This window comes from Anopheles cruzii, chromosome 2 (assembly GCF_943734635.1).
Source record: "Anopheles cruzii chromosome 2, idAnoCruzAS_RS32_06, whole genome shotgun sequence".
Taxonomy (NCBI): domain Eukaryota; kingdom Metazoa; phylum Arthropoda; class Insecta; order Diptera; family Culicidae; genus Anopheles; species Anopheles cruzii.
This window is the reverse complement of record NC_069144.1, coordinates 27,056,261-27,127,635: the sequence shown is the minus strand read 5'-3', so window position 1 is coordinate 27,127,635 and position 71,375 is coordinate 27,056,261. Positions and strand designations below refer to the sequence as shown.

General features: G+C 52.0%; 1 protein-coding gene across 1 annotated transcript; it reads left to right on the top strand.

Moving 5' to 3' along the window:
- Positions 1–14,547: 14,547 nt before the first annotated feature.
- LOC128268996 (nephrin-like) lies at positions 14,548–64,567 on the top strand. The gene is made up of 23 exons (XM_053006320.1): positions 14,548–14,596; positions 40,001–40,150; positions 40,296–40,475; positions 50,911–51,063; positions 54,568–54,741; positions 54,807–55,097; positions 55,179–55,346; positions 55,444–55,575; positions 56,389–56,525; positions 57,263–57,416; positions 57,507–57,809; positions 57,890–58,036; positions 58,136–58,270; positions 58,943–59,023; positions 59,099–59,299; positions 59,437–60,027; positions 60,140–60,334; positions 61,317–61,387; positions 61,595–61,709; positions 61,820–61,995; positions 62,080–62,761; positions 62,895–63,066; positions 63,168–64,567. Exons 1-21 carry the CDS (start codon positions 14,548–14,550, stop codon positions 62,644–62,646), a joined length of 4,170 nt encoding a protein of 1,389 aa, XP_052862280.1. The 3' UTR covers positions 62,647–62,761; positions 62,895–63,066; positions 63,168–64,567.
- Positions 64,568–71,375: the final 6,808 nt, after the last annotated feature.

The following is a 71,375-nucleotide window of genomic DNA, read 5'->3' as shown; positions in this document are numbered from 1 at the left end:
TCATTCACACATTCGCACAAACCATTTATTTTTAGAGGAATCAACTTCATCAGCGTAAGTAACATTCGAATGTGATTAAATAATAACATACTCTAAAACGGTCCTAGTCTATGATTTCAGTACGCTTTTTATTGCCTTCCGTAGATCCGAAAAACACTAAAAAGGACATCTTTGGATGGTGCGCTCCGTTTCAATCTTCCTTATCACCACCATCATTAGCGCCCAATGGGACGGAAGAACCACAAAGCGGTAACCAAATAAAAGAAAGACAGAATGAGAGCGAAAAAACGAACCGAACAATCGCATCTTTTTGCTGGCCGCGGAAAAACTGCGGCCAAATTTTCCCATCGTCATCCGGCCCGGCTACTATTGAGCGATTGTATTTGACAGATCATTTGCGCCGCAAACCGACATCGGCAAGGACATTTCGTTGGAGAATTCGTCCTTTCGCCGGGTCGCGTGCGGGCCGGGCCGGAAGATAAGACAGCATTTCTCGCGCGGTTGCCGGGAATGTCGTGCATGACGGTTGAGATTCTTTAATCTTTTCGACGCTTTCCGGCGTCGAATGGGTATGCTTCTCTTATGCTGCGCGGTTCGTTTTATTAATGTTTACCATGCGAATGGGAAGCAAATATTGAGCGACGGCAAATTGCTGGGCGGCGGCGACTGATCGATATCGTATAAGGTGACAACGCATTGTTGCTGGTCCGAGAAAAGTCCTGTAATGGACCGTTGGGTAGTAGTTTTATTGAATAAAGATGATTCCCATAAACATATTTCTAGATTTAATACTAAAACGGTTAAACGGAAAAGCAGAACCTAATGAACGTTTCCAACTTCGCCTTACGATCTTGTTTTATTATTGCCCAAACAACTTTGCTAGTTCCGGAAACTCATGGAATTGCAGAAAGGAAAATGGAAACTGGCCTTAACCAACGTAGCACTCGACCCGAGAGCATCGAATGGCTGCGTCCGTGAGCCGCGATAAAATGGAATAAACATAAAAGCGGTGAAGCGAAGTGTTAATGATGAACCAGGCAGCCGTGAGCCTGGTAGCCTGGTTGCGGCCACATCCTGGAGCTTCCGATGACGACGATGGCGGCGATGATGATGATGATGAACCATCCAATTGATGGAAATAGCGAGCAACAACACTGGGCTGGGGGTGTCGTCAAATGGCGCAGGCGGATGCCTCACGTCAGGCCGGGTCGCCGGGTCCTGCCGGAGTTCTTTTGGCTCGCCTGGCTCGGTGGTCGACGATAATGCGGGGCTGTGCTTCCGGAATGCTGCGAATCATTGCCCATATGTGACGGTCGGGGTTGGTTGGTCGTGGTTTTGTGTGTGTGTGTGTGTGGCTTGGGGGGCGTTTGAGCGAAACGACGTACTCGACCGCGCGCGCGGACCCAAAAGGGACCCCACTCCCACCTCTTTTCCACGTCAGTCGCCGTGACAGTTCGTGTCATCTTGGCCCGGGTGGCCCGGGACATGACTCTCATGATTCGATTGCCCGCCACCCGCGCACCATCCATTGTGTCCCGGTGTCTTCTTCCCGACCCAACCGGGAGCCGACGAGGCGACGGATGGCCAATGTCTGCGACTGGCAGCACCGGAGCGGCGCAATGGCGATGACTTTGATTTCTTATTCCCAACGTGTTCCCAACGTGGTGGCCTCCATCATAGAGGATCCTGCTTCGGTTGACTCCTGGTGACGCGCCCGTCGGGTGGTACACCCCGCCGGAAGAGCGCAGGTCTCGCTGCGCCATTTGATCTCCGATCGTGTGGCCCTTCGTTGGCCGGGCAATTGACCTGCTTCGCCCCGGTGGCCGTTTCATGTCGAAAAAGACATTCCACACTCGAGGCGCGCACCGTCAGGGCGTGTAGGGCGAATGTGCCGCCTGGCAAAGGGTAACTTCCGAGATAAAGACCATTCTCGCCACTAGCCACTGGTGCCGGTACGCCCGGGGGGTGTTCCGGGGTTCCGCAAAGGAAAAGTTAATGTCTGATAATGATGCGTCTATTTTGCCGTTCGATTAAACACAAACCATCGGTGGCAACGGGGGGTGGCTGAGAGGGCCTCACGGTAGGGCCACATCATCAATTTTGGATGGCCCGTCGGGTGACTCTTGAACTAGGCGGTGGAAGTCAAACGGGTTGCCGTGTGCATGTGCAACCCAAACGGACATCAGACCGGTTGGGAAACGCTGGGCACAAAGTTGAGGGCCATTTAAGCCTGTCCGACCGTATCTCCGTTGCTGTTGCGGTACACTTCAAGAGGTATTACGGTGCATAAGTAATGTTCTAAGTAGCATCTAGTTTGAAACTTGTGTGTAACGTGCTTTGAGTCATTATTTCATTTTCCTACTCTCATTTATTTAATTTTAATTTTTTTAAGCTGCTGAATTACTGAAAAACTGGAATTAAAGTTCAGGAATTAACACACAGCCAATTAACTTACTCTATCAAGAGTAATGGTTTCTTCATTCGTTCCAACAATAGATACTTAAATCTAAATCCTAAAGACTAACTCGCTCAAACAGTGATCTACGACTTTCAGAAAACGACATCATAAAGCCGAGTGAGGACGAAACAAAGATAAAGTTCTCACATAGACAAGGGTCCATGCTTTCCAACGATTTTGAAGTTGCAATGAAGAAAAAGTGCTTGTGACTTCTTTCTTCAAGGGAGCATAAGGAACAAGCATCGAGTCAAATAGTCATCCTGTCAAAGCTTCAGCGCTGCCAGGGATCGCTACTGGACTGGACAGAAACAACGAAGGACCTTAAAGTACATCCACTTCAGACGGGCTTCCAGCCGGGGTAATATTTAGCTCTTTTTAACACAGTTTTGTATATTTGATTTTGTATATTATATTTTGTAAGCTTGTTGAAGATATATTGTTTGTCTTTCTGCCCTCTATGGCTTTCAAATGCTTTATTTCAATAATGTATTTCTTATTTTTTGATAAAGTGTAAATTTAGTTTTATGGAATACATTTAAACTTATTGTTACGAATTAGGAGTCCATCGTCCGGTAGAAGACGGGATGAGTTTTACCGCCATTAGCCAGGGTTCGCGAGGGTTCTCGGTCGAAAGATGCTGAAGTCGACCGAGCAGCGACGGAGGTCCATTTTCGAAATCGTCTCGAAATGGTGCGTTTCGTGCCGTGATTACCTGCCGTGCTGGTCCGTGTGTTGTGGTGAAAGATTGAAATTACTTTTTCTCACATTCATCTCGCCACCTCCCCGGGGGGGAGAAGGCCCGCGCTGGTTCCGGTGGAACTCGTTTTCATGCTCGGTTTAGCTTTCGTAATAAGTTAACGTCAAGGAGGTCAAACGAAAAAAGCGAACAGACAGAACGACAGGAAACAAACCAACAGCTGAACAAAAATGCCAAATTACACGACACCCACGCCAGCCACGCTGTGGGGCACCGGGGTAGGTACTCCAAAGGTCCTGGCCACACATACACACACACACACATGTAGTGCCCATTTGTCACGGTTGTGCTGAGCTTAAGCGATCCGAATCCCCACATTCGAAAGCTTTCCATCTTGGGCTTGGGTTCCCGTCCCGAACGGACGGACGGGTGGTGTTAGATGTGGCTTGATGGGAGGGCGGGGGGAAGGTGGCGATAATACGGCACTCGGTTGACCAATCCGTGTCCGGACCGGAAGTACGCTCGGGCGTACACAATCGAAATGGCGTGGAAAATTGTTCTCATGATGACCATTAGGATCGATCATGCCGTAATAAATACACACTTTATTATGCTTTATGTTTGCTGGCAAACAAATTTATCGGTGTTAACATCGAATGCCCAGCCTACCTTCTGCCCAGTGTCGGCCCCGCTACGGAGCCCCGTCGAAAGGAAGCCGAAAGGTGTTTGTTTTACTTCTTTCGTCCGGCTCCTCGAGAAAATCAGCGTCGAGTGCTTTCAAGTGCTGCGGCTGCCCGAATCACGGCACATTCATGGGCATTACATGGAGCCATTCGGGCCTTCAACAGGCTGCATTGTGAGCCTGCAACTGCAACGGCACAGTAACTGCACGGCCTCCGTGTTTTTGCCCCTTTGACGGAACTGAACCCCCTTCGAGGGTTTTGATTTGACGCGCGCTGCACTTCACTGGTGTCGTTTACCAGGGTTGCTGTTTCCACACAGAAAAGGATCCGAGAGTGTCCGTTTCCGGTCCGTACGGGGGCCGCAAAGTGTGTGCTTTATGGTAGGCATTTTCCTTATTCCATTATTTAACGCCGACGGAGATCATTTCATTCTTCAGATGGATCAATATAGATCACTTTTGAGCCACCATAAATTGAGCGATTGAAATGCGAATTTTTCGTCTGAGGGCCACATTAAATAAGCCATCATAACCTGAGGAGATGTTCCGCGGCAAAACGGGATACGCATCCTTCGGTGTGCAGTACAGCTGGCAGCCGGCCGGCCGGCTGGCCGCACAGCCACCGACAATGCTCGATAAATAATGCAGTAATGGGTTTATTTATGCGTGCGATTGCTTAAATCTAGATTAACTGGGTATTAGATTTACCTCGGCCGCACGCACGACCGTCGGTCTAGGCGTGGTGATGGTCGGGCATTGATTAGGTTTAAGTTTGCGTGCGTGCTTGCGTGAATATCATCGCCGGCACCGCACCGGAAGGAACCACTCGACGAGCCAGCTCGCTGGCTGGCTGGCAAGCAATCCACTCGAGAGTTATTGCCGAACTCCACCGCCGTCGTGGCGGCACGTTCGGCGGTGACCGGCAGCTCTTTAGCTTATTATTTTATCGTCCTTGTGTTGGCGGCGTACTGGAGAAAGCGAGCCAGAGAGAGAGAGAGAGAGAGAGTACGCAAAGGAAACGGTTCCACCATAATGGACCTCGATGGGCAATTGCATCGTTGTGCGGGAAAGGGGAATATTATTACGATTCCCCGTGGTATGAATGGCATAAAACCGGCTCGGCATCATAGCCTCCCGCCCACTTCGTAAGTGGCCTGTGGAAAAATCCTGAAATTCTTACACTCAAGAGGCACTCGCGCGCGCCGCGCGCGCGAACCAACAACGGCTTTGATTGACTTCCGTTCCGGTATCGATTCCGCGGGTGATGAGTGTTGAATTGTATTCCCTCACTCTCGACACACACACCCACACAAAAAAGCTCCCTTTCTGGGGTCCTTTCGACGCCTTCGTCCGTTTTTTTCGCCCAAAAAACAGGAACCACGCTTTCCAGTGGCAATCGAAGCGTGTGCCTTTGTGCCGTTTTCGCTCTCGACAACAACTTCTCAGTGGCTCGGCACCTGGAAATTTATTAAAAAAGACCTGAAAGGACCGCCACCGCGCAAGTCCCGGGAGCCGCGCGAAAGTGGGTTTTAAGCTATCGCTCTACAGCTGCCCACAGAACACAGAGGGCAGCCCAAAATTGCAGCTCATGTCGCGCGCGCGTGAACCACAAACATCTGCTTTGATCGTCATCAGGCATCGCGGCGATTGTAGGGCGCGTCAAGTAAATGACTCGAGCCGGACAACACTGGGGGGGCTCAGGACGGGCTCCATTTGGGCGCACAGGGTGCAGTTGCGGTTTGCGGGCGATTATTAAAGCGTCCTCAGCCGCCGCAGCTTTAGCAACGGAGAGTGGCTCCCCGTTTCGGGGTTACCAGGCGATGCAACATCTGCTTAGGAAGGGTTTACGTTGTCTGCACCTTTCGAAAAGGATCTCCCCGAAGAAGACGGGTATAAACATGATTCACATTATGCAACATTTTTATTTCTCAATGCAAAGACTTGTTATGTTGGATCAACGTGTTTGATTCCGTTTTTTATGAAGCCGAATAAGGATGAAGAACAAGTGAGTGCCATTTAGACAGACACAAGTTAAATAACCTAATTCAACGAAACATTTTGTACTGTAAACGATTCTTAAAACATCATTTGAAAAAGCAGCTTTAAACATTATAGGTAAACAGTTTTAAGCACAAAATTGACGTGCTGCTGATTGCGAGCCAACAAGGTACCGATCGGAGTCGCAAAAAATCGTGATAAACACACCGGATGCCGGCATCGTTTGTCGAATGTTGATGTTTCGATGGCTCGTGCCGAACTTTACGATATCGCGCGGACCTCTTCGGGACGATGCAGCGCCCGACTGCAGTTTTGTGGTTTTGTGTTTGAGGGCACCTGCGCGCCCGACGAAAGGACGGCGACGAAAGTTGTTTTTAATTGCGAATCGTAAAACTTGTTCCCTTCGACCGTCACCTTGACGGTCCTGGGGCCGAGGCCACGTCAGCTGCCGCCGCGCGTCAAGCCCACCACCGACGACCTGCCGGCTTTCACCTGCCGCGTGTGTCGCGTGGTCGATCGATGCTTTCTTGCTGTTATTATGCTCTTATTCGGGGAGCTAAGACGGCACTAAGGCATGGCACGCGTTCCGGTGCTGCTGCCGGCACCTGCTTCGCGCGATGGCACGGTGACAAAACCCGCACACTGCAAGCAGCAGCAAGTTCCGCTTGGAAGTGGCCGATAAGCAAACGGATGGACGCGCAAAAAACGTGGACGGCGAATTCGGAAGGAAGGCTATTTGCGGGCCTCGCGGTTTGCCACTTTTCTGACAGCTGGAGCTCTTGGGGCCGGGGATGGTGATGACTTTCGGACAGGTTCGGACCCGTCCGGTCATCTGCCCGGCAAGCCGGTTGGCCGGAGGTTCCCACGGTTGCGAGATAAACACGGGGTTTGTCGCTGGCACCAATGCACCAATGTGCAACAAATGGGCACGGACACGGCCGTTTGCGGGTCGGCAATTTTGGGTGCAATTCATCAAATTTACATGAAGCCCAGCGGCCATCGGCAGCCGGCCGGCAAGCCGGTCGGTGGGGGAGCTACCGAGAAGGGGTTGCCGCCGCCGTCATCGTCGTCCGCGTCGACATCGTCTTCGTAATTATTGCTCGTTCCGGCCCCGGGTCCGGTGCTGTCTTGCGTGTGCTCCTTTTCGGGTTTTGGCCTGCACCCAAGCGCTTTGATGCGCTTTGATACGCAATGTAATTCTATCTTCTTGTTCGGACAAGCGGGACAAGTCTTCCCGTTTTGCGTGTCCCATCGCAGCAGAATTGATGGGAAAATGTCGAAGACAACCCGGTCTGGTCGACTGTCGTTTGAATCTGTTTTAATCGATAAGTGCGGTGTGCCAGTGGCACTGGTAACGTTATAATGATACAGAAGCATCAAGGATGCCCCTCTGGGAGACGGAGAAATAAATGAGATGATAAAAACGTACCATTACCGGGAGATTAAACAAGTTTTGTAATAACCAGCGAAACATCCGGCAGAGATTCGGGCTCGTAATAAATGGAAAATCATTTTTTAACGATGATATGATACTTTGATGAAAGAACGGTTTATGATTAATGTTGGTGACATCACTCTTATGGCCGTTTAATTTGTTCCTAACGGCATTTGTTCATGCACGAAAAGCTTCGGAATTAAAGTTGATTATGAACCATTCCTTTTGATTTACTGTTCAATAGCAAATGAATGCGATTACGTTTACAACCCTCATCTTAATTTCAATTAAGTAACTCGAAATTAAATAAAAATCCCTGTTCGGAACCGCCCCTCCAATAAATACACAATTTATGGTCAATTAACAGAACCTGAATTAATGTACGACACTCGCTCCACAATGAAATACGGCACCGGAAATGGTCACCCGACGTGTCCGTAAAAACGAAAAATTGAATTCTTAACGCCAGCCCAGTGACCGATCCCCGATCCTTTTTTTACGCACACTGCACACTTTCAATGTCAACCTGCAGGTTGTTCCGGATGAGAAGACCCGTGCGGAAGCAGTCTTCCTTTCCGGCGCGATGGCCAGCGTGTCTCTTGGCTTCTTTCGCATTAATTATGATTTCCCCCCCGTGTTTTCCGTGGCCGGTGGCTTCGACTGCTGCTTTTGATCTAATTTGGAACGTCTGCCCAAAAGAAAAGGGGTCCGAAGAAGTCGCTGCAGTCGCCTGTGACTGCGGGGTTCTGTTGGCCGTTGACCCACCACGTGGACGGAGGACCGGTTTCTAATTGCTACCGAAAGTAGAACCCGACCATAGCGTCGACTTCTATGCTGCGTGTTTATGCTGCACCGGTTCTCGCAAGAGTTTTTTTCATAATAATTGCGGGAGATGCACCACACTATGGGGAATTGGTATGAGACAGGTGGACATAACAGGTTGGGGAGAAAGTAATCCATTATTTTCTCGGATGATGGCTTTAACGATCGCTATCTCGTGAAGTATCGATCGTAAAGTTTCAATTTTAGGTTCGTTTTAAAGCTGATACTTTACATTTAAAAAGATGCTTTCACTGTTTATTGTTTGTTCCATTCGTTTGTGAGTTAAAGGGTGTTAACAGTAGAAGTCACCACCGAGAAAATTCGGTACAGGAAAACTGTAAAATTTCTTTACAAATGAAGAAAATTCAAACTACGCCGCTAACATTTTGCATGGAGTTTATGATGTCAATACTCTAACTCCAATACTGTGTGAATATGATCATGGTCTAAGCGTGGTGAAGCAGCTTAACCCGTAGTCAAACCAGGACTCATGGCCAGGAAGTTTCTACTGTGTTTATTGTGAGGAACCGTTTATTGTGAGTTGCCAACATAAGATGCCAACAGAAGAAGATTTGTGTTCCACCAGGACAACGAAATGTTACGCACGTCTTTAGTGACTCGCCAGAAAGTCCGGAAGCTTGGTTGGGAAATTTTAATGCACCAAGCGATTGACATCTTTTTCGCGCATTACAAGATTTCCTGAGTGATGAAAAACTGAGATCAAAAAGGATTGTGAAAAGGGATTGCTCGAGTTTTTCGCCAATAACGAGCATGCCTTCCACAAGAGAGGCTTTATGAAGGTATTTTTAAAGAAGCAACAAACCCAGAAAAACGTCGATGACTTTTTCCCAACTTTATGTTTACTTTTTAAGTTGGTTTATGACCACCTTTTTCCCACAGTGCACCGCGTGTTGCCGTGTTCATCCAACGCGCCGGCAGCACCAGCTGCGCGGCCCGTAACTGTTATACAGCGCAACTGTTATACAACGCAATGCTCGCATTGAGCGAGCGAGAGCGAGTTCGTACGCATCGTGTTTGGCTCTCTCTTTCTCTCTCGCTCTAGTGGTTTTTCGTATCGCTCTCTCTCCCTTTCGTTCTCCCTTTCTGTCGCTCGCCCGCTCTCTCGATTGAGATGTCCGACGATGCTGCCGCGCGAAGATGGTCTCGGTCCGGCTCGGTTCCCGATTGTGCGTCAGTCAGAAAATAGAAAATTTAACGGCCGGTCGCGGCGAAAAACGTGCGCTCCCAGAAACAACGCGCGAGACATTTTTCCATCACCCGTGTGCGTGTGTGTGTGTGCGAGCAACCGTGTGTGTAGTTGTGCACGCCGTGGTGTGTTGCAGGGTACGTGTGTCTGTCGAGGATCTCTTACCGATTAAATGCTCTGGTTGCGGAAGGATCTGGGCGCAAGTGACTCACTACCGACCAGCAGCCTACGCTCTTCATCTGGGGGCCGCCTCATCGTAAAGTGGGTACGTTGGATGCGAGCAAGCATTTTGAGGCCAGCCAACTGAAGACGAACCGTGGGCCATAAAACAAGTGAAACCCTGCGGGAGATCTGGAGCGCTTCCGAAAGTGTAATAAAAAAGAGGGTCTACGCGTGAAGTTGGGACCCTTTCACGGAGTGCGGCTCGTCCGCACCGCTTCGGGAGGGTCCGAACTTCCCGAATTTCGAAAGGGGACCGATTGGTGGTGGGACTTCAGCAGGTCAGGTGCGTGCGTGTGTGTGTGCAGGTGTGCTCGACGGAGTGTGACTCCGGGCCATCCGCGCCGGCTGGAAACGGTGCATGCCGTGGCAAGTGGAAAGAAACTGCGTGAACCGATGAAAGAAACCAAAAAGGAACCCCGTAAAGCCGTAATCCTTGAAGGACGAACACGCAGCGCTCGGCGTAGCAACGGAATGTCAATATCGGCCGCAGGAGGCCCAGTGGACGTGCTGAGAAGCTCCTTCGAGTCAATGTGTGTGCACGTTGGTCACGAGGACGAGTGGACGCGAGTGAAAACGCCCGGTCCTTCCTCCTGGGACGGAGTGGTTTGGTGGGGTGGCTGGGTGTTTTCGCAACCATTGGTGTTGGTGTTGGTGTGCTCGGCGATTCCCTCGGCGGCTCAGTGTCAAGTGGAAGGCGAAAATTTTCCACTCTCTCCGCTCGATTCCGCGTGCGTGTGTGTGATGAATTCTGTAATTAATCCAAGGCCTACACACTGGAAGCCCTTAATGCAGCATCCCTCGGGAGTAGAAGGCTGTGAGAAGTAACGGGAAAAACGCTCCCCAACGTACACCACGCACCCTGTGTGCGTCACTGCGTGTGTGTGTGTGTTTGTGTGCTGTGTGCGCACAGTGCGAGCAGAAAAATTCTTGCAGATAGGAAGTGTGTGCCAGCAGCATAGTTCCCCGGCAGCATCCTGCGTCGGTTTTCCCGAGTGTGCTCGCCGTCCGCTTCGGCTTTTCCGCGAGCGAGCGAGAGAGTGAGTGAGCGAGCGTCGTTCGTCGTGAGATGAAATCGCGCCCGTGTTCTCACCGGACGACGAGCTCGTACTCCGAGCGAGCGCCTGCTGCTGCTGCTGCTAGGATCGTGTGCGAGTGACCGTAAGGACGAAGAAGGTCAGGGTGTGACGTAGGTCCGGCCAGGTGGAGCGTGGCGGGGGGTGGTGTTAGAAGTCGTCCTCCCTGCCAGCAGCCAGCAGCCAGCAGCCAGCAGTTCTCGCCAGAGCCGTGGTCAGGATTTTTCCACACTCTCGAGCAGCGAAAGGATCCCCTTGCGTGTGTGTGCCATGAGATAATCGTCACCATCAAACACACACACACACACACGCAGACACACCGAAAGGATACTGGGGTGGGGAGGTCGCCTACTGGGGATGCGTAGTAACACCGGCACCTCAGAGCAGAAGTCACGGCGACTTGACAGCTGGCGGCATCCTTCGAGAGGGCAGGGATTTGGGATGATTTTTGGATACAGGTCCAGGCTCGTGACTCGCGTTTCCTCGTTCCGTCATGTTTTTGTTTCATTTTCCACCATTTTCCACCACGCAGCAGCAGCTTCGAGAGAACGCCAGGACGGGATTTGTTTTGCTTGAGGCAACGCGACTGCCAATCGGAGTGTGATAGCGCACGCACACTCCTTCAACTTCGCTCCGTGTGCTGAGTGTTAGTGTGTGTTAGTGTGCAGTGTTAGCAGAGGGAGCTGAAGCAATCGCAGGACGGGATATGCCTTGGCGGCCGATCACAGGAAGATCTGCTCCTGTTGGCGCCGGAAGTGTGGTTGCTTGCGGCCGCGTGTGCCGTGCCGCGGTTAACGTGTGAGACGACGTAATTTATGCCAAGGATGATGATGCCGGTGTCCTGCGGTCGGTGGCTTGCCAAGTGTCGTGCCTGCTGCTGATAGGCTAATCATCATTGTGTGTCGTGATTTTGTCGCGCAAAACTATTCTGTCGCGTGTGTGTGTGTGTGCGTGGTGCGTGTGTTCAGAGTGGCGTTCGTCGCGGGGTGAAAGTGTGTTTGTGCGCGACGAATAAGTAGTATTCGCAGTGACCCGCCGCCTCGGGTCTCATTTTACGTTACAGAGGATTTTTAGCCAACATTGCTGCTTCCGGTTGTAAACATCGAATTTTTAGATAGGTGAGTGTGACCCGTGAGGGAACGCTGGTGGAAGTGTGGCGAGTAATCGACCATCTTCCGACGACCAGCAGCACTTGAAGCGTAAATTGTTCCGCAAACATGATTACCACCCAATCACGGGGGTTCATCAATTTCTCGCGGTTCTTCGGCTCTTCGCCGAGCCATCTCCGCGCGTCAAGCCAGAACAGTGGAATGTTTATCATCTTCCGCTGGCGTCACTGGCACATTCCGAGTCGAGGTTTTCAACGGAAATGATTTATGATAAGAAATGATCACAATTTACACGTCCCGTGGTCTCGCTGTCCTTCCGAATAGGGGTCTGGTAGTCCGGAGAGCCAACAACACTCTGGCCAACAACTTTATCGCTCGGTGCTCTTCGGTCGGCTTTGAAGGTACGCTGAAGCATCGCTCCCCTCGTCGGTCGCCGGGGCGTTCCGGGGAAAAATTCGGTTGAAAGGAACCGCGCTGGAAAATTTTACTTTTCCTTTCCATTCCGGTCTCGGTGGCAACTGGCAACCAGACGCGCAACCGACGGATAATGGGAATAAATTTATCAAAAATAATTTCGGTAATTTTGTACGACGACTCTGTAACGCCACTCCATATCCGGAGTTTCTCTAGGGCACCGGTGGCGGGGCGGTCTGGGGTAGCAGTGGGCACCTGCCTGCGAGTGTCGAAAGTCTATAAAAGAATGCCTAACAAATTAGATGTAATTCTTATCAATCCGAAGCATCGCCTCTAAACATGTACCGAGCCCCCCGCCGGCACGGCCCGCTTTTATCGTCCCTTCGCATCCTGCAATCAACTGGCAGCTTGTTTATGATACCATCACCTCTCCGTCTCCGTCTCCCGCTTGCCTGAGTTTTGAAGGCTCTCGAGTTCTGCTTTGGGCCGCGTCTTCTACGGCGGGTGCTGCGGGTTTTCCTTCACCTAGCAGCAGGGGGCCCCGAATTGAACCATCAGGTCGAAAATCGAGTCGGGAACGGACGCCAGAACAGAACAGCCAGAAACCATGAATAATAAACCTGAAACGAAACGATATACACCCACAGCGAGAGACAGGATGGGGAATTATGACACGCGGCCTAGGCACACCGACCACCGACCGGCAGCAAATGGTATCCTTGGGCACGCACGCACGCCAAGGAGTCCCGTCCGTGCGCTCGCCGTCTGGCCGTGAAAGCGCCTGCCAGCGGGCCCCCCCGTCACACACTCTCGCCGAGGCCTAATTTTACGCTTGTCTATTATTTCCCGAACACACAGCGCATTGTGTCAGAGAAATGGCGCTGGGGGGGGTCCCGCCGCCCCGCAAGTTCCCCGCACGAAATCAGAACCGCGCGTGTGTGTGTGCTCCAAAAAGTTCCTCGCGTGACGTGACGGAAGTCCGGAGCACGGCAAATTATGTTGGCGTGTGCGTTTAAGTGAATTTGACAATGCGCTCCACGTGGTGCGCCTTCCGCAAGCGTATCGTTTGCGCTGCGGGTGGTGAACTTTACCCCCCCGGCAAGCTTTATTGTGGCCGGGGGGGGGTGACGCGAGAGAGTGACAGGAGCAGCTCACGCGATTGACGGCAGCGACGGGATATATCTTCATCGAACACCCGGGCAACGAACGCCGGGATCGGAACGGTAGCCTCGGTAAGCCGATTGAAGGAAGACAATCGAACGGGCGGACGTAAAGAATTGCTCCCGAGATCCAGTGTGTGTAATGTGGCGACCGACCGACCGAGCGGGCGGGTGGGCTCTCATTATCTGGCGATGTTTATGCAGCGACACGGTCCAGGATTATGCCTTGTTCGGCGTCCGGTGTGAAGGTTGGCCCCCGTCGTCGTCGTCGTCGTCGGATCTGGCCGACTTAATTGGGCACGGCCCGCAGTACGTTGTGTTACGCAATAATACATTCATCCGTTTTCCTGCAAGATGCTGCCGCTGATAGATGTCTTGAGTTGGCCGTCCGGCCCGTCCGCTGGGAAGAATGTTGTTGAACCACACGAGTGTCAGCCACACGGCCACATCATCTTCGATCCGGCTGCTGGTCAGCCGAGGATGTGTGCGAGGTCGTTTGTCCGGTCTCGTCCAGCTCGTCCAGCTCGTCCAGCCGGGCGCTAAATCACGATACTGATAAGGGTTGTTGGTGAATTAATTTTAATTATGTCTCCATCGCACTCGCCAGGCCAGCTCGCCGACCGCATCCCATCAATCCGGTTCGGTCCAAGAATAGAGATTAGCATTCCCGGGCTTCACTTCACGACCGGCGGCGGCCTGCGGCCGGTGTCGGTGTCAAGTGAAAGTGTGTACATGTGACCCACAACCGGTCCCGGTGGTTTGTCCACCGCCTAGTTTGGCCTAGTTTGCGTGAAGCGCCTTTCTGGGAGCCACCGTTCTTGGCACATTTCTTGTGTGATGGCTAAGCGGACCCCTGGGACCTGCCGGGGAAGTCCTTGGAAAGCCACCATTAGCATGAGATGGCGTATGACGGCATTCGCTTTCAAGCTTTATCAGCAGGTTGCCTGCCTGCCGACGTCTTGATCGTCATCATCATCCGCTTTTCTCGGTGTCCCGGTGGTTCTTTCGGCTGGCTGTCTCAGCTTTCAAAGGAATGCTTTGCAAGTCCTCAAGGGTCTCGGGCCTGAATGCATTTTCCGGACGACGGAACAGGATGAAGGATCAAACACCTTTTGGCTGAAGGTCTCCGTGGCCGGCTTCGTTTGTTATGCGAGGTGTACGGTACCTCTAGCGTCAAAATATGTTTTACAATATAGCAATCAGAAGTATCAGAAACCTGGTGTTACGGAACTAACAGTTCTCTTCTCTCTCTCGTTGCAGGAATACCAAAATGAATCTTCAAATGCAGCTCACCAGACTTCTAGCCATAGTGCTAACAGGTACGTCCCCCTCGGGGTTAAGAACTTCGGTTGATGGAAGGAAGTGTTTATTAGGTGTCCCGAGTCCTCGGAACTAATTCCTATGATTAAGATTGCTGGAACATTCATTTCTCTTAGTGTTCACTCGACACACTCCGAGAAGAGCACTGCAGTGCGCCATCGGACTCTTTGCTGAAAATGCCATCTAGCGACGGGATACAAAGTAAATTGAAAACTTTGCCACCTAACGCCACCTAGTAGCAGTGTTCCAACGGTGCTGCCGGATCCTTCCGGTACCTGGCTGGCTATGCTGGCCGCTGACGCACTAAGTACAGAGGCAATAACTCTTGATTAAAATCAAATAAAACTGTGTTATTAAATATCCGTTTTTCCATTCCGGACGACGGGCTCTCTGTGGGTCCGTGTCCTTTGATGTCCGAATGCCGGTGGTGCATAGATTTTCTGCCGCACACACTGGTGCACTTGTGCGAAGTGCAAGGACAAGGACCAAAGTGCCCGGACTGGTGAGGGCCATGGGTTGGGTTTTGCCGGCACCATTTACGACTCTTTCTTTCACTCTCTCTCTCTGGCATCTGGAAAGCGCTCGAAACGTTTTCGTTTGCTGCCCGCGCACACTGCCTGATGACTTTCTGCTCCGTGGCAGACACACTGGCACCAGAGGGCCCCCGGGTGACTGTTCGCAGTGTTCTAGTTTTCTCACGCCGAGGGCTCGAAACTGCTGAAACGGAGATTGCGGAAGAAAGAGTTTGCCCATCACCCGGCCGACGACGACGAGGACACCCAAACCCAGGGCGAAACATCACTGCAGTCTGCAGATAGTATCGTCGTCGTCGTCGTCGTTGGCGTCTGAATCTCGGTTCGAAATCTTTTATGCGACGACGAAGAAGTTGGTGGGCATAAGGTTCCGTACATCACGGCACACGACACACACAGACAGAGAGACAACCACAACCAAGAGGCCTCCCGTAGCTTGGATCGATGCTCGCGAACGCATGTGTTACCATAAGCCCTGACGGTCATATGACGCAGTCAGGCGCAGGCAAGGGAAGCGGAGCCAGCGAAGCGAAGGGCCAGAAGGACTTCTTGGGCGGCCGGTGTTTCAAGTGCACGGCGACATAAATTTCCATCTTGCTCTTGAATTCAATTTCGACTTTGTCTTTGGGTGCTGCTACGCCGGGCTTCCGGTTCGGGGGGTTCCGACGGCAGGACTCGCCGGAGCTGTGAAAGGAAGTACAAGACGAAACACTTTAAAAGGTACTTCAGCGCGTGGCATGTTTTGTGTTCGCAGGTGAGAGGATTTCGGAACGCAATTTATGCAGCCATTGGCAACAAATTGTTCAATATTGTGCGTAGCGTTGCGGCAGCACCGAAAGGACGGACGAAAGAGGACGCATTGGCATAATAAGCTTAAATTTAGCATCGCATATCATGCCGGCGTGGCTGCTGCCGTTTGTTGGGAAGAAGTTCATTTGGGCGCGCCCTTTTCCCGCCGGTCGGTGGTTGATTGGAAAATCGTGGAAATAAAATTATGCCGCCGCCGCCGTGGGCTGAGATTGATATTGGCATGTTTGCGTTCGGAATGTTTATTTTGTCCTGTCTCGCTTGCTCCAGGGCTCTTCCCTACCTACCGCTGTCTGCGGGATTTTTTTTTATTTTCTCTGTGCGTTGGTGCGGCCTGCAATGTATCGTCAAATAAATATGCTGAAAATGAGATCGTATCGGGCCCGTGAAACCCATCGACCGATAAATGGGGCCCCAGGATATATTGTCGAGTCGCGTTTCACTTTGTACGGCTAGGCACATTCCGCACTCGGCTCGGTTAAGCCGGGTCGGCATCAACACGCTCCCCAGCCAGAATGCCGATGGCGAAAGCGGAAGTGCTTCCCAAAAACCCAACAATTCTGTTGAATAATTCACACCCTACTCGGCGCATCCGTATTTCGCATCATCTTGACGGCCATTTTCTCCCGAACTCCCCCGAACAACAACCGTGTGCCATGTGACGCTGACAGCTGACAGCACAACGGCCATGGCGGCGTGCCCCCGCCACGCTATTTGGCCAGAATCGTCGTCGGCCGCTATCCTCCAGTGACCGTGATAATGATCTGAAATCTATTTTCTCGTTTCCCGGGCGATTCTGACGATGACCAGGGGTTGACTCCTTCCTTTTTTGGGGACCCTTGTGTTGAAGGTTTTTTCGAGACACCTCCGGCTTCGGGACGAGTTTAGGTTTTTAGTTTTGCGGGCCGACCTTGTACCATATGGGCTTTCGAGACCGGAACAATCGCCACTATTTGTGATTGCCTCTCTTCGTTAAGCTTCTGGCTGGATTTTTTGGTGTTCGGGGCATTTTCCAAGGCAAGCTCCAAATTAAAAGCTTTAGACCAAAACTGGACCACGCGGAGTTTCCGGGCGCAAATTGACGCTCGCCATTCGAATGCCATCAAATAACGATCATCGCGTGCGGCTCGATTCCGTCGCCATCTAATTTCCATAATCCATCGATGGCACGGAGCCGTCGCGTCCTCGTCAATCCCACGTCCCAGCTCAAGCCAGTCTCTTTTTAGGGAAGCGCGATTGCTTAAGGGTCCATCTGCTAAGGTTTGGGACCAGGTCCTCGGGCAAGTGGTAAGATAATTTGCCGAATGACCCGCAAGGCATCGCGGTCTCTGTGGTAGGCCCCACAGCAGTAGCAGCAGCAGCAGCACCACCACCACCACATATTTGCATACTGATGGTGATTTCAATTTGTCGTTCGTTAGCAGAAAACGAACCACCGAAAGCGCCGACTTGGCGACCACACGCCAGGGCCGCCGCCGGAAGCGTCCACCACCACCACAGTTCAGGCCTCTCAGCAGCAGGCCTGACCTTCTCGACTCGGCCCAACAAAAACCCGTGTCTCCATTTCACCGATTGACGTCGACAGGCGCCTAAAGCGTGGGCACTGCGAGAGTAGCGTTCTAATTGCCAATTGGTTTCGGGCGGGCCGTTCGGGCGAAAGAAAAACGGTTGGGCTGGGGATAATTTTCCGGAACTGCGGACTGCGAGGAGGACAAAAAGTGACCAGAAAAACGATTGCCAAAGGGAGAGACCCGAAGTCCCGCTCCCGCGGGTGCCGTGTGCCTGTCACAACGCGTCGCGTCGCGTGGATTTGATTCTCTGTGGGCCATGTTTTTCCCGCATTAGTGCCACAATTTTCACTCCGGAGCCATTCCGGAGCCGAGGGCAGTGTGGCGGGTGGATGGGTGACAATCGTGGCGGCGTGGCGCAGGATTCGTCCTCATCGCGGTCGCCGGCGTCGTCATCAAGCAACCATTGATTGACAGCCAGCAAATGAGCGAAGATTAATAGGTTTTGGGAACGGGGCGGCCACAGCCTGACTGGCCGAAGGATGCTGTCCAAACCAGAGACCGCGGGGTGTGTGTGTCAGTGAGTGCGGGAGCCAGCCGATGATGCGCCTGCGGACGACAGGCAACGACGGCAACGCGACGGGGACGTGACTCGGGGGAATTCGAAATGGAAGCTCACGGAAGGGCGCAAAACAAAAACTGCGTCCTTCGGCGTAAGGGATGGCGCAAAAAGGGATCTCCGAAACGCGGGCAGATCGTTGCCCGGAGATAGGACACAAGAAACACCGGCACTCCCTTTCTCTCTGTCTCTCGCTCTCTCTCTTTCACTCCTTCGTTGGTCGCCCTGTCGATAACGTGTCCTGGTGTGTCCCCTCCGGGCGATAAGAACCACTACGGCGGCGGCGACCCTTCGCCGTCAGTCGTCGGTCGTGGAAAAGTGCGTTGGACGGCGCTTTTCCGGATGTGGCAAAAACCCATACCCGACCGTCACAGCAACCGCAATGCGGTAAAATTTTACAATAATGTTTTGGAACGGAGCGGAGCGGCGGAGCCTGTCTGCGTGGCCTGGCGTCTGCCGTCTCGGTCCGCGGCTTATCCTTCATCGGAGACACATCGAAAATGCCTATCTGCCGCAGAGAGAGAGTGAGAGTGAGAGTGGGAAAGTGAGAGAGTGAGAGGGTCCTTTGGCGATGGCGAAACATGATGCGCCGCGCCGGGGTTGCTGGGGCTTTAAATGACTTTCCACGGGAGCGATCCGCGGGGTGCCAGAAACTGTGCGATTAACCGTTGATCACGTTGATGGCGCCCGCTTTTGAAGTATGAAGTTGGAATGCATCATTTTCCGTACTCGACGATAATTTATTGATATATTTTCGGTTGGTTTTGTCATGTTTTGCAGGGTCAGATGATAACTTACGATATAGAGATAGTATTAGTATTAACAAACATCATCCGAAATTCAGTCTAAAGTCTTTTTCTATGTAGCAATACATAGAAATAGTATATTCGCATATTTTAAAAGTAATAGTTAAAACATAAAATTGGTAACATTTCAGGCTGTTCAGATTGTTATAAGGACACCGAAAAGAACAGGCTCACAAGTTTTCGCACTGTTCTAGGATAACAGAAGAATTAATTAGGACCTGCTCGATGCTGTTTTAGAAGGCCTTTTCCTTATTCTAAATGAATATTAATAAACCACCAGCATCAGGTTTGGTTCAAAATTTGCTACGACATTTGACTTTTTATGAGGCGAACATTATCGCCGAATTCTTTCCGAAAAGTTGCTCGGAAAGGAGAACGGATTTTCCGGCAACTGGCTATGTCAGTTTCCATTTTGCCATTTTTGACTCCATGCAGAGTGCCTCGTCCCGTAGTCTCGGTCGAAAGATTAAGATGCAGATAGGATGCGGCAGACCGGCGGCAGGTTGCGCGTATCATTCAAACGCTTCCGTCGGCCAGGTTTCACCCAAAAAGTGACTTGTAACGTACCATATGTCGGGCACGGCGCATGCATGTAGCGGCTTATGCTGGGGGCTTGTTTTTGCCTGGTTGCCGGTTTTTGGGGCAAGTGTTTTTTGCGCACCGTGATAATATTTTGGTAGGCCCCCCAACCGAGAAGCCCTCGGCGCTGGCGGTCTTCAACACACACACACTCTGGGAGAGCTCATGTTGCGGTTGCCGAAGAGATGCAAATTAAAAATAATTTCAAAAGAGGAAGCCAGGGCAGCAAAAAAAAAACACGACACATGTTGGCCATACGCACACATGATGTCCCAAGAAGAAGCCGCCGTGGCGTAGCATTGGCCGGGAACAAGTGGTTGCACGTTGCCCAACAACGTTGCTCTCTCGCAGCATGGCGCGTCCACGGGGCAGCGGGTTGTGGTTGGACCAACAGCAGCGACAACAATTCTTTGCAGCCAAGTTTTGGGCCACCGCGCCGCAATGGCGAACGAAGGACGAAGAAGTTTTGCCCCCACGTCGCCGCTCGCTGTTGTTGTCCCGGGACGACGTCCGGGTCCGGGTTCGGGTTCAGGACTCGGCTTCCTGGCGGCGTCAGCCCCGGGCCACGGGAGCGCAACATACATTGTGAAGTAATTTGGCTAAAATTTGCGTTCCATTTGCATCTTCGAGGCGCCCCCCCAGGGACAGGGCTGCTTTTCGTATCGGGCCCTCCTTGCTCCGCTGATGCTGCGTGTGTGCTGTAGCATCGGAAAGATAGAAGTCTTTTGCCCTCTTTCTCTCTCTCGCGCTCTCAATAACTAGTCAGTGGAATCGCAAAAAGAAGGGCAATCCAAAGATGTGGCCGTTTTGTTTCCCAGAGCGGGCCGCCTCGGTGGTTCTCACACACCGCGCGCGCGAGCAGCCCCCTACAAGTGGCTGGCTGGCTGGATGGATAAATAAACACTCTGCGAAAGAAAACGCGTCCCGCGCACCCATTAACCTCGTACGTGGCCGAGGATTATAGCCCAGCTTGTGGCTTGTGACGCAAACAGATGGCGAACGGATCCGAAACGGGCGAAGAGCATAGATCTTCCCGAACGGCTGCAACAACAACAACAACGGCAACCTCAGGCCACTTCTCACGATAAACACGAGAAAAACACAACCGAAAAGGTGATGATACTATCAGCTTTCCAATTGGAATCAGTTTCCATCGAGGCTCTTCGCGGGCCAATATGGGCCGATGTGGGTTAACACAACCCTCTGCCAGCCAGCCATCCCCTTCGGATGATCTCTACCCCCCCCTGTGATCTACAATTATTAAGATTTATTTCTCATAAACAGCACCTTTCGGCCCACGAACGGGCCGCGGAGCCATTAGGGATGCGCGATATGTGGTGTGGCCCGTTTTCTGTTTGGAATGATAGTTTGTTCGGGGCGTTTCGGGGCCCCGAAAATGAGTGACGCTTCGCGTGGTTCGCTCGGCGGCAGCTATGCCAACTATCTGGTGGCGCAGGTCCTTTTTGGTCCTTGCCGCGGGCGCACCGAAGTGAAGGTTACATTCTGCGAATTCTGTCACGGATTTCTAGGGATTACTGTCGGCTCCCGGGTCGGCACTATTCCTGTCGCTGGAGCGTCCTGTCTAATGAATGTCATGTCGGCCCGTGAGCACCCTCCCAGGTCCCAGGAATGTCGACCCTGCACGTTGCCCTAGGCCCTAGACTGTGTGTGTGTGTGTATGGAGGCTAAATAGCAGGAATAACATCGAACATGCGTTGCGGTTGTCGATCGAATACTTTCCGTTGACGGGCGTCCTAGGATGATGTTCGCTTAAGAAAGTGTTCCGAAGTTCAAGTTCCTCCTTTTGTGAGGCGATTAACTTCGGGACGGAAAGTTTAAATGGGGCTTAGGGCATCCTTTATCCTTTGCTCTAAAGCGACAGAAACGATGATTGCATTACGGACCGGCGGTTCGATGGCTCGGTCGATAGGTGCTCCGATCAGCCTTGCCCTTTACTATCTCTACCGTTCGCCGGACCCGCTACTGTGCGACGCCTTTTTTATGGGTCCGGCACACAGCAGCCCAAAATTAATGGAAAGTAAAAATCTAAACTTTCTCCACTTTCCGCTTCAAAGGAGTGAAGTTAATTCCTGAGACTCCTGCAGTCGTGCCGAATGCGTCCTGCTCAAAGTCCCGGCCTGCAGACGACAGTTCGGAACGAGAAATAAAACCGGCCTTTCGGCCGGCTGTCTGTCGACAAACTTTTGCCATCAGTTGGGCGCCGCTGCGAAAGGGCCACCGAATGGGGCCCCCGGGCGGGCGGGACTTCGGGTTTTCCGGCAGCCAAGGCTCCAATTTACGACGGCCAATTTGTGCGCCTCCGATAGTGGCGTCCCAGGCCCAGGCCAAAATCTCTTCCCGACAGCGCAGCGCAGGACGGCAAAGTTGTTTTTATTTATTTTACATCCCTTCCGATGCATTAAACGCATCTTAAAAGCCGCCCGGGTGGCTTTGTGCGAAAATTCCACCGATTAGACACCGTTCCGATCTTCCGATTTCCCGCGATCGTTGGGGGAAAACATAGCCCCCGGCCCCGGCCCCGGCCCGGCCGCCTCGCCACCCCATCGGAGTGGTTTATGTGCTTTTCGCGAAAACTCGGCCCGTGCTCGGCCGCTTTTCCGGCAGGGTGGCCGTTTTGTTTGGGCGCGATAAACAATTAAAAACCCGCGGCCCGTGCCCCGTTCGGTGGGAAAAAGGCACCCGGGCCCGGGCCAAACTTTTCCAACGCCCCGCTCTCGGCCGGGGAAAGTTTTGTGTTTTGGATTCGAGTTTTGTTTGATTTGCGCGCGCCCGCCCGCCCGTGGAGTGGCCGTTTTATGACAGTTTCTCAACTTTACGGCTTCTCGGTCGCCGGCTTTTATTCGATTGCCGAGTCGAGCCGAGCCGGGGCCGAGTGTCTTTAAAGGCTGCGGAACAAAATGGGCCAAAAACAGGACGCTCCGTCAATTTAATGGCCACCCGGGCCTAATTCTTTGGCATTTGTTTTTATTGTTCCGTTCATTTTCGGAGTGTCTTCTTCGATGGGCGATGGCCGTGTGGGCGAGTATCCTTCTCCGCCGTAGCAGGCGTTCGATTAAGATAAATTAATTATGATAATGGTTCGGCTCGGTTCGGCCACTCGGTGCCTAATGGAGTGCGGCGGTCGAATACTGACCACCGCGCGTGTCTCGGTGCAGATAAAGAATTTTCCAAGAAACGGAACGAACTGATTGATACGATCTGGCGTTGCCGGCGAGGAACCGAAGGTCCCGAAAATTGAAGTCTACTAATTAGTTGTCGCCGGTAAACCACAGGACGCGCTCGTGATTCGAGCCCCGGCGCTGGCCGGCAAATTCGATTTGAAGTTTTCAAAGCGGAACGGTCAAATTCCACAATCAGAGGTGTAATCCTGTTAAACGGTACCGCGCCGTCTATCGAAACCGGAGTGCTAATATCGTTGATTTGACGATTCGTGTCTCGACAGTGTCTCCTCGAGTTTGGGCCAATCAATTTTATGCCTTGCCCTTTCGCAAGGAATTCAATTTCCCCGCCACTAGGGGAGGCCCTGGAGGAGATTGAGAACTTGGCTCGGGCGTGGGCTAATACACCGAAGGCCCAAATCAATCAATCACTAACATTGTCCTGCCGTGCCCGGTGGTGCGTGATTGGGATTTTCCACTCGGAAGGAAAAAAACCGAAACATGTTGCTGTGGCCTCACGCATGTGGTCCACGTTAGCTCGTGGCTCTCCTTTGGGAACGGGGTTCACTACGATGTTTCTTGTCAGGATGATTGGGTTGGCTCTAGGGACGGGACCAGAGACGGCATTCGTGGCCGAAACGACTGTCGAGAGGAACAGAGATTGGTTGCGAATAACGCGAACAACCTGTTCCGCGTCTTGTATAGGTGGCTGCGGCCTCTTTTGGGTCCGCTTTAAAAGCATATTTATAACTCAGCCAACTTCTCAGCCAATTTGTAATGCGCCAGTAACTTCATTGGAGCCCCGCGTATTTATTCTACGCCGCTGTGTTGCTGGCCAGCGGTAGCAACGGTTTAATTGTTTCGTTAAATAGAATTGCTCGGCGAACTTGAATCGGTCTTAATCTTGGGATTAAGTCGGCGAGAAAAATAGTTTTCCGCTCACCACGCTGGCCACCGTTGGGACCAGGAAATCCAATTAGAAGTTCTTCGTTCCTGGCAAAGAACGTTTGTGTGTAAAAATCCACAAGCAGCAGCTGTTACCCCAGCGCACCGTCGTGGCCGGGTGCAAAGTTAGTCCGGACACAAAAACCGGAAAAGGAACCCCGGACCCGGGTAGAATAGTACTCCCCCCACCATCCGCCTCGAGGGGGTCGGTTGGAAAGCCAATGTGGAACTTCCGGTGGTTGGGTTAAATTTGTCACCTGCTTAAACGAGTTTGTAATTCCCAACCCGGAGCACGGCGAACGAAGCACTGGCCGTGTCCAGCGCTCCGAAAAGTGTCACCCCCCCCCCGGCAGGCAGATGGGCAGATTTAGGGAAGATTTTGACGATTTTCTCACCGAAACATGATGGAGTACCACAGATTACCGCCAATCCGTGACAGCTGTCAGGGGGCGTCGGCGCAGTCGGCCCAGAAGAAGAAGGTTAAGTTCGCGGAAGACACCGACCGAAAATCGTCTGCTAATATTCTCACGAAGCTGTCAAAGCATCTCTGGCCCCCTTCCGGGCAAACTGTCAACCCTCGACTTCGTGCCGCGTCAAAGATTTCCGCTTCCGAGCTTTCGCTTTCCTGTGGTGTAATTTCTTGGCCCAGTGTTAGGCCCCGCTCTCAGAGTCTTATCGTGCTTTTCCGATCGAAAAGTCGGCAAAAGTGCCAACGGGGTGGAAAACAGAACGCCGGATGGGCTGCTGCCCCTTCGAACATCGACAGCTACCAGCGGGTGCCGACCGAGAAGGTGTTGTGTTAAAGTTTTGTTAACCATTCTGCAAGGAAAATCCGCACCGCCTTAAGCGGGTGGTATGTTTTGCTGTCTTCGCTCTTCCCAAATCAACCCGCGAGGGGGCGCCACAATCGAGCCCCAAAACGGGGCGACGACTTTAAATCCGCTGGGAACCGGCTCCGCCGATTAATGATGGGAAAAAAGTATAACAATTAGCCATAAATTAAATGAAGAAAAATTAAGTCGTTAACGAGACCACGGTGCTGACCGCTGACCGTTGTGCGCGGATGATGGGAGCTTTTCGGGGATCCGGGGCAGCTCACCTACCGGTCAGCCAGGTCCCGTCCTGTTGGTTTTCGGTTTTGGTCGCTGAAGTTTTACGGCGGCAGCGCGGGAAACTGCACCATCAACGAGTGGTCCTCCCCGTGAAGTGGATTGTTTTCTCGATTCCATCGTCGTCGGAGAGCCCACCGAAACCACCCCGACGAACGAGCAAGGGAAAGAAAATCCTGTAAACGGTTGTTACCGTTTGCACCGTCCCTCTCTCTCTCTCTTTGGTGGGACTATTGCTCGTTTTTGAAACGTTTGCTGAATGGGAAAAAACAGGGAAAAGCACCTTCAGCTGCAGTAAGACGTTTACTTCGGGCTGGGCGAGCGAAAGAATAAAATATAACAAAAATGTAACGCTGCAGAACCACTGAGCACAAAATGGCCGGCCGGCGAAGCATAACGCAGACGAAGCAACGCTCTACGATGTTGTCGTTCCACCCGTTCGACCAGAACTCGAGAGAATTCGCCTCGGCGAATAGTTCGCTCACAATGGTGGGAGTTTTCGCAACTTTTGTTCCGCCAATGTTGGTGGGGAATATGAAATGCAGATGATGCTTAGTTTTATGCGCCGCGTCCGCTTCCGGTGGTGTGTGCTCCTTGCCTGGTCGGGGGCCCATAAACGAATTCTCGCCCCCTCCGAAGGCGCACCCGGCGCCAGTGTAATCGGGATTTCATTACAAACCGGGGACGCCCACCATCGGCGGCGGCGGCGGCGGCGGCACAATGGTCAATTAGTTCACAATTAAAGTGCCATTTTTGTTCAAACTCTTATTCTTGAAGTAAACTTCCAAACTGTTTTGCAGTTATCGCAAAAGAGCGGCGTTTTATTAGGCGCGCGCGCGCCTGTGGAAGACGTGAAATCAACATATGCTCATTAGCAACGCCGGGCAACTTCCTTACGCCGGCGAAAGCCGTTCCGATCGCCGAGAAAATTCCGTCCTCCAGCATTCCACCCGCGGGTCCCGAAAATTGTGCGATAACTTTTGCGGAGCACCAGCTCTAAACCAACAGACAACCATACAGGCACACAATAGTCGTCCTGCGGGTACCTGAGGCCGGATATCCGGCACATACCGGCACCCGTGGCACGTCGTGTGTGTGTGTGTGTGTTTGGGGCACCGGGCACCACCTGACGCGGGTTAAAAGCAAAAGTTCATTAATTACGAAACATGTTCCGATTTGCGCGACCAACGACGTCGTCGTCCTCGTCGTCGGCGGCGGCGACGAGCACAGATTGGCCTTTAATTTACTTAAAAAGGCATTCTCCAGAAACTCGCATCGGAAAGTTCGGCTTCGAGTCGCCCGAGTCGCAAAGAACAGCGCCGTGACGTATGTGTATAGCTAATGAATCTTGCGCGAGGAAATGTGAACCGGGGCCCGTCGCTGTATCCTTACGAAAGTTTACCGCCAAACGAAAGTGGGCTGTTGGTGGTTGTGGAGCATTTCGGCAAGCTACGTCCGGCTTTTTGTGTGCGTGGAGGCCACATTTGAGTGGCGAAAAATGGCGAACCCTCGAAAAGCCTGGCAATTAATCAAAACACAGCGCGCTACATGAGCGCTCTGGTTTGGCAGGATAACATAAATATTTTCACTTTAACTTCTACTGGCCTACGGGGTCGACACACGACCAAGCACACGGTTCCACGGTGTGCTGATGGAGACGTTTTGCTTCGGGAAGCACTTCGGGAAGCGATTTAGAATTCGCCAGACAGAGGACAAATCGTGCAGCGTTCACCAGGTTGCACTTAGGAACGATTCCTTTAAAAGGTTAATTGGAGTCGTTTTGCAATGTTTTTTTTCGGCTTATTAGATATTAACGGCTCATTTGGCGAACCCCGCGTACAGATGGGTTGTTTAATTTGCCTAATCGTATCGATTTTCCCAATGTCGGCTAATTCATTAGGCCATTGTGACAATTTTCTATTTACCAAAGGCCACGGCCCCGTCCAAAAGTCGTTCACTTCACGAGCCCCCCATAAAGGAAACTCATTTCGGTGGTAAAGCCCTCCCGCAAGGAACAGTGGCCTTGTGATTGCGAGAGTGACAGCAAGGCGACGTTCGAAAGGACATTCGAGAAAGCACGCGAACAGCAGAAAGCCATCCACGGCGCAAGGCTTCGGGCAGGAGATGGTGTTTCGGTTTGGCCCTGGCTCTCTACGACGGTATGTCCGCGGGGCTACCGCGGAACCTTCCGGGGGTGAGGAGGCGTCTATCAAATGATGGAATCCCATCCAATCTGCGGTCCATCCCCATCCGCAGTCCAACGATCGACGGCTTCCGGTCCAGGTCCGTCGCCCGGTCCGAAATATCCGCGGTTATGGTGTCGTTTAATTTTGTTGAAATTATTTTACGGCCCAAGAACCGTCGAAGCTGTCACGGAGCGCAATTTTCCTCCTCTGCCCAGGATCCGGCGCGTTCGCTCTCTCTCTCTCTCTCTCTTTCTTTCGTCCTTCGGAGCGGATGCGGGGATTCCACAACAGGTCGGTCGGTGGAAGCAATAAGCGAAATAGGTTGGCCGGAGCGGTGGTGGCAGCAGTAGAAGGACATTAAATTAATGCTGTGGGAGTCTCCATTTTGTGTATTATTTTTAAATTTCATATTTATGAAAGTACACTTTTGATCTGATGAGAAGCTGGGCTCGGGCGAAGAAGTTCCGTTCCATTTCCGGCACACGGAAAGGCCGTTTTCGCTTTTTTCCTCCTTTGCGTGGCACATTTTGAGTGAACGGTAAAGTTTAATTAAAAAAAAAAGAAATGTCTCCTATCAACGTTCATTCCGAAAATTAGAATTAAGTACTGTGTCTCCTAAGTGCTGCACATATTAGCTATTCTTAGAAGCCATATTCTTTGTCTTGTGTTCGTTTCAATTCCGCATCTTCTTGATACATTTCATCTGTATAATTTGCATATTATTCACAAGCCCGTTTGAGAATATGAAGAACTTTTGAATATTTAAATCAAATGCGCAATAGCTAGCGAAATAGCAAGTTAATCATGTGAACATGAAGACCATATGTGTATGTTTTATTTTAGTACCCCTCTCTTAACATGTTGAATGTGTAACATAAAGTTCTAAAAGCAAAATTATGACTTTTTACAGTCATAGTTGTTTCTTATGTTTGAAGTTTGAAGCTTTTATTTTTTCGCATCTTGTCGTCTTTTATTTTCTTAGTAATTAATTGTCGATTGAGTCGAATACTCTAAATCTAAATTTCTTATGCTAAATTTTATCATACTTTTAAATCTCGTTCTCGCATAGACGCCTGAAATGAAAAGTCACCATACGTATACTCGTATATTGCATTGCACACTCAGCCGCACCCTGGGAGCTCGGTTTATTGTCATTCCAGTGCACACATCACTCCGGTTGACCACACCCCGTATGGGGCAGCCTGGCGCCGGATGCCTCAAACATCCCAAAGCCACCGGGAACGGAACGGATCGGTCAACCCGGGCCGGATCTAATTGAATTTAATTTTCCAACGGCACTGCTGCTGCCTCACACCGAATGCCTTTCGTTCGTGAATTTTCGCCGCTTTCTTTCGCGGCTTTCCACTCGGCTTTGTTGACCTTTTCGTTGCTGATGCTGACTGCGCCTTACCGATGCCGAGTGTCCTTTTTGTTCCTTTTTTTCGCATTTACTGTTTAGTTTGTCCAAGGAAGGGGCGTCCGGTTGGCTGTCCTTGGGGAAATTTGCTCAAATTGCTCCGTGGCGTGCTAAGTGTGTGCGGATATATTATATTGCCATAAGTCCACGCCGGTGTGTCGGATTCCCGGTTAGTTCGTCCACTTTTCGTACATTTTGTTTATTTTGATTTTCCCTTCCCTTCGGTTGGCTTCACTTTTAACAACGGCGACATAACTCAAACACTCCGACGTCCGGGACCGGGGGCCATTTATTTGATCGTGAAATGTTGTTGCTGGCATCCAGGAGCGCGGCCAGGCGCGCGGCCATCGGAAAGGTGAACCACGCGGGGTGGTAACAAATCGCCCCACTCGACTGCGTTGTTCGACGGGCGAGACATAGGCTCCACCCCGATCGGCGGTCGCGGTGTCCCAGGATAAGAGGGTTTTCGAACACCACACGATGCCCCCTGAACGGATGTTTTATGGGTGGCTCTCACGAACTGCTGAACCGACGCCACCACCAAGCGTTGGGGCGTTGTTCATAGGCAATCGAAACATTTGTAGCCTCGTGCTGTTACAGCCGTTGACGTGATAGAAAACATAAGTACTCTGGGCTGGGCTGGGCTGGGCTGGACCGGGAGCTCCGGGCCCATAATCTGATTTGTGACAGTCGTTCCGAACGATGCTAACACTAATTTTTAACCACACAATTACTGGCCGCACTCCACCATCGGTCTGTAATCGGTGCCACCAGTGATTAAGATGTAGCCACTTTGACTGCTCCACACGCTACGGCCGGCCGGTTTATCGCTTTTCGATTGACTCCCGTGAAGTGTGGTGATCAGCATAAAAAAGCCAGCCAGCCACCCTGGCACACATGTTCCCCTCGTTGACCAGTCTCGACGATGGCCATCTGGCGTGGCCGGCCGGGCGGCTGCCCGGTGTATTAGCATCAAAATACTTCAATCAATTTTCTTACACCTTGATCCGTTTAATCTTACGATAAGTGGAGCGCAGCACGCCGGCTGGCCGGCCAACATCGAACAACAATGTCCGTTCAAGCGTCGTCGATTCTCGGGTAGACTCCACACTCTGGGCCCCTCTCTGGGCAGCCGATCGATGGGCCGGACGGAAGGATTTGGGGTTCGAGTCTCCGACTTCGAAACGATATCGTTATTGTGCGTAGGACGTCCCGTCCAGTCAGAGCCGGTCAGCTAGTATTGTTGGCCAGTGGAGTCCGGTATGCCCACGCGGAGCCACGAGCCGAACGTGTCAATCGACCACGTGAGCCACCACGCTGGTGGATGCTTAAAGTCGTCGAATGGGCCTGAAGATGAACACCTTGGCACCGTAGGCACACCTATTGGAACTCCCCGGAAACGGGACTTACCGACTCGTTGGATTAGGGTGGCCGCCGCCGCCACCGTGTGGGCGTGTGGATTTTGGTGTTGTTTGCCTCAATCCATATTTCTCTACTGCCCATGTGTGCCTTCATGTTGTCGGGAAGGATTTAAATAGGCCGTAAAGGGGAACAACACACACACACACACAGATTGTTGCTTGGCGTCGGCAACATGCGTGATAAGTGCCTCGGGCACGCCAACACAGGACCGGATCTCTTTCTCGCTCTCTCTCTCTTTCTTGGTCGATGGTCCGTGGAGTTACGGAAACGGGCGCGGCACAGCGAGAGCGACGTTGATGATGTTATTCAGTTCTCGCCGTGTTGGGTTACTTCTTCCCGAACCGGGTGTGCTGCAGAACCCCACACTTGGGGGACTTGGGGCTTGCGAATTGCGAAAGAAGTCGTACAGTCGCCGATGGCCGTCGTTTTCTGCCCGAGCCTCGCCCGAGTACATGAATGTGCAATCAAGGGTTTGATTAATTATTTACGGCTACTGGCGGACGACTGGCGGACTGGCTGCCGACACAGAGGCGCTGACGCTGGCATCGGAAGAACCTGGCGATGGCTCGGGGCCCAACGTAATTATCGTACGCTTGTGTTGCAGCTTTCGCTTCAGTTCAGTTGCTCCGTCGTTCGGTCGGAGATCGGTGAGCGCGGCTTAGCCAACCGCCATCAGCCAACCTGTTCCACTCTGTTTTAACTCCACCCTAGACCTAGATTTCTTCTACGTGCGTTCTAATGGGCGCGAGCAGCGTAAGCGTTGGTGCTCTGATCCAGGCCTTTGCGTGATGGATTCTGCAGTGGATTCGGCTTGACAGTGATTCGCTTTCGAAGGTTGGAACGAGTCTTGATTGAGATAATCAAAGGGTTGTCCTGAAACGGGACTAAACGATCGAATGTTTCGGTTAGTTAAGATACGGTACGTTTGGTCCACGCTTCGGTTGAGGGTTTCTCTACAACCACTTGACAGCTTGAGTTCGATTCTCGATGCTTGAGAAATAAAATCATGACGAAAGGTCCAACAATTGATCACATGCTTCATATGCACAGTGTGCATCAAAGTAAAAAGGACTTTTTCAAAATAAGAACAACAAATGGTTTTTTCTGCCAAATCGTTTTATTCTATTCCAAATAGTCTCCTTCTGCTTCGATACACTGATTTCCACGAATTTTCGAATGACGATTTTAGGTCGTTGGCCGGCATGGCTCGGAGTCGATCGGTTCAAGCCTTCTGAATGGCCAAAAACGTCAGCATAACGTTTTCTTTTCAACGACAAATGAAGTTTTCCGAATAGATAAAAGTCACAGGGTGACAGATCGGATGAATACGGGGAATGATTTATCGATGAAAGGCGATTTTTGGCGTCACCTGTTAGTCCTGTTAACTTTGAGATAGACTGTGTAATTCTTTAAATGTCTTTAAGATTCTTTAAACTATCGGTGATGAATCAAATCTTTGGAAATTCACAATTCCATTTCCATAAAACGCAATGACGATTTCGGCTCAATTTTGAGAAAATCACGAAAATCAGAATTTCAAACCCTCTATTCCTGTTTACTTTGATACAGACGGTGAGTCGGTGCGATTGCCACATTAAAAACTCTTTCTCAATGTCGGCATGGTTATCAATATTTGATAACTTCATACACAAATTCTTACTTATGGCCATTGGATTCGGAAGTCACCACCGTATCAGCGGATTGGTGGCTGCGGCCCTCTCAAGGCTCCCGTTTCTCTATCACCCAGAGCTGGCTGATTCCATTCCCCGCTTCTACTCCGAAATGGACATCTCGTGTCTTGAGACGGATAACTGAGAAAAGCAAACAGCGCCAGGCCGAACTGGCTTCCGAAGCCAGTCTTTTGGATATCACTTTACACGGCTCTACGTGACTCACACGGGACACATCCCGCTGGAGGGCAATGACGTCAAAGAAAAGAGGCAAAGAAAAGACATTCAATTCCGCGTGCGCCACTTTTCTTTCGGAACGACCAACCCGATAGAGGAGCCCGCGCGACCGGAGAGCCAGAAGTGCGCCCAGTTCGTCGTGTGGCAGCGACGACGTGCCCTGTCAAACCTACCTCCACGCGAACGTGTGTGTGTGTGTGCCTCGGGGGCCTCGGGTCCCTCGGATGCCCCGGGGCCAAAGTAGACATGGCGCGTGTGCCGATCTGTGCGGCGGGAGAGATGATCGTCCGGGATCGGTCCGCGTCGCGTGGAGGCTGCGTGTGCCGCTATATGCTCCCGCTGGGGGGGTCCGGTGCGCCCGAATTAGGTGGGGTCTCCTTTCCTTTTTCGGCAGAACAAGCCCGGCGCGGTCGGCGGACCGAAGAAGTCCCGACCAAAGCGGACACACCGACGAAGCAGGAGGTTATTAGAGGGCACAGCCAGCGCGTTATGAAGGCAGGAACCGAAAGGAAATCGAAGAATTGAAGTAAACCAATCAGTCGCACCTGCAGACGGCAGCAGCAGGCACACATCGAGAGACCGAGAAGCCGAAAAGCAGAAGGGCGAATGTGGAAGAACCGAAAGCGGAGCGAACACCGCCAGATCCGTCCGTTCCGAACGGGGTTCAAGATCAACCGATTAATGACGTTAGAATCGGGAGAGCGAAAGAGACCCGTACCGGCGGACGAGGGAAGGGTGTACAATGTAATAACACACCTGAACGCACCCGGGACCCGGCGGGCCCGCGGGGTACGCCCGCCTTTTCCCAGGCCCCCTCCGGTCCGGTGCGCCAGGGCAGAGTGATCCGCCCCGGGCGATGGAAGCGCTGCGATGCGGTGAACGGAAGTCTCCGCAACGCCGTGACTCCTCGCCGCGCCTCGGGTGTCCCTATGGAGGCTTTTAAGGCTTCATCTGAGGGCCCCCTGAGACCCGTGGTGTGGCGTGCGCACGCTCGTGTGTGTGTGCTCAAGTCCAACTCTTTCTCCTTCGCTCACTTTTCCTTCTCATGTTCCCCACCGCATCAGGCGTCAGTTGTTCACATGAATAATAAACGCCGGCAGTAGATGGGCCGATAGGGAGGGAAGGGATGATGGGGTCCATGGGCTGTGATATGGCAGAATCAGGCCATCCGAGGCCAGGCAGCCCAGAGTGCCCGATAACTCGTTTTGTATTACGTGGCGGCGCGCAAAAACCCGGCCCCTGAGAAGTGAAACAGATTTCTCTCGTTTCCCCGTGTTTTCTTCCTGGTGTTCCTGGCGACTGCGAACGGGTCGTCGTCGTCGTCACCAGACCCGGGGCGCTAGAGAGCGTGGAGCGTGGACAAAAAAACAATCTCTGCACATACCTATATTTATTCAACCCGGCCCCTCTCTCGCCTTGGTCATCTTAACGCTCGACGGACCTGTCATCTGCGGAACTTGTTTTGCCTCGGATTTCGCCGTCGTCGTCTTCGTCGTCGACGTTGTTGGGCGTGTGTTGGTGCTGCCGTGGATCCGTTGGAACCCTTCTGTGGCACCCCTCCTTCCGATTGATTCGCTTCTGGTGGACGCGCTGGACTTATGAATGAAAACTGCGACGGCCACGCTGGACGTAAAGGAGTTGAGCGCTGCGCCTGCGGTGGTGACTCTTGAGAACTCGTCGTCCCACCTACCTCTGTGCGCGAGTCCCACACGACAGAAAATAAACAAAACAACTACGCTTGGCCTGGGAGGAACTGGTTTCCGCGCCATTTATGGTGGGAAGGAAATGAAACCTGTTTCGGTGTGCGCGCGCGGCACATGCTGCAAAATTTAAGACAGCAACCGCCAGGTCCAACGGCCAGCGAGATTTGGAAATGGAACAAGAACTGAGAGTGGGACACTTGCCACGACGACGGCGATGATAATGGCGGCCGGATCCAGTTCTTCGACACACGAAGCGATAGCCCCAAAATAGATGACACCCGGTTGTCAAAAGCACAATCCCAGGAGCGAGCCATTGATTCGTGGGCACACACGCACGCACGCACGCACGATATGGGACGACCGCTACCTCGCTCCCTAGGTCTAGGGAGCTGGCCAATCGCCCATTGTTCTACGCAGGCCGTGAAGGCGCGCAATAATTTATGAGTTGATTGCCCGTTTGATTTACGGTACGGACTCCGGCAGGCTCTCTGGGTTCCGGACCATGCGGTGCTCCGGGGTGACCCGGCTCCCGTCGCGCTCATCTTGACAAATTTATGAAGATTTATACTTACTTCCCACTCTGGCCGTGGCCGAAGTCTGGCTCCCTTCCCGAGGTCTGTGGTTTTGGGGCGATCGCGATGCTCTGTGTGTCTAGAGTGTGTGTGTTGGGGGAAAAAACTAAGGGAGGCCCAAAAAACGAAACCACAACCAGCGAACAACCCTGAGCGGACCCTGGAGGCCACACAGCAATCCTGTGGGAACCGGGCAGTCTCCGGGCCTCGGAAATCGGTGTCGCCGTTCGTCCGGAACGGTCACTCAATATCCAAGGCGGGATATAAATTTGAAACCCACTGGAGCTCGGACGATGAAGCTAAGGCTGAAGGGAATCGAAGGGAAACCCTACCGATGCCACGGGCGGGAGATGGCGGTTGATCCTCGCCTCGGCCAGCGCCGTGCGTTTCGACGCATCGGGCGATCGGATCGCGTCCGATTGACGGGTGCACCGGAAATTAATAATCGCATCACTCGCGCCCTTCCGACATCCGAGCTCTCCCAGAAGTCGGCGTCGTCCGCGTTTCGGAGAGTCCATCTTTCTTTGGCTCTCGTTTCAGTCCTCCGTGTTGATATGTGAGGATTCGAAACGAACCCGGAAACCCGAAAGATGCGGTTTGATGTCTTTATCTGTTGTGATTGGCCCTGTTTTTGTTGGTTTGTTTGGGGTTAATCCAAAGAAAAACGCATCAATCTTGCCTTTCCCCGATACTTTTGGGGGAGCTTCTTTCTCTCCGCCGGTTCGTACGTCTGGAAATTTATTGTTCAAGCATCAGACTGAAACCCCGTTTGTCGAGCCCCGTACCCGCGGCCTGAACAACTTGTCGTGTCGTGTCTTTCCGGAAAACAAAAAGATGGGACAATAAAATGCATCATCTCAAGGAAAAGGAAGCCTAATTGCTGTGGAACGTGCGGCGATACATTAAGGACACGGCCGGGCCGGGTCGAGCATAAATCAAAGTCCGTTATGCGTGTGCCCCCTAATGGAATGGTGTATGAATATTGAGTGGGACGCTCGCTTCACGCTCGTTGGTGTCCAGCGAGAGTGTAGGATTAGAGCTTAGAGACACACGGCCCGTAACGGCTGACCTTACTGAGACGCGATCAAATGGTCTGTAAGGTGATCGAATCGGTAGAGATCGTGCGCCGTGAAGCGAATGTTCGTAGCAGCCAGCAGCCCGAATGGAATTAGCTAGCTACTGGCTGGCCGCATTGCAACATTGTGTTCACCGTTTGGTGGTGGCATGTTCGAAATAATTCACCGCAATTTACCCGGGAGTAATCGTAAATGTAATACCATTTTCATAAACTCTTGTCGACGGTCTTCTGATCGTTTGTTCTGTTTGTTCCTTCCCTCGTACAAAGTCTCTAATGAAACCCACCAAGAAAACCATTGCGAACCGAACTCCGTACGATATGTGCCAGATTACATTTAATTGATCTCTCGACGCCAAGCAGCGATGTGGGTAATGTTTATGGTCGAACGACATAATCAGCGCAGCGCGCTTGAATCGCCATCCCTTTTGATGATGTCGGTTTCGAGCGCTCGAGCAGCATTTAAGACGACTGGCGGTCTTTCGGGAGGCACTGGCAAGGGGCATTACAAAATTAACACCACCGCTTAATACCGGATCAGATCAGCTCCCATAGGCGATGTGTGGTGATCGAGTTCGCGTGTGTGGAGTTCGAGCAACTACACCATCTTCGGGCCATCGTTCTCGGGCTTCGGGCGGTTTAATTTTACAACCAATAAAAGCCAAATCAATTAGAAGCTTCCAATTAACCAAACAAGAAGCGATCGTAATGACGGCTGGACTAGCCGAGCCCGTAGCTTTACAGCCGGACAGGGATTTGATGGTCCCCTGTTTGGAATGGGGTGCTGTTTTCGGAGGTTCCACACGAGAGAGAACAAGTGCAGCAAATTGCTACACCACCGTGGGCCGGCCAAGTTGATGATCCGGTTTTTGTTGGTTCCTTCTCCGGTTGCTAATGATCGATTCCGATCGACCGGAGCCCAAAGCCACTGCGATGGGCTGCGGTGTCTCCAGCGGTGCTAATGAGACGTCCGTGGCACACAGACTCAGGGTAAAGGGGTCGCAGCAGGTGGGAATGGGCGTGTGTGTCGCTGGAAGTGTTTGAATCGGTTCTAATGATCGGCCTGGGCTGGAAAAGTGTGAAATTTACCGATATTTCGGGGCGCGTATATTAGTTTGATCGCTTTTCCTATGGCACTTGCTGGGCTCTCCTTGGTGACTGTGTCAGGTCGCCGCGAGCGCGAGATCGTTAATCGGCCGGTCATAAATTTATTCCTTGTTCGGTTAGAATGCAACGCCACGATCGGGGAACGTAGAGGCGAAGATTAATGAACGAAGATATGAACCGGGCGGCCCCGGGGAGGATCATAAACCGAACCCCGGAACCGGTATTGGGCCGGTTGTTGGTGGACCTTTTTTTCGGGCTTTGATCGCTGGAACACACGCACCAATTGGGACATGCAAAGTAACGAAACATTTTCATCGGGAATTCGGGAGGCGAGCGGCTGTAGCAAACGGCCAACGAGGGGTGCTCCAATCAGTGCTCCGATCACAGAGGTCCAGAGCGGCGCGGTTACGCAAAATTGTGCTACAATTAAATTTTAAATTACTACTCCACAATCTTGGGACCTTGGCAGAGAGTGCATTTAATGTCCGCTGAAGCCACCCGAAAATTTGCATATTCGATTCGATGGCGCTCCATTTGCGGGTTCCCGATTCTTTGAGAGCGGACTCCTCTGTCGCCTGTCTTTTGCGCGGTGGGAAATGATTTTTTCACGCCACCACCACTGGGGCAAGACCTTTGCATAGCCTATCATTATCGCCACTGGCCACTGTGCGCAAAAAGCGACAGACTTTCTCAGGGGACTGGAATCGTCGGGATGGCAACGCACCATCGAAGTTTATCGTCGTGGGAAACGCAGGGTTTTGCACTGATTACGCACAAACACACACACAAACACACAGGTGCGTTGAGAGGATTCCTTCCTTCCTTCCTGCGAAGGAAGCCTTCAAGACGCCACCGGTAACCGGGACCTGGGGACCGCTCTTGTTGCTCTGTTTCGTTTTGGCCAACATAATTATCCCGTTCGTCCGTTCGTCCGTTCCGGCGATTGCGCTTTCACGGTTTGCGATCTGCGGTTGGCTGGTGGTGCTGGGTGCATTGCAATTTCCTTCCCTTCGCTTTCCTCGCCAGTGCCTTCGTTTTCTTCGAAGGACCGGGAATCGGGAACGCTTTCATTCACGCGATCGGCCCAACCCATCGATCTTACTACGTTCATTCATGGGCTCCCGCGTTCGCACGGAAGTTGGCGTACCACGTAATTGGCAAGTCGAAGGGTCGAAGGGTTTACTTTCTCGTTCGAAAATCGAACCCCGTTTTTTCGGGTGGCAAGGACCCACCGCAACACTTGTTGCGCCGCAGGAGCCAGCGAGGTCCACGCTCGTTCGAGAGCCCGAAAACCGCAAACTAGCCTCTCGGAGACGGAGTGTGCATATGAAATGTTGCATGATTAAATTACCCCGTCGGTCCCCGTGTGAATCGGTCATGGGAATCAAAACCGGATCGGGCCGTGCTTTGGGGCCGAGGTTGACCGAGGGCGGTGCCCGGGCTGCTGGGAAATGGAATAAAAATTAATGCTCTCGCAGTGCTCGGCGCTCTGATAGCGAGGAGCCCTCGGAACTGCGGAACCTTTCCTTCGCGACTTCTTGTTCGACTTCTGGCAGCAGCAGCCCTGCGGAGATAACGGGGAGCGTTCCGAAATGCGTTCCACCGGCTGCTGCGCATAACTGCATCACCACAGTCTCTCGGCACCGCTCGGGGCCTAATGTCTGCTGCCAACTTATTACGGTTTCATTAGCGGAAACGGAGCACGCGGCGGATGGACGGGAGCTCTCGGCCTCTGGTCTGTCCATTTCCATGCTGATTACTTTCCCAGGCGCCTTCCGCACCGGTCGGAGATAACATTGTCGTGCGCCGTGCTTTCCATTGCCGTCCATTGTTTTCTGCTCGGTCCGGGGACGGATGTAACACATTGCCCAGGTTGCGTTCTCCAAACAGCAGCAGCAGCACCGGTGCAACTTCTCCTGCGGGCCGTTCTGTAGCATAACATGTTGGGGTGTACTTTATTCGGTGACCCTTTTTTGTTGGTTCTGTGCAAATTGCAGGTGCTCAGAAGCCACTGGCGAACTGGGCGGAGGGGAGTCTCTGGTGTTCCCGTTCTCCGGGTTACGTTTGCTGATGTAAATTATAATCTTTGCTATATTAGTTTACGGTGAACTTGTGTGTTGATTACCCTGCTTCCGGGCATCCGATTCTGGAGAAATCCGATTTGTGTGAGCAACAGGGAAACGAACTAAAGGAATCCATTTAAAATACAACAATTCCTATTGCGATTGAAAAATTATTAACAAGGACTTTGGGACTTTGGAAATATATTCTTGGTCTATTGTTTACTTAATCTTATGCTATATTTTTCAACATAATTTTTACTGTTGTCCTCTCTTTTAGTGATTATCATTGTTCCGTCATCTTCGGTTCATGAATCGCGACGGTGAAGTTTTTGAGTTTGTTGAGCTGTTGATCTGAAGATGATCCATTTCTTGCCGCGATCCTTCATTTCACGCTGATCCTTCAAAGTGTTCCTTCGGTCCTTTTTCATTTCGTTTCCATTGTTTTTGTCATTTTAACGATTTGTTTCACAACCACCACGGTGCACTTTTTGCCATTTGCCAAGACACGGCGAACCCTTCAGAATAATCGTTCAATTAGCGAAAGCGGGTTCCCGCGGGACGGGGCGCTTTCATTCTGTTCGCCCGGGGCCCGGTCTTGAAACCGGTTTCCGGTCCCGACCGGATGTCAAACCGGGCCGCGAAAAAAAAGTGAAGACGAAATCGGACTTGGCCGGTCCGTCGTTGTTGTCGTCGTCGTCGTTGTGATCGTCATTCATTAATTGATATCGTACCGCCGAACCGGAGCCAGCAGCAGCGGGAGCTCAGTGGGCGCAGTTCCCGGAGAACCCGGACAGATATTGGTGGCCGCCTGGAATCGAACACACCTCAGAAATTCGAAATTCTTTTCTGACATTTCTGGTTCCGCGCCCCGGGTCCGGTCCACTGGCCACTGCCCTGTTGGCACGCTGCCAGGGTTGGAGGATGGTTCCCGCCGATGTTGCTGCTGCTGAATTATAACTTCCGGTGCAGGTAGCGTTCGGCGGCGGCAGAAGAGCGCACCGGGGGCTGGTGACGGAAAAGATAATGAGCACCATGGACCACGCGCAAAACAACGCACGCGGAAACGAAAAAAAAAACAAAAATGGGCTGTTGTGACCAGTGGTTAAGCGAAATAATTTACAACACGGTCCCCCCCTTTAGAAAATGGTCCACTCCGTCCCGGGGGATGGGATGGGTTTTCCTTTTTTTTGGGTCAGCCTAACCGTACCGAATTTACGTGGTCGTTATCGGGTGGGTTGTCGGGTTGGGAAGAGAATTTTAAAACACGCTCCCCGGTTGGTGGACAACGAAGTGACACACACAGACACACATACACACACACACACAGACACATGGACACGGTTGTCCCATCATCAGCAGCCGCCGCAGCAGATCTGGATCCAGCTTCCGGGGTTCGGTTTCGGAGCTCATTCAGGTCGCTTTTTTTTGTTGACGAGAGCCAGCAGCCCCATGCTGGGGCGGGCAGCATATGGTTTTTAGGGTCCCAAAAAAAGGCGAAGTTAGTTTATTGACGTTGCTACACGCGCTACGCACATCGTTGTGTAAATGGAGAGCAATCATCATTGACGTCACCGGTCGAATGGAGCGGCGAACAAAAACTCCATGCCGTTCGTGCTTTCTATTGAGTGCCGGAGCTCTGATGGGTTTTTTCCAAGGATTGTCGTGTCCTGTGCGTCCTGTCGAATCAGTGATTCATCAATAATGGACCTAATCGCTTCGATATAAGATTACTGTAAGTGAATGCTCCCCGAACGGGAATTGTGGAGTACGAAAAGAGAGAAACCATTGGCAGGAGTTACGGTACGCGGTTCGTACAAAAACGTTTTAATAATAATTTTGTGTATTTTATTCCCCTTTCCTTTCCAGTGCTGCCGGTGCTGGAATGCTTGGCACAGCAAAAGTTCCGCATCGTTCCGCGCGATCTGCAGGTACTGGAGGGCACCGAGGCGCTGCTCCGCTGTGAGATCTACAATCTCGTCGGGGCCGTCCAGTGGACGAAGGATGGGTTCGCACTGGGTAAGTCCACCGCGAAGCAGCGCGAATGGCTGAGTCACCGATGGCCTTTTGGCGGCCCAGAAAGACAGGCCAAGGAACGCAGGCGTCAGGCCACCAGTGATTCACTTTCGGGCTCTTTTCGGTCCCATCCCTCCCTCATCCGCAGGCTTTTCCCACACGATACCGGGGTACCCGCGGTACTCGGTGCTGGCCGACCGGAACCAGGGTATCTACAATCTGCGAATATCGAACGCATCGATCGAGGACGACGCCGAGTACCAGTGCCAGGTCGGGCCGGCCAAGTTCAACTCGGCGATCCGTGCCAACGCCAGGCTGACCGTGATATGTAAGTATACAGTAGCTGGTACCCTTTTTGCTACGGTGTGTTATCACCAATCATCCCCGGCCCTCCGAGACGATGGCACTCCGATAATTCGTCCGCAGTGTGCCAATAAATAATGTGTGTTCACTTCTGGCGCTGCTGCTGTCAGCTGCGTTCGATAATCGGTTGCAGATAGCGAGTGCGCTCCTTTCGGAACGGAACCTTCTATGGGTCCTTCTCTGCGTAAGGACGCAGCCCAGGGGCCGCATATGATGCTGCACAACGTTCGGCGTTAATGGACCGATGAATGAGTGGTGCTAGGAGCCCGACCCCGCAGAAGGTTGGTCTAGTTGGGAGGGTTCACTTCGATGAAACTGCACCTTCGTGCACTGTAACCGATCTTTTTGATAGAAAACTTGGCACAAAAGAAAAAAACTCGAAGAACCTTCCAAAAGGCGACCTTCGGCGCAACGTTTCGGCTGGAACAATCCCAGATATGCCAGATTGGGTGGCCGATGCGGTGGGGCCAGAAAAAGAGGCTCCCAGTGAATGTTGGCAGCCCTGACAGGCAGGAGTGGTCGGTTTCCCTCGAAACGCTCCGGCTAGACAGTGGTCGAATTTGTTTTGTGCTTTTCGTTTCTCTTTCTGGGGTCTTATATGCTCCTCCTGCGCTATGCTCCGGACGCTGATGGAGCCGCCCGGTGGTTGGTAGCAAACGAAAGAAAAAAAAAACTGCCAAACTTCGCCCGCACAAAGTTCATTAGTTACGAGGAGCTTTTGGGAGGATTTTGAGAGTATTTATTGTGCCCCGAGCCGGGGGTGTTTCTTTGCGGAGCCACCCGAGGTCTATTATGATGATCGTAGACGGTCGGAAAGCTATGGCAAAGCGATGGCAAAAGGCATGAAATTAGTTGGAGAAATGCAAAAGGTATTCGTTAGTAAGGCCGAGCTGGCCGGGTGCTATTGGATAGATAATGCCGTAGCCGTACCGGGGCCAAAGAACTCTGTATCAGAACGAATGAAGCCGATTTTGTTTCCTGTTCTGTGGACCTTGATTGATTCCATTGAGCGTATTAGTTTGGAATACACTTTTCGGGGATTGTATTTTCCGAAAGGTTTCGTTGACAAGACCCTGGTCTAACCCTGGTGTAACACGATCCCGGCTCCACGTGATACTCCTCGTGGCCACGTGGCCACTCAGGGATTCAGGAACCCTCCGTCCGGACGCAGCATTATTGCACCCGGAGACGCCCAGCGGGCGGCCGCGGAATGAAGAAATAGTTTCTCTTACGCCCTCAACACGTACAAGATAAGCCTCCCGTTGCTGCATTCCTGGGGTTGCTGCATCGGCCATTGTTCCGGCCCACCGTACGGCATCCGCCGTGGCGCAGCGCACTACTCCAAGATTCCGGGCCGGGCCTTTAGAAACCGAGACAAGTTCCGAGGCCGCACACCGGAGCTTCCGTTCTCCGTGCTGCGGCAAATTCCTTGAAATTATTTAATAACAAGTAAACTTTATCTTACCCGGTGTGTCTCGGGCGAGAGAGAGTCCTTCGGGTGGTTCCGTCGTAATTTATCTTACGTGAAGTACGTGAGCAGCCGGTTGAGCCGGTCGAGTGGCCGGTGAATAGCCCGGATCGCCCCCCAGCGCCGGTCACCCGTTTTGAATGCCTAGGATGGCATCCGGGCGCGGCAGAGTAGTATCGTTGTGGCCTGACAGCAGGCGACGTTGAACATACGTTCAATCCCTTGCAGCCTTATAGAGAGATGGGCCCGTTGCCCGTTGATAGGCGGTTGGGTGTGCCAACTCGCTTTTTGGCCATTCGGTTGGCCAGACTCTCCACGACCCCACGATGGAAAGCATAGGAAACCCGGAGTGAACCGAAAAGCTGAAGCAGCGAGCGCGCTGAGCGAGTTTTAAAGTTTTCTTTTTCTATGGCCAAAATCTACTTGAAATATGAAAAGTACATGATATTAGTAATGCATGCCCGGTGTGGTTGGTCGGGTGGGCCATCCTTCCTCTCGGGGCCCGGAACCCCGTAACGAAGATAAGTCTGATTCTGTTTCAAGAGTTTTTGGGTGATTTTCCACCGGCGTTTGTTATCCTTTATTTCCGAAGCAGAGTACCGTCCGGGGGCACATGACATTCGGGGGCGCCGGGGATATGGGACACTCCGATGCGGAGTACCACTTCGATGGGCGGTTGTCAAGATGGAAAGAGATCCAACAAAGACATTGTAACGTATCGCAAAGCCAGGAGTCAAGGAGGAAACTTTTTGGCAAGAGCAACATTCCTTGTTTGCGCACGGTGAATGAGGTGATCTGCGAATCAATCGGGGTTCCGTCACGTCGAAGTGTGACTGTTTTTACCACTAGACAACTCGGCGGATAAAAAGTTGTGTGTTTGATTCCAAACCCGGGCAGTACTCTCAATTTCATGCTCAATTAAGTATCGAGTGCCGTTACTTCACATCGCGCGCTGTTCCCCAGGTTAATAGGGAACCCACTTCGAAGTAGCAAAAAAGAAGGATTATCGATCCGCGTCCAGTGGTCGAGCTTGGATTGATTGAAAAGTGCTTTATTTACTTTCGAACCAAAGTACTCTTTTGGACCGTGTTCCGTTTGATTTGTTTACCGCCGGCGCTCTTTATGATGCTTGGCGTTGGCATGTTTCTATTTACCGTTTCCTCCCTTCTGCCTTTGTTTGTTTGTTGATAGCGAAAAACATGCGATAACCAATTACTTTATGCAAATTTGCCTACGGTTCGGAACCGAAAAAAAGCAGGCCAAATGGCTGGTCGTTTCCCGTTTGATCTGGACGTCGCGATTTGACCAGCAATTATTGGCCGGTGCCATTCAATTCCCGCAGTTTTTCGCCGCACGATCCGGTGCAATTAGATTCCCCGGGTGTCCCCGGGTTGCGTTGGGCGTATTTTTATCAACCGGCACCGACTTTTTTTGTTATGAATTTAACATTTTTATGATTTGTGTCTCGAGCTGCTGAACGGGAACGCGTGCGACGAACACGCAAATAATTGCGCAAACGTTTATCCCCATTTTTAATTACACCCCGACAGACAGACGGATGTGGCGTGGGCCCATTAAAACCCTCGTCACGACAGAAACAAAAAACCTACTTTAATGCCTTACATAACGTTTTTGCCATCCATCGCCCGACGCTCGAGCCAATTGATTAATTGTGAGCAAATGAGGCAAACGAGAGCGCGCTCCGTCGGCCTCATTCGTCGTTCGGTGTGGTGTTGAATAAATTACTCGATAATGGCGATTAGCCCTGGTGTTCAGGACCACGTGAGCACCCGCCGGGGGACGAAATTGGAAACTTTTCACAGAACTGCCCAACGCCCCCCAGAAGGTTCTGCGGATCCGGTCACTCATCACTTCATTTACTGCAGCAGCCGCGCAGCAGTGCTTAAAGTTTTCATTCCATTCCGTCGCTCAGGATCCGAAGTCTGCCACGTGGAACGGCGCTGAAAGCACTGCAGGTGAGATGTTTCAATTCGACTCACTTCAGTTCAGCGATCGGCCTTGGCCCTGTCCGGGGCCGGGGCCTGTCAGTGGCAATTTCGGGGGGCGCCGAAGACGAAGAAGAAAACATTCTCTAATCTTATGGTAATCGCCGTGTAGAGCCGTGCTCATCGCCGTGTGCCGGTGGTGGTGGCTCCGGGGATGCGAAAGAAAATCGTTCGCTTCGTGTTTCCCGGCGAGGCGGGACGTCGGAATTGGTGCTGCGCGCGCGGTGTAACGAGCCTGTGAGCCTTGGAACTGCGAGGAAAAACTTCAAACGGCTCGCGCACCAAGCAAAAAAGTTGTAATGCTTTTTAAATATTCAAACGATTTGGGGCGGCGTACCTTGGCGCTGCGGCTCCTGCGCTCGCTACAAGGAGTTTTATTTTTCTTTCGAAACGGAACACCTCGCGGAACGGAATACACGAAACAATTGTGGGCCCGCGAGAGGCGATTAGAAGCTCGAGGCCGTTTGCTCGATGTCTCACTTTTCCTCGCTGCGGCGGCTTCTCCACGTGTGTTCTGGTGTGCTGCGGAAGATTGCGGGCGCCCTACACGGGAAACAGGAAGCAGCGGAACAATTTAACGTGGCCGGCCGGGTCGGGATTTGGGGGTTGTTGAAATTGAAATGCAATCCACCGGTGCGCGAATGATACGCGTGTAGGCAAAGAAGTTGTGTTTATCTTCCGTGTTAACGATTTGCTTATTCCGTTTAAGGAGTTTCCGGCCGCCCGCCAAGCAGATCATTTACCGATTCGTCTTTCGGTGTGCGCGCGGAGATTATGAAGTAAGCGATAATTTGGCGAGTGAATATTTCATCACGCGCCCTTTGAAGCGCACGCAACTTGCGTTCGGCCGAAAATTCCGCTCTCTTCCGAGGGCTTACGGTCCCGGGGGGGCTCACTTGGCCGCGTATTGAATAAGACGCGGGAGCCTGATTAAGGATAATGAAAAATCTGGATAATGAACACGCGAAGGCGCTATCTGATTTAAAAAAAGAAAAAAGGTTGCCGCATCAGGTTTCCGGTGCGGACCGAGTGGAAAACTTTTTCCGTGGTTGCGAGTTTTTAAGAATTTCCCATTTGCTGGTATTCACTTTAAAGTAAGTTTCGCCACAAGGCAAGGCAATCCTTTAATGGCATGGAGGTCGAGCCCAAGGGGCCGAAAACTTCGCGAAGGGCGCGAAAGCTTCACCCGAACGGGAAGGGGCTGTCGTTAGGTCGAACGGGATGGCAACGGGCGAAGGGATGACGCAAAAATTACGCAAATTCTTCGCTGTCATCATCAAGGATATTTTTATCGAATACCAACCGGTGTCAGTGTCGCGAAAGGGGATTTCTGTGCACAGACAGACACGGATGGAGTAGCGAATGGAAAAACAAAATATGTTTTCGCCGGTCCGGGGTTGATACGCCACACGTGCGCCACGACGACCGGATGTCACAGAAGCGCGCGCGCCACAGATTGAAATTAGGTGAAATTGTGATTCGATCAACTCGCGGTGACGTCGACCAAACAAAAAAAAACGAATGAACTCACTCACGAATCACGTGTCCCGGGACGTCTTCACTATACGAAAGCTACGCCCGACGCCCGCCGCGCGATGGCGTTGAAACTTTTGCCGGATGGGACTTCAAATTTTAATATGATTAAATTTGGAGCCCAACATGAGCCGGCGCGCGGCCACTGTGGTGTCGTGTGGTCGTGTCATGTTTGACGTGCGCTCGTTTTAAGGATCCGCTAGCGAGAGAGGATGTTTGCTGATGGCACCGTGCCATCAGCCGTATGCTCCACAGGTACCATTTTGGGGACGTTTGATTTTTTAAATAGAATAATTTATTCATAGCACATCGGGCGAGCAAAGCAAAAAAAAAATGGTCACACTCGACCACAAATCTGCCGTTAGTTTCGCGGTTTACGTGCAATTTTGCGCCGTGCGCCCCCCAAAAGTGGAACGTTCTGATTCTTGGGCTGAAAACTTTTACTCCCCAAAAAAGGGCCCCGCAAAGGCCTTTGAGCGGGGCTTCGGCTGAAAGTTATAAATTCTAAAATTGAAACTGAAGCCCTTCATTTGGTTTCGTGGTCCTCGTGGCTTCGCATCATCGGCTCGGTCATCAGATCGCGCGTAAATAGTTCGCGGTGGACGAGTGTTAAATAGTCTAAAAAACACCAAAAGCCCAACAACAGTGCTGCCGAGGACTACTGCTGACCGTGCCTGACCGGGTTTCCGGTGCACTTTACGTTCACTAATTGGACGGTGCGCGCGTGTTTTCCGTGCGTTTTATGCTTCGATCACTATTCGATCGCAGTCCCTCGGTCTAAATTCTACTCACAAAAGCCGTAAGAGTGCCAAGTAAAATCATCCAAAGCCCTGTTCTCTCTCGGCACAAGCCGAGCACACATTTCATTCAACGCACAGCACAGCGGCTATCCTGCTGCGTGCTTTGCATACCAGAGGAGCGCTTCCGGATTTGCATTTGCGCTGAGGCTGTCGTTATGGAAAAATATTTTCCGACTCCCAGGACCCGGCGGCAACCATCGACGGCGCCGGCCGAAGGCTGGGGTGGCTGTATCATGTCCCGACATAACAAAAAAAAAGAAAACCCAGGCCAGCCGATTCGTCGCATGATAAACAGCAACTCTTTTCGATGATGCGGACCGCTCATTTGTATGTGCCGTGTCGTGTGTCGTGTGCCGGTGTGTGTGTGCGTACGCGTGTATTGATTACAATCTAAATTAAAAATGTGCATCAGCCCGATGCCCGGGCCGGATGCCGTCACAGGGTTGCCCTGTCTAGGAGCTCTGTATCCTTGGCAGCACGGTCAGTGCACGGTTTGCCGATAAATTTTGGGCGCCGGTGGCCACTAGTGGTTCCCAAAAAACCCCCCTTTCCTGGCCGTGTCCTGTGGCGTGCCGAAGGAAAATGGGAAAAAAATTTAATTCATGAATATTTCATGTCAACTCGTGTGGCGCAGCAGCCTCTGACGCAAGAAGCGTCTGGTCTGGCTCGGTACAGGGACGTCCGGAAGTTTCGGACGTTCGGACGAAAGCGAGCTCCCGGATCTCGACACACCGACTCCCCGTCCCCGTCCGGGGTCGATTAGTGCAAGCTTATCTGCTGTTGGCCTGGTTTTTGCCTCGGCTGGATGAGGCGGCCGGAGCCTGCAAAGAGCCTGTGTCGCGCGCCTGGCTGTGATTAGTGATGGCGATTGGTAAAACGGAAGGACGATCAATCGCTGGCTCTGCTCATTGTGCTGAATTTGGTGAACATTTTCAGCAGCCAAACATTTTGGGCGCTGCGCTGATAAATTGGTGCATCTATTAGGGGGCCTCCAGGTTGACTCGTACACACCACACCGGTTCACCGGCATCGGGGAAGAAGAATCGGGACGAGCCTTTAAAAATTTCGGAGCTACAGATTGGACTAGAATTTAAATTGAACCAGTTGCTAACGCCTCGATACCTTCACTCGATGCTCGCGAGCTTCTGACATCAAATCGAAACCGTCGCTGAAACTCTCCCAAATTGGGGCTAATTGAAACCGAGCGGCTAAACGATCGCGTACGCGCCCCCACATCACGTAATCTGGTCGGATAATGTCGATTCGATTGAATTCACTTGCGACCGAACCCTAGGCCGGCCAAGGTTACATGTCCCTCAGCCGATGGCTGACGCAAAATTCGATTATCACCAATGCTGCGAGCCAGAGAATTAGTATCGAGTGTCCGCTGCATAATGAAGCGTTAAGTCAACATTGGGGTGGCCTGCGCCCGAGCGATAGTACTGTGCTGCATCGCGAGGGCTAAACGAGGTTAGCACTGGTGCCAGGGAATCAGAAGCTCAGCCATTCGTTTAAGAATTAATTATGATCCGCAGGGGGACCCGTGCCCATGAATCGGTTGGGATCGGTTATGTAATCGAATGTGTCCCTCTCGTCGGGGTTTTTGCAAAAATTGGGCATCGATTTTGTGAAAGTTTCCCAATTTGAGGCAACCCCACCCAAGGGTGAACCGAGATCGTGGTGCTGTGTTTTATGAATGAACCAAGAGACCGGTTTGCCGGTTTGGTCAAGGATTCCCCGGTAGCCTAGCAGCTGGGAGGGGGGTCCGGTCGTATGAATGGACGTCCGTCCGCGTCGTGAGCTTCGATAAATCTTGCTGTGGGTATGCTGTGGGAAAGCGCGAAACCGGTGCCCCGGTCTCGGTCATTATCGACAGCCCCCTGCCGGACGCCGACGACGACGAGTGAATGAGCATTAATCGACTGTATTCATTATAAAAGTTTCAGGCGAACCGACGACCGCGGGACCCTGTTTCGTAACAGTGCCGCTTCCTAAAACACGAAAATATGGAAAAAACATGCTCACGCTTCGTATGTTGTGCGGAATAAATGACGGTTTAATAGATCATCATCAAGCAAAGAAAAAAGGTCCCGGGCGAAACAAAGAAACGGTTGAACGGTTGATGAGATGCTTGATTATGCGGTGCTTTGCGTAAGCTACGCGAGAAGAATTGGACACGGCACGGTATCGTAATAATTTAAATTTCGATCCTTTAAAAATTTCCTAACTCGAAGCCAAAGCTTGTCACGTGTCCACCCCGATCGGTTGTTCGGTTCGATGAAGCGGCATTACGAAACACACTGTAACGAAGCGATAAAGATTTCGGTACAAGTGTCGACCATCTTGTGCCGTCAGTGTCATTAGGTACGGTACGGTATTTTTGAAGTCTCCTGACACTGCTGTCGCCGGGCCAGGGCCCCGGCTTTCGGAGCATATCAAATTTCATTGCAATAAATCCATAAATATTGGATCGTCTGACAATATTGATGACAGCTCTGCAACACCCGGGCCCGGTCGTCTGGTGTCGGCTCGATTGTTTCATTTATGCAAAATCGCGAACGTGAAGCACCCGAACCGAAGGGCGGACGGATTGTGTCCGGCGCTCGAATCAAGAAACATGCTGCCCCGGTTCCGGGTCCAGGTCCGGGTGGGCTCGGCGCGTTCTTTTAACGGTATAAACTGTATCGGGTCCCGAGTACGGTCCGAGCCACGATAAATCCAAATCCATTCTCCGTTTCGTATCGTCCCGCTTCAATTTATCACATATTGAACGGAGCCGGAGCCAAGTCCGAGCCGAGGGACACGACGCTCCACGCTCGCTTCTTTTGCCGGGTGGGTATTTCATTCGGGGTGTCGAGCCACTTTAGTTGTGCACGAAATTTCGAGCACCATGTCGTAGTTATTCGCTTCGAAATTCGAGGAGGAAAAAACCGGACGAATAAGAGAAACTCGTTTCGGATGGGGTGGCTCTCGCTCGGCAGGCCAAACAGATGCGACGTGGCCGATGCTGAGACTGAGACACTGCGATATCCATTGCGCGAGCGCCTCCATGCTGGTCCTACTTTGCATAGATTTGATTTTCCTTCTACCGTTGCCTTTCGTTCGATCGTTCTCCGGGCTGAGTAGGACTCAGCTTTTTTGCCACTTGCCTTCCGGCTGTGGCTGAGATTCGTTCTTTTTTTGGTGCACGGCCACCGTTGGCTTTTCACCATTCCCACCGGACTGGTTCCGAGTTGAAGGTGTTTTGGAGCCCTGGTTTTCACTCTTTTCTTCGCGGTCCAGATCGGCAGGGGCCTGACCACGGGCGAACGAGTGAACGGGTGAACGAATAAAATCTTCTTTTTGCCCGGGTTCGGTGGAAAATCTTTTTTAATTTCCCTTCGCTGTAAACGAAAAAAAGGAAAGCCTTCCGAGGGACCATCGGGTATAGTCGGTAGTGCCGCGGGAATACGTGTCCATAATATTTCCCGTTCAATATTCATTTGCAGTCCCCGGCGAGAGTCTCGTATTCAAATTTCGATTCCCGATCGCGGCCTGAGAGTTGCGCCGGAGTTATCTTTAGCACCGCTTTTCACCGGAGCACCGCCGTAGGGTGTCAACTTTTTTCATTTTCCCCGGCTTCCCCCTTAGATGAAAGCAGGAATTCGGGGCTTCGGGGCGGATTCCGGTGATCCTTCCGAGGAGCGAGAGAACCGCACAGCGCACGGAAGCGTTGAGATAACCTTCCATTCGAGAGCCTCGGGTGCCGGGCGGAATCCCACATAAGAAGCTGTGTGGACTACCCGAATGCTAGCTCCCGAATGCCCGGAATCGCCGTGCGACAAGGTGCCAAGGTGCCGGGCACACGGAACCGTGCACCGAAACGGGAGAAAGCAATTTTCAGATAATTGTGAAATCGTTATTCGCTTTGACGTCGTGCACCGGTTTTTCACCGTCGGCACCGCACCGGCGTTGGGTGTGGTTTTCCCCAGGTCCGGCATCCCGGGCGCATTGGCGTTGCAACGGCGCTTGGGATTGGGAAACAGGGATCCGTTTTTCCGTATTTAGCGCGCGCTCACTACCTACACATTTCGATTTCGGTTGTGGGATTTTTTTTTTCACTCGGCATCGCGACCAGAACGACTGGAAGGGCGGTTGCGGTGCCGCGGGGAGCAAGAAATTCCTTCAACTTCTGCGGCGGCCCGGATAAAGGACTTTCCAATCGATTTCTAATGATTATTTAAGTACCGTGAGCGCCGTGTCGTGTAGAGGTCCCCGTGCACCGTCCTTCGCTTTTTTGCTCCGTCCCCGAGAAGCGTGTCCTCGGAATGCTGCAATCCAGGGAAGGTCCTTTGCGAAAGGACATTCGATCACCGGCCGAGCCGGGCTGGCTGATGAGTTACGGGGCCACCGAGTACGGGGATGCTGTCAATTACTGTCGGTGGCAAATTACATACTGATTATCTGCGGTACGTGACCGGGCACACGGATCCGCGGCCACGATAGGGGATGAAAAATGTTTCCCGGGCGTAAATAAAAAAAACGCGGTCCACAGTTTTCCGATTGCAAATCGAACAAACATTAACCATAATCTTCCTGCGCGTTTCGTTACAGCTCCACCGTCGTCGATCGAGATCCAGGGCTACAGCCGGAACGCGAAGGTCGAGGTACGGGAAGGGCAGGACCTCGCGCTGACCTGCGTCGTGTCGAACGCCAAACCGGTCGCCCAGATCGTGTGGTACCGGGGCAAGACGGAATTCAAATCCGGTAAGTAGCGAGCGTCCTCAGTGCGTCTGCGTCCTTTTTTCCCCGAAAGCCGAAACGGGGTGCCAAATTCCTGATGCTCCTCCCCGGGTCTGGAGGTCTGGTCTGGCTGGGTGTAGATAAGCCGTCCGTTCCGTCGGATAGAATATACATTTCCACACTTTCTGCGGCCCCGTGGCCCAATCTCGGCCCCATCGAAGTTAGTCGTTTGCGGTCCGGTCCGATCCGGTCGTCGGTCGGATCGAGTTCATCGAGAGGACAGTGTTGTGATGTTGCGAACCAATCGTGGCGTAACCCGGCAGATAAATGGATCGCCCGGCTTTTTAAGCTGCCTTAGATTATTTACTGACCCTACATCCGATCCAGGCCACAACCCTGGCCTAGCCACACACACACACACCCATCTAAGGAGTAAGGAGGTCAATCGGTTTTTTGTTTGTTTGCTCTGCTGACTGAAATGGACTATGGAAATTTGGCCGATCCACAGTCGAGGCGCTCCGAGTTGGTGGAGATGAGCGAAAAGCTGGGCCCCTCCGGGGCGAGGACCCCAGGTTCACGATTTTCCACGTGAGTGATACGAATGCGATCCGAATCCGTGCGGTGAACAAATGCGGTCAGCATTCGCAATAAATAACGGTAATATATTCGAAGAAAGTCCGGCTCCGGGCCCAGGCCGACCGGAAGCTGGCCACGTCTGGGCGCGTCGGACATTGCGCCGAGGGGTGGGGAGTAAGATGTTACCGACCCACGCCGGTTGGATGAAGTTGGTAAATGTCACTAAATAAATTATACACTTTTTTCTACACCACACGGCGGCCAACGGCAAGGAACGGATCTTCTGTCGTGGCGTGGCCGCCTGGTACACCTTGCGTCCCTGCGAGCCAACTGAAGGTGACAGCAAGGTGATATGTTTGTATTTGTTCACCTTTTCGGGCGCGCGCGCGCCCGACGGGTGAACTGTTTGCTCTGAAGAAGATGTCCGGTGCAGGACCCACCGGAGTCGGAGCTCCGGCCATTCGGACAAAGCGGCTCCAAATTGAGGCAAAATGGCGGCACGCGGGCACCATTGGATACGCGTTCGTGGTTGTGGTTCTCTTCAAAAGGGACATTTTTCAAGGAGTCCACAACACACACACACACACACACACTCGTTCTTAATCTTTCTGGGCGGCGGCGGTTTTCTTTTCGTCCTGCTGACCGGAACGTGAACTAGGGACGAAAACTTGCCGGACGGGTAAGAAGCTTACCGTTTCCGGCAACACCTTTTGGCACACACATCGCAGTGGGGGTTTTTATGGCTCGGTGAACCCGGACTCGGCAGATACCGAAATGGGCAAACAAAATAAATTGAAGTCCCTCCCTAGGTACATTTTTCATCATTTTTTGACATTCACAGCTTCCTCGGTTCTTCGGTCAGTTTTTCTGTGTCTGTGTGTGGATTGGTTGGATCGTCAACTTCTTCGAAGATGGCGCGCTGGCCGGTGGCCGTCAGAAAAACTCTTTTTCCCTGGAGACAGCAAGATCTCTGGAGCTCTCCCCGGTGCCGGAGCGACCGGACCGGACATAAGCTTTTCGGAATCATTTAAGTGTCTGTCTGGGCGGGGCGGGCAATGTGTCACATATTCAATCGGGGCTGCTTCGCCCGGCCCGGCCGGCCAGTTTGGGTTTCCAATTTGTTTAATCTATTCCGTCGTACGACCACTTTGGGGAATTTGTGGGAGTTTTGTGGGAAAAGTTTTTATTCCGTTTCAATTGCGATGTATCAAGCAACACTGAAAGCAGTTTTATGTTAACTTCAATTTGGAGTTCGGATCTGGAACTGGAACCTGAGGATTCCGAGGAAAAGTTTCATCGAAGCCCCAAAATGGCCTCGCCACAGTTTTCGGGGCCCCTGGCGTGAAGCATAGTGTACAAATAGGGGTGCGTTCGGGATGGAAATGGTTTGAAGAATTGTCCGGGAATAGGCCAAGAAGTCCGGGACCGGGTCCGAAGACAAATTCGAGCACGTCAGCACCACCGGGAAATGGATCGGAAACAGACCATACAGAGACCAACTGTAGTTTCCAGTAGCCAGCGAGAGGGAAAGGGAAGGCGAAAGGCGGATGGCCGCTCCTGCGCGCCACCAGCCGCGGTGATAGATGGGTCGCACTTGGAAGGGTTCAAACGATTTCAATTTCTTTCCACCGACCCCGGACCGGAAGTGGAACTTTCTGCCCTCGAAGGATGGTACAAGAAGAGGAATAAGAACTGGGGGCCTAAATGGTCAAAAATGGTCACACATTTCCGAATGGGACTGGTGGCGACGGCAACCGATAACGACGGTCGTGTGTTTTTGATCCCATCTGAAGGATTTCATTTTCGCTGAGTGGTAGAAGGAAAGATTTTCCCAGCCCTACGTTCCGCCTTACGTTTTTTTGCGGCCAGTTCGACCGGCGTTCTTTTCGGGAAGGATCAGGTCACACATACAACCCCGAAACAGGGATGTGCTGTGGCGGTGTGTGGCCGTTGGCGCGTGGAGTCAGATGCGTTGCGTGGTTGCGTGATGTTGATGACAAATTGCTTTCTTCGCCGACCGTGCTGAAGTGGCCCTGAGTCCTATTTTCATAAACAAATTTGTCTCGGATTTGGTCCGTCCCGGCCACCCCCGCGGGGGACAGTCAAGCGTTGGTCCGACGGATGAACGGTGCCGCAAACGAAACAAAGTTGTGTTGAGTGTAGTTGAGGTTTTTTTGGGTTGATTTTGTTGAACTACTGTGTCGAGGCTGCTGTTGATGGACTTTGTTTTGTCACTATCTGCTACCAAGTGGACCCAATTATGCAGTTTGGATGATTCTTTTACATTTCATTTTTATAACTCAGCTTAGGTGGGCAAATTACTTTGGGTTTTGAAGGAAAAATCATATCAAAAGAGGACCTAATGTGTGTCCTGAAAGACAAATTTCAACCGCATGCTCTTGTATGGCTGCCAACGTAACGATCGGCCAGTGTGAAGGCTTCATCCTGCGTTTTAATTAATTGCTTGCCTAGAGCCTGATTTTATGTAAATTTGCCTAAACTCTTTCAGATGAACTGAACGGCTGTTATGTCGTCAAATGGTGGAGCACCCAAAGAGTGTTGTTATCACTTCATCATCTCGAGTCCAAAAGTATTATACTGTTGATGATTTATTTCACTGTTTTGGGCACAAAACTTCGGCACATTCAATATCTGGGACCACAAAAGGACGCCCGCTCTTTCTTTGGTGGACGGAAAACTTTTATTCTTCGACTTCGGCAATATTACATCATCTCGTTCTCCGTAATGAACGAACAAAAGTATCAAAAGATGGGCAGGGCTCGTGCTTGTTTCGTCGAACAAAAGTTGTGCAAGAACCTAAACGTCTCGGCGGACACTGGAGGGGACTGTGTGGCACCGGAGAAAGTTCCCACCAGTGCGCAAGGTGTACCCTTAATTTCATTACCCTCGAGCGGTGTGGCTCATGTGATATACGCTCTTCTTCCGCTGCAGACACGATCGAGAACAAGGTGACGGAAACGGAGGGCAAGCGGTACACGGTGACGTCGCTGCTGCGCATCAAACCGGGCTCGGAGGACGACTACATGGAGTACACGTGCCAGGCGAAGCACAAAGCCCTGCAACCGGATCGTCCGATGCAGACGAAGGTTCAACTGTCCGTGCTGTGTAAGTAGCCGCTACCGGGGAAATGTCGCCGTGACATCTGTCTAAGGCGCAGTTTCTCCAAACAGATCCCCCGGGAGAGCCACAGATCGAAGGATTCACGCCGGGCGAAGTGCTGCGACGCGGCCAGAACGTGGAGCTCATCTGCCGCAGCCGCGGTGGCAATCCGCCGGCCCAGTTGATCTGGTACAAGAACGACGTCCAGGTCCGGATGGCGTACCGTACCACGGACCGGCTGTCGGAGAACATCTACTCGTTCGTGGCGGAAGAAGCCGACAACAAGGCGCGGTTACGGTGCGAGGCCAACAACGTCATGATTTCGGCGCCACTCAAAACGGAAATCACCCTGAGCGTGCTGTGTAAGTAGAGCCGGGGTGCGGTGGGTGCACGGGGACACAGCAGATTTCCTAACTTCGAGTCCTGTCACACCCTTTGTCCAGTTGCTCCCACACAAGTGACCATTTCCGGGGCTTCCGAGGCGCGCACCGGAGACGTGGTGGCGTTGCAGTGTCAGACGGCACCGTCGAATCCGCCGGCCGAGATCAAGTGGAGCGTCAGCGGGCACCACATGAAGAACACTACGTCCAGGACGATCGAGAACCATGACGGTAGGCAGCGTAATGATTCGTTTAAATGTGCACACTTCCCATCCTAACACTTGAATAATTGACCGAATTGTATTATAAATTTCTTACTTGACGCTAGGTGGATGGATAACCGTGTCCAACATCTCCGTGCCGGTGGAGGCGAACAAACGCTCGCTGGTGGTGATCTGCCATGGGCTGAACATGCAGCTGACGGAAAACGTGATCTCGACCCACACGGTCAATGTTTTGTGTAAGTATTGGTTAACTTTTCGATTGTGTTCCCTGTTTCTCTTCCTTTTATTCCGATTGCGATTCGTGTCTTTAATTTAGGTTTTTGTTTGCTTTGTTTTATTTTCTGGTTCTTTCGACAACTTCTTATCTATTTTTCTTACTAATCGCTATTTATTTATTTCATTCATTCCTTTATTTATTCTTTTCTTCATTCATGTTAGTTGTTTTCTTCGTTTCAAGTTATTTTCAAAGTGTTAGATATCTTTCGTTCCATCGTTAGCGATTTTTGCTAATTACCTAAAGCACTCTCCCGGTGACGTTACCATGTTTTGTCTGTTAAATGAAATTTTACCGACATTAAAACGACCCTCTTACGAAATCATTATGCAGCCCGTTTGCGAAAGGATGGTGCTTGTTGTGCAAATTAATCTACTCCAGGCAACGGGAAGGCATGGTGGCCATCGTTGTCACATTATCCGGGCTGCCTCGTTGTGCCCCATCAGCAGCCTCAGGGTCTTGTGAGATTATGGTTTGCGTAGTAAATTCAATTATCTATGCCGACGTACCGAGCGTAGCAACGGAGATGATAAATACGGCCCCTTTCACGGGCCAGGCGCAGGGATGTTGCGCCTGGGCCGATGGGATCCGAGTAAGCGTTGATCGCCTTTCATTATGCAACTCCGTTGTTCGCTGGGGCCCTCGCAATTGACAAGCAAATGAGGTGCAATTTGCATTCCTCCTCCATTTCCTTTTAATATCAATTTTAATTCAGTATTAATTCGAAGCCCTCAATTGTTGTTCTAATAAAATATATTCCCATTTTGTCTTGCAGTGCCGCCCAGCCAACCGACCATCACCGGGTACACCGAGGGCACCGTCATAGCGGCGGGCTCGGTGCAGCGTCTTCAGTGCACTTCCGGCGGCGGTAACCCGCTGGCCACACTGACGTGGTACAAGAACGACAAAAAGGTAAGTAACGGGTGCCCACCAATGTCCGAATCTTCCCTCTAAAAAGTCGGCCAGGGATGTTGTTGACCGTCGCCGACCGTGGTGACAAGAGGCGCACACCTGACCCTTCGGAAACCCATCGCTCCAGGGACGGGTCGACGTCGGCGGAAGCTCTCCTGGATCCTGGCGGGGGGATTTAATTAATTTCCGCAAACTTTACCGGCGACGCCATCGCCATCGTCTTTGGCAAATATTTGTCGGCAAACCGCCACACGGGGACGCTTCCTCCGTCGCACTCCTTCCTGGTGGGCAGCAATGGAGGTACGCTAAGCTTATGGTGTTTGTGTGTTTGTGGTGTCGGCGTTCCCAATCTTGGCCCCGGAAAGGCTTCCGGTTCGGGTTCGGGCCCATAACCATCCGTCAATTTGGGCTGGAGGTGCCGGTGCCTACGAAGTGTCCTTAGGTCCGTGGGTTCGTAAATCTTTTCTGGGACCCGCTCGCGGAAAGATAGGCGTCCGTCCGTCGGTGGTGGTGTTGCGTGCCGAGGGCATAAAATTAGGTTTCGTGTCCAATCACCACGAGGTACACCTCGTGGCGGCCTCGGCGTGTTGGCACCAGAGTATGAAAAAGGTTCTATAGAGTAAAGCGGGGAACTCCCATAACTTAGCATAAATACTGTGCCGCAGTATTTCAAGTTCTTCAGCGATTCCATAGACTCGCTAGCGGTTGACTAATGCTTTCTCCCTTCCCTTCCGCAGCTCAATTCCGTCACGAAAGCAACGGACAAGTTGGTCTCGTCGGAACTGTCGATCCTGGTGAACGCGACCGACAACCAGGCCAAGTACCGGTGCGAGGCCCACAACTCGGCCACCGAGATCCCGCTGTCCGCTGCCCGGACGCTCGCCGTCAACTGTAAGTGTGCTGATCGGGATCGGGTCCCATTCGGGTTTTTTTTGTAAACGAGGTCTTCACGTTGTCCTCTTGGGTTTTCTCTTGGGGCAGTCCCGCCGGAAACGGTCAAAATCAAAATCATACCCCCGGAGCTGAAGCCGGGCGTCGAGGCGACGCTGATCTGCGACTCGAGCTCCAGCAATCCGCCGGCCACGATCTCGTGGTGGCGCGATGGCATCGCCGTCGATGGCACCAACAACGCCACGAAGACCGGACTGTGGGGCGGCTTCGTGTCGTCGCTCGAGCTGAAGGTAAACATCAGCCAGGACATGGACGGGAACGTGTACACGTGCCAGAGCGCGAACGAGGCGCTCCAGCGGAACGTCCACGAGGCCATCAAGCTGCAGGTGCTCTGTAAGTGAACAGCCGGTCCCAGGTGCCAGTTCTCCGTGACTCAACCACCGACTTCCCGCCCGTCTCGTTTTTACGTCCAGATCCGCCCAAATTTAAGCCCCCACCATCCTCGACCGTGGTCGGTGCCGAAGGGGAACCGCTGACCGTCGCCATGGTGGCCACCGGCAACCCGATGTCGATCTCGTACACCTGGACCAAAGACGGACTGCCGATCCTCTCGACCGCAGGTAGGCCACCGGATCGGGGAAGGGCGCGCCGCCCGTAATCAGCGATACTAATCCAAGCAAAACGTCTCGGTCTCGGTGGCCTCTTCTTCCGCCCCACAGGTGCGCAGCGGATAGTCTCGGAGGGACCGATCCTGAACATCACGCGCCTCAACCGGAACGACACCGGCATCTACACCTGCGAAGCTGTCAACTCCCAGGGGTCGGCGATGATTAATATCTCCGTCGTAGTCGAGTGTAAGTACATGAATCAAACTTCCGCCGAACGGGCGGGTCGGGATGCTGGTTTTGTGAACGGGGAGTTTTCGTGTGGCCGCCGCCCATTTGTCAGCCAGGAACCCCGGAACACCCGGAACACCCGGACTATCGGACCGACTTCGCCGCAAAACCCGAGTGGAGTGGTCGGGTTGCACCCATTTCACGGCGGATCAGCGAGGGGCCCTCGAGGCGAAACGTTTACAGGGTTGGAAGACAAATGGTTTTCCTTTTCTTCCTTTCTCGCCGGAACCCTCCAATAGTACCAGGTGCCCTGGACCTGGAGCTGGGTTCCGGTTCCGAAAACATTTATACGTCAACGGTGTGGATAAAAATTTATTACACTTTTATGGATTAGTGTCGGACGTCGGTCGTCCGCCGGATTCGATGCCGCCGGCATTAATCTGGATAAAAGAATTGCCCCGAACGCCGGACTCTGCCGGGTGTCTGGGTCTCCCTGAAGGGCCGGGCCTTTTATTTTGTTGGCAAAAAGTTTTTTATTGAGACAGCAAAGCTTGCGAACTACAAGATAGTTGGCAGTTAATACAAATATCTCGACCATTTGGGGGGTCAGCTCCCCACTGGGCATTATTGGGGTCCTGTTGGGTCTCAACTCTGTCTACACCGTTTGCTCCGTTCGTTCTCGTTCTCCAGACGGTGCATCGATCCAGTCCATCTCGGAGAACGTTACCGTGAGCCCGGGCGAAGAAGCGATGCTGTCGTGCACCGTCGAAGGTAGGTTCTTCCCGGTCGGTTCGCGGTTTTTTGACAGGTCCGTCTGACCGGTCCGTTCCGTTTGTTCCACTGTAGGTAAACCGCTGACCGAGGAGCACATTCGCTGGGAACGCATCGGGTACGATATGACCATCAAGACGTCGACGACGTTCGCGAACGGCACCAGCTACCTGCACGTGAAGAACGCACTCCGGGAGGACGTCGGCAACTTCCGGTGTATCGCCGACAACCGCGTGGCGAACCCGACCAGCCGCGACGTGCTGCTGATCGTGAAGTGTAAGTGGCGAACCGCGGGACGGGAATCGATTCCATCGTAATCGTAACCGCTGGTCTCATCCCGAGATTAATCAGTCACCGCCGGCCACTAATAAGCGATATTCCATCCTTTCCTTTCCCTGCACACACACACACAGTTGCACCGGAGATTGACAAATCGCCGGTGATGCTGCGGGCGGCCGCCGGGTTCGGTGAACGCGCCCGGCTACCGTGCCGGGCACAGTCGGCTCCACGGCCCAAGTTCTACTGGTCCCGGGCCGGCCAGGTGCTGAACGTGAACCAGACGGCCAAGTTCTACGTCGAGAACAAGCAGATCGACGCGCTGACGTACGAATCGATCCTGGTGGTTGAGCGGGTTGCGGCCAACGATTACGGCCTGTACGAGTGCATCGTCCGGAACGAGCTCGGGAACGTGAAGGAGAAGGTCCGGCTGGACGTGACGTCTCCGCCCGACCCGCCCGTCAGCCTGAACGTGCTGAACGTGACGCACGACTCGGTGACCGTCGCCTGGACGCCCGGCTTTGACGGTGGCATGAAGGCGAACTACCGCGTCCGGTACCGGGAGGTGAACAGCGAGCGGTACTGGTACGAGGACAGTCAGCCGAACTCGTACAAGCTGACGATCGGCGGCCTGCGGATGAACACGCTGTACGTGTTCTCGATTATGGCCTCGAACGGGCTCGGCTCCAGCCGCTACCTGCCCGACGTGACGCGAGCCCACACGAAAGGTAGGTACTTCCACCAAACCATCGCCCATCCCCCACTAGAGTAAGAGCACCTTTGTGTCGTCCTTGCATCCGACCCGCTACTAATCCCCTAACTCCTTCGCGACGCAACCAGATACTCCACCGTCGCAGCCGGCGTCGTCGCTGGGCAGCAAAACGGCCTCCTCGCAGTCGACCGGCGGCAGCATCGGGGCGTCCGGCATCGTGCTGCTGGTCGGGGTAGCGGCCGGCATCTGTCTCGTGCTGCTCAACATCATCCTGATCGGCTGCTGCATCCACCGGCGCACCGTGCACAAGCGCATCAAGCGGGGTAACGTTGACGTGTAGTCGATCGGGGAAGGAACGTTCGCTTTGGCTCGTCCATCATTGGCGTGGCGCCGTTGCCAGGACATAAATCGTCCTTCCAATCCGGGCCTCTCAGGACACCCGTCGTCCCTATCTCTATCGATCCATCAATCATCGTGGAGCGGGTTCGATTCGACGTCATAATGGGTTGACTCGATCGATACTGTGTCCGCTGTGTGTGTGCGCCCGCTCGTTTCCGCTTCCGTAACCTCACGTCGCCGCCCGCACCTGTTACCGCGTTTGAGTTTGAGTTAAACGGAGCTCAATTTTCCGATTCAATTTTGTCAATCGATCTTCCTTCATTAGTTTCGTTCTATTGCGTTGGGGTCTTCGTGGTTTTTTGTGATGTCGTTTCAACGTCTGTTGTGCTCCTTTTTACCATTCCGTTCACTAGTTTTAGTTTAGTTTTGGTTACTTTTGACCTATGTTTGACATTTTCACACTTTTTTTTAGCCCTTTCTGTCCTATTTTATTTATTTGTTTCACTTTTGTTTCTTTCTTTTTGATTTTCTCCTTTCGTTCCTGCCACGGTAGCTGGTCCCGACGCGGATGCTCCCGAGATGGTACAGAAGGCGGAGATTCCGAGTTTCGTTATTTTTTGCATTGCCCTGGCGGCACTCTGCCTGCTGGCGGTCAATGCCGGGCTCGTGACGTGGTTCATCATGCGGAAGCGAGCGAAAGGTAAGCACAGGCCTCAGGCTTTAGCCCTCAGGGAGCAGCGCTAACCCGAAAGCACTGGCTCCGGAGAATGGAGCGCTACATGAGCGGGTCCCTCATTCCGGGATCCTTTTTTGGGGGGTCCCGTTTACTGTCTGTTTCGGAAAACTAACCGCTGGCAACTAAATTTTCCAAATTTTTCCAACTAACGAACCCGGCCGACCGGCGAACGTTCCTTCCGAGGTTGGGGTTGGTTGTGCATAAACTAAACGTCGTTGCATTCGTTACAGGCGAAACGCTGTCGAGTGTCTCGGAAAAGAGTGACGCTTACTCGAGCGACGCCAATCGTCCCGACTACACGGTAGGTGCCTCTAGCGGCTAACCCTAGCAGCCCGGCCCGGCGCGTGACCAGTGTCAGCTTCTAGTGCCCCCATCATATTTATCATTTCTCTCTGTCTCTCTCTCTCTCTCTCGCTCTCTCTCTGTGTCTGTTTGTTTACTCTGTCACGTTCATGCTTCGATCATGCATCTTCTTCGACGATAACTTCATCATGACCTCGCCTAACAGGACGACACTACCAGCAAGTCCGCTTCGACATATCTCGTGGAGAACGGGGACATGCCGCCGCCTCGCTACCAGAAGGAAGGCACCCTTCCACCGTACCCTAACAATATCAATGGAGGTGGGTTGACCGTTCCTTGCTTCGTTTCGATTCGATGGGGGAAGAGTTTCCGAGACGTCGATTTTGATCGATTCCGTGTTTCCGTGTTTGGTTTGTGCTCCCCCCTGCAGCCTACGCCCGTACCCTGCCCCATCCGCGCCACAACCCGGTGAACTATCAGCAGCGCAGCCACGACGATCAGATGATCGAGCGCAGCAGCTACGTGACCGCTCCGTCCCCAGGGCCACCGTTCGATGGGTCCTACTACAACATGAACAGCGATCGCTACCTGTCGTATCCTCCGATGGTAGGTACCGCCGGAAGCAGGTCCTCCAGAGTCTTTCTCCACGATCCTTCTTTGACCGTTGGTTCCCCTCGACTCGGTCCACAGCAGGACTACTCGGCGATGGAGATGTCGACTCCGCCGCCACCGGTTATACCGGCGCTGCCCAAGAACACCGGCACGTTGACGCGCATGACGCGACCGATGGTTCCGCCGCCGGATGTCACGTACCACGCGCAGTCCGTCGTCAGCGAGACCTCCTCGTCGCCGCAGCACATGGGCACGGCCAACACGGTGCTGTCGGGCACGGGTTCCATGATACCGCCCCAGCCGGCACCGAAGCCTCTGCAGGGAATCCTGAAGGACCCGAAGCGGAACAGCAGCGCCAGCAATGGGAGCCAGCACCAGCAGCTCCAGCATCCAGTGGTCGGTGGTGGTCAGTTGATCGCCGTGCAGAACCCGTCGCCGGTACCGCTCGGATCGGTCCCGGGGATCCCGCTTGTCGGCAGCACCTTCCTGGGGCCGTCCGGCACCGGCAACGCACCGTCCGGGACGCTCGGTACCAGCAGCCTCGGAAACAGTCTGCTGATCGGCAGCTACGACCCAAGCGCCACCAATCTGAGCTCCTTCAACGCGTCCTTCGGCTTCACCGATGCGGACGGTCACCTGGTGTAGAAGTTAGCCGCCGGGCCCGGCAGACCTCAGTAATAGCTTCCGACAAGTTGCCAAAACCCGACGCCATCGGCGCTGGGGACGGATCGGGCGCTCGGCTCTCATGAATAAAAAGCAGGTAAGGACATAAAATTCCCTTCCACGATCCGGTTCTTTTCTTTATCCTGTTTCCCCCGGATGTCCTTTATGGAATAATGCAATAATCTGTTCGGGTTTGTGTGTCCCTTTCGGTCCTTTGTTTTACTCCACAGCGTGTTGGAAACGCTGCGTTGACTGTGATAAAACTTTGCTAGCGTAATGTGTAATTAAACGGCGGGTGGATGACGGTGGACAGTGACAGAGGAGCACACCGCGATGGCACGGGCCCGCATCCGGTGTTCGGACGAGGGGGACGATCGCTAATCTCAACCACAAGACAGAGCTGTAAGTCGATCATGCAACCAGAAGGCATTTAATACAATTTTTGTTTTGCGCAAAATGACTTAGTTCCTTCCGTTGTATTTCTCCCCCATTTCTCCGTTTAGAAATCAAATTTACGTTGTTCGGTTGTGAAAAACGAAATACACTGCTATTAACAATGCGTAAGGCAATTCTGTAAGTACTATTAAGCCAACTAACAATTAAACGAAAACAAAACAAGACAACCAATCAAGAATCTCAAAGCAAAGCAACCGATGGACGGTGGCTGCGCTGCTATACATAACATCTATAAATATATCTATGCATATTCACAATTCAAAACAATTGATTAACAATGTTCATATTCATATAAACAAAGACGCGCGCGGCGGGTCACACAGGCCCCACGAAATTGAACAAAACCGTGCAGCACCGCGTTGCGACAAAAATTAATGCCATTGCCAGCCACCAAAAGAAAAAGGACTATGAACAAACGAAAACAGCAAAAAAAGAATCAAAATAACAATACATTGAACTCCTGCTCTCTTGCTTTTGTGCGGTATAGGTAAGTTTTAATGCCCGAACGGGGCACAGCGAAACTCAAACTAAATCAAAAAACACAAAATGGTAACAAAGAAAAGAACACACAATAACAAACGCGAGCAAACGAAACAATGAAACAAACAAACAGACAAAATGACATAGAACTGGCGAACTTTGTACAAAATAAACATAGATCGAATCGTAAGGCGCAGTAAGAGTGTAAAAACTAGCATAGCAGCGAAGCGAGATGGAAGAATAATAAAAGTATAGTAGCGTAAGGAAGTGAGAAAAAGGTCTCTTGAAAAACAAAAAACTTGGAAAAACAACAACATCCAGTACTGATTAAAAAAAACCCTTATGAAGCTAAGTCTAATTAAAAAAAAACATCAAACCCCCAGTACCCAGTAACTGAGCTAATAGTAAAATTGCTAACTTGTAAAGCGCAAAGCAACGCAAAAAATGCGAAACGCGGAACGAATCTCTGATACCGAATTCAATACTCAAAAACTCGGGTTACGGGCAACCGGAAACCCGGGAGCCGGTGGCATCATCGGCCCCCGGCACGGCCCGTTTCACGAGCTTACCTTTCATTATTTATTCCACGGTGTATGTATGTACGTATGATGATGATGATGATGACGATGATGTGTACAATAACTAGTTGTATATTTACGAGCTGCCAGGCTTTGTTCGTTTCGTTCGTTGATAGTGAATAATTTTAATTCGTCCTTTATCCCCACTTTTCAACAACAAAAAAAAAGATAATGTCGTCAACAACAAACACACACACATACTCCTCGAATAATGATCTGTAAAAGTGACAATTCTTAACCAAAGGTAAAAGCCGGAAGCATGCGAAAGCGAGGCAGAAGCGAGAACGCGACGTGGTTACACGACACGTGGCCGGCTCCAGCACGACAAACTCTAATGTAAGGCATGTTCGGGAATGGTCTGTTCACGGTTACGATTCCGAAACGGTTTAGTGAAATAGTTTATTTTCTACTTCAGGTAGTAAGAGTAAGACATTTAAAATAAGTTAATAAACTTTGAGATTTTATAATTAACCTTGTTAGTGTTTGTTGTTTTTCCTATTTAAGTAACACGCTTTAAGGATATCACAATGCGTTGCCACCGTCAGCGGGTAAGTTTAAAGACCGTCCGGAATGGTTACTTTAAAGTTTCTGGCTTTAAAATTACCCTTTTTCTGAACACGCGTCCTTCGCCAGACGCTGCATTCGCTTGGGATCTTGCGGATGTACTTATTTTGCATAAATTACAACCTACAGGGCTGGGGGCTGACCGCTGCTCTGGGGCGCTGCTGGGCCGTTGCTGGGAGCCGCTGCAGCTGTGTTTGTTTTTATATTTCACCAAGCTTAAAGGCATTACGGCCGCTAATGATTCTTTAACGCAAAAACAGTGCATAATGACGAAGGGCAAAGGACTTTACGCGAAGGACCCAACGCTTCCAGGTGGGTTTTTAAAGCAAATGAATATCCTCCGGCCCGGTGATGGTTGTGCATAATTTAGGCGAACTCGTAACCCTTGAACCGCGCGCGCGCGCGAGTGGTGAATCCGCGCCGGGGGCCGACCGAGGTGACCCCGAAATGCAAAGCCCTTTCCGTAGCCCACACTGCGCTGTCAAACGTCAGTCAATTAATCCGCCTTTCGGGGACGCCCGGCCGGGCACCCGCGCCAGGGCCCCCGGATGCCCAGGCTCGCGGAGGGACGATGAACGATTGCAGATGGTGACGTGTTGCGGTCCATAATTTGGTGCCGGACTTTGCGACCGACCGTCCGCGGGACGTTGCCGGTGCGCTGTTGCGAGGAACAACAAATTCATAAAATTATATAACATGAATATTAATCAGCGCTATACGGCGCCATTGGAAAATGATAATACCTGCCGCACATTAATAATGATAATTCAATTTATTATTTATGACCGTTGATAGTCTGTTGGTTTTCCGCTTTTCCTTCGCGCCTACCGCCGTGCGCCGCGCGCTGCGTGGTTTGGGTCCGTTTCCCTTTTGGATCCGGGTTCGGTTCGAAGCGGCACCTCCTGGCGGAAGACGAATGTAGTGAGCCGATTTCTTCCGCGCCTAGTGCTTCCGGTCACGCGAGGCTCTGCGGAACGGCGTGCAATTCGAGTAATGTGTAAATCCGCTCCGCAGCACTAATGCTTGTGTTGGGCATAATAGAGAACCTGCTACTGGGCACATGAATGAGACTAGTTTTAGAGTAATTGATATAATTTGAAGAGCATAAACAGTGAATTCCTTACTTCTACGTTGATAAAAAGCCACTCATTCTCTGGAGTTATCTGCCTTGTGCCCACAGGATCCTACAGTCTCATTAAAAACAATTTCAGTGTAAGGTCTGCGAAAGTTCGAAGAAAGTATCGAAGTTTAAATTTTATTCCTTTCGCCTGGACGGAAAACAATTTCTTGAACCATTCGAAGCTCACATTTTGTTCTTGACTTTAAATGAAAAAAGTTTGCAGAAGATGCGCCCGGACTCCGGAGGCAAAGATGAGAAAGTTAAAAAGCCACTTTCACAGAGCACTTCACTAGGTTGCTGGAGAGTGCGGCACAATGGACGCTTGGCTTCGATCACCTGTGCGCCGTTATACGATATGCGATGGCCATGTTGATTGAGCTCATGTTTCGCAGCAACACGCAGCGCAGCATGAAAAATGTCCCGGCGATGATGCGGCACAAAAAGTGACTCGTTTCTGAACCCACAAAAGATGCGACGGTTGCCGGTAATCGTTGGCCGATGCCTTCCACCGGCCGGCCAGGGTTGCTAGGCATGCCAGCCAAGCCGGCGCAACAGCTTGAGGATGACATTTATCGTGCAGGGCGAAATCGAGGGGAATCCGTCGGGCGTCGCCTAGCAACTACCGTGGGCATCCTGCGGTATCCGAAAGTCGCATCGTAACGGCGCGCATAACGGTGATGATGTGGGACTTAACTGTTTGACAAGGTGATTAACTGGTCGGGCGTCATGGTTCCTGCGTGTGTGTGTGTGTGGTTCGGTTGTTCGTTTTACTTTGAGCAAATAAAGTCAAATGATACGTCAAGTTCTACAATCAATCAATAATGGTACCGCAGAACGTGTGAGTCTGGCTACCGGAAAAAAATCAAGAACGGTTAGACCAAAAAGGAGTAGAAAAATCGAAAAAATAATAATAATTGCATACATTTAGGAGGAACGGTGGCCCCTAATTATATGCAATGCGCAATCGGTTTGTTTTGGAGAATTGTCACAAATCGTGTACCCTTCCTTATTAACCGTACGTACATTTATCAGCGTTGTGCAGTACTGCTGGATACGCTATGCACACGACTTTTCGCCGAAAGATATGCAAATAAGTGCTTTCGTTGTATTAAATATGCATGCCCAAGTTCATCCCGTCGGTCGTATCATTTGGCAAGTGCCAACCAAATGAACCGAAACGAATGCTCTCGAATCGAATGGCACACAATGAGTCGCAGATCCTTCTGGGGTTCTGTTTGCTCTGCTGCTGACGTTTCCACATTTTGCTCGCCATCATCACCATCGTTGGATGGCGTCGGGCGCCGGGGCGGCGACGTGGCCATCCTCATCGCCACCGATCACGACTCTGTGTGGGAGACACCGATCCTTTCGTACCGATAGACCGTAAGACTGTCCGGATGGCCAGTAAGTCTTCGCCGTCATGTACGCCGCATCCACCGGTTACGTGGCGCCGCGTGGCACTCGCTACGTGGCGACAACCAACCACTCCCCGGGCAGAATGGAGCCCGGGCAGCGTATTTATTCCCTTCACGTGCGTCTAAATAAACCGACGAACGAGATGAAATCGTTAGGAGCCGTGTCAGTCCATCGTCGGTTCGTTGCTGGAGTCGTTAGGGGCAGCAGCAAGGATTGGGAAAAAAGGACTCCGGATCACCGGCTCCAATCGTCTCTCCCGGGGGAGTGGGCGTCTCCTCTCTGTATGGTTCGATGGTTTGGTAAATGATAAAATAATGACACCTGAATCGTTGGGCCGGCCGGCTGAAGAGAGTGAGAGAGAGAGATGGAGAAAAGGAGAGAGGCAAGCAAGGAATCGAGTGTGAGATCGGTTTTCGGGTTCGGCGTGTGCAAAGTCAACACGTTCCGGCCAATCGATCGCCGGAAACCCAATGGACTTTTTGGGCCAATCGGGGAGAGAACTAGTTTTTATCCCAGAACCCCCTGCGAGGCTGCGTGTGTGCGCGTGTGTGGGTTGAGCTGGACGCCAAATGGGTGGAAAATGGAGCTGAATATGTTATGGATCGAAAGCGGAACGGAAGTGAAACGACCGTGGGAAATTGAATTTCAGCCATCTCATCTCGCTTGATGGCTGACCGGTCCCCGGCTGGTACTACTTTTTTGCCAATAATTAGAACCCGCACCGAACCCGCGCCCTAGAGCGGAGAGACCCTCCGGTGAACTGTTACGGAAAATTTGCTATTTAAAAGCATCGAGCACAGATGTTGACATTGGACGTGAACCAAAACGTATTTTTCAACCCAGCACAGGCTAGGTGGCTTTAGATTGTTGAGTGCGTGCGTAAATTAAATTAAACTGATTAACGGCACAATACGCTTTGAATATGATCCCACCCGTAGTTATTATTTCGTGTCCGGCCGAGCTTTATTGTCGTTATCTGCGAGCCTCGTGTCAACGCCATACCTTATACACAGTCCGTGCGTATTAGGAGGGCAAAATGGGAGATTCGTTTTGGTCCTGATGGGGCCAACATCAACGCAGTGCTTCCGACATGGCCTGCCGGGAGACGATATCAAACGAGACGGACGAGATAAACGGTAGCTCGGTTTGCTGGTGCATGTCCTGAATGCCATTGCCTTTGTTGTGTTCCTGGGGTCATGATTTACATCTCTGCCGTAAATAGAAACAACAAACAGGAGGAAACAATGGACTAAAAATTGCTCGTCAAGTTTTAAAAACCTTTGTGGCGATTATTTTTGTTTATGTGTTTGCGACCGAATAACAATGCTTCTTCTGCGTTTCACATTCATTTCTAAATCGTAAATCAACTTCATCAACTTAACTGGTAGCTTATTACGGCTCTGCCCGTTCTAATAATAAGAAATTCATAAACTTCATTAGTTGTTTCAGTATTTAGGTAGGAACGTTTTCCAATATTGCTCCATTGACAGCTTCAGCTTCGGCAAGTCCTAATGACGTTTCCCATAACTTTCGCCAAAACTTTGCTTTCAATTATCGACCTATCAGACAACTTTCGCCCAGACGCTCCCCGCTGGACGATCAGCCAAGGAAAGGTTGTTAACCTGAGGCTAGCCCGCTAGTAGCGCAATGGGCATTTCTTTCCTCTACGATGCATCCTTAAGGACCACTGACTGTTGGCAGCGCTACACACCTCACCGGGCGTGTCGGGATGATGAAGAGTTCGTCGTCGGTCGGTCGTCGGTGCAAACTCCACCGGCAACCATTTATCACTCACCCACCACGTACCAGCCTGAGCCCTCCCGACCACAATCCCCGTAGGCTGTCCGTGGCCATGGTTGAACCAATCGGGCTCAATAAATAAAACAAGGTGATTGCCCATCATATTCGTTTATTTTGTTGTTAGTGTTCGGATGTGAGCACGCCCACGGCCGGCCCAACATAGACATCCGTGCCGATGGATGGCCATAAAATGAAGAAAAACATCTCCGGCGAAAGGAAAAGGCCCGCTACGGCTAACTGCCTTGCTCAATGCCTGGTACTGGGATGCCCTCGGCCGGCGGCGGGCTGCTTTCGGTGCGTTCGGAACGGAAAATTCGGGTGGCTACGAAGCGATTCCGATGGACGGCGTATCATGACGGGTCGGTTTTATGATTTATAGCCCCATAACAATAGGCATCGGCGCAAACACCTTTGCAATCAATTTATCATTTTCTTTCGATTTCGCTGTTTGCCCTGTCGTCGTTTTTGTACAAATGTCCTTTTTCCTGCCCGACCGCCCACACATGTACGTGCCTTCGATGTGAACACTTACTGTGGGCACGATGGTGCCCATTAAACTATCAACGCAACATCCTCGATGTAGCGACAGTAACATTCGGGTGGAATGGTTTCGAGATTAAAGCCGGAGCCGAGCTTCAAGTTCTACTTATCGCTTCAGTGGCCCGGCCATCAGTCCGTGCAAGTGACAGACATCGCCCAGCAACCGAACCTTGGCCATTAGCAACTAAAGTACCGGCGCGAGAAATAATCTTCTCCCGAAGCGCAGCTGCACTTTGATCACACACACGGCCCGCATGGCAACAGGATCGCATTCGCAGGTATTACATTGAACCGTGTTCCGGAGCAAGTTTGCCGTTAACAAATTAAATGGAACCTGTAATATATCGAAGCTTAGTGAAGTGCTTCGACCGCCGTTGTCGGGGTGCATTGTTGCGCAAGTTTCGTGAATACCGTACGCCCCCCGGGGGTGTTCCTAGCGCACGGGTGCGCCACACCTGATGAACTTCCTTTCTCTGGTTTTCTCACCTCCGCCCCAGTGCCCCATGGAATGCCACCCAGCTGGCAGGTTTAAGGGTGTCTGAGTGGCCTATCAACTATCCGGGAACCGATGCTACCGAGCGTCGCTTTTATTACCTTACATTCGCACGTTGTTTATAATCGCATTGGGCTCAGCTCGCCTCTCATTCAGCTCAGAGACAGAGAGCGGGGGAAAGAGAAAGAGGCTTTTCGCAGGAATTCTTTACCCATTCCGGGGGTGTGTGCCGGGGAACCGTCTGCCATCTATCAGCAACCAGCACCAGGACCACAGCACGGACGGACGGACAATTTGCATCTTGAAGACGGAGGTCCCTGAGCTGCATACGATGCATCAGCGGATCATGCAGCATAAATATTCGCACACTTGAACACACACACACACTCGCTCGCGCTCAGTGAGCAGCAAGCCAGCGAACCGAACCGGGCTCCTGGCCCCGGACGGAACTTTAGCGCGCTGCGCGTTGTGGCGCACATACAGCCAGGCCCACCACCCTTCATGCCGTCTATAAATTTCCATCTCGAATAATGCTGGCGCCTAGTGTATTGTGGCAATATTTGCAAAACATTTCACCCCAAAACCCGGGTTCCGGGAAGCCTTTCTCGCGCCAGCCCCGAGCCGAGCCAGCCTGCCAACTTTCTGAGCCGCTGTGGGGTCCTTTTCCGGCTGCAGAAGTGGGCCCTCGCTCTCTGTGGCATTGTCGGAACATGGTTCCGGGAAGTGAACCGAACACGGGAGCTTCACCGGCGCACGATGATGATGAAACTCTCTGAAAGGTTCTGGCCGCATCCCAGCAAGCCCGCGTGCTCGCGTGTCTGTGTGTGTGCCTCAGAGTGCGTTTCTCTCTCTGTGTGTGAACACAACTGATTTGCCAGAACAATCTTCGCCCTCCTCCTCCATGGCTCCATGGACACGGAGGGACTTGGCAACGGGCCCATCCGGCCCAACGGGAGGTCGTGTTGAAACATAATGCCAACGACCAAAAAAAAAGAAGTCGCTTGGGAACAAAAACGCAAACGAAGCCCAGCACACGTACTTACGCAGAGAGCAAAAAGGCAACACAACGAAAGTGAGAGAGAGAGAGAGAGAATGGATAAAAGGGGAAAAGAGAAAAAAAAAGGACTATAGTGAGAAAGTGCGAAGCAAAGAAACTATAAATCGGCCCGTACGCAAGTAGTAGCTGTGCAAAAAGCAAAATGGCGCATAAAAAGGATGCTGTACGGGGCGAAAAGGCAAGCACGAAAAAAAAAACCAAAAAAAA

Excerpts from the sequence above, each read along its gene's own strand:
- LOC128268996 (XM_053006320.1), top strand. The coding sequence starts at position 14,548 with ATGAATCTTCAAATGCAGCTCACCAGACTTCTAGCCATAGTGCTAACA. Across the intron at positions 55,347-55,443 it reads GACGATCGAGAACCATGACG|GTGGATGGATAACCGTGTCC; the intron begins GTAGGCAGCGTA and ends ACTTGACGCTAG. Across the intron at positions 58,271-58,942 it reads TATCTCCGTCGTAGTCGAGT|ACGGTGCATCGATCCAGTCC; the intron begins GTAAGTACATGA and ends CTCGTTCTCCAG.